Source organism: Spinacia oleracea, chromosome 5, assembly GCF_020520425.1.
Source record: "Spinacia oleracea cultivar Varoflay chromosome 5, BTI_SOV_V1, whole genome shotgun sequence".
NCBI classification, from domain to species: domain Eukaryota; kingdom Viridiplantae; phylum Streptophyta; class Magnoliopsida; order Caryophyllales; family Amaranthaceae; genus Spinacia; species Spinacia oleracea.
In genome coordinates this window covers 5,640,760-5,697,705 of record NC_079491.1, presented here as the reverse complement: position 1 = coordinate 5,697,705, position 56,946 = coordinate 5,640,760, and the positions used below count along the sequence as shown (strand labels likewise).

The following is a 56,946-nucleotide window of genomic DNA, read 5'->3' as shown; positions in this document are numbered from 1 at the left end:
TAGTAGGTTCCTCATGTTATAAAATCTCTATTTCAGAACTTTCAGTCAAAAGGAAATTAATATATCTCTTTGACGGAATGACGAACCTACTAAACCTACGTTGGGGAACAACAGAAGAAGTTTCTACCTCATTAGGTTGAGGGACTTCGCATGGATTATCTCCAAGTGGGACGGTAGAAGGCGCGTGAATGGAATGCACCGCCTCCTGAGCATATTCATGCTGGGTCGTCTCTAACGAGGTGTGAACCTCATCCATTTGTTGCTCATCTCGAATTTCTTCGAGATATACATTACTCCCACTTGTTTTTCTAGAAATGAAATCCTTTTCCAGAAAGACACTGATAGTTCAGTAGGAACACTGACAAGAGGGGGGGTGAATTGTTTTGAGGAACTTAGTACGTTTCTTGCGGAATTTAAATGTTAAAGGAACAACGATCAATAAACAAGAAGAATTTGAAAATGAGGAACCTTATTGACAATAATCAAGAAGGAAAACCTCAACCTCTTTATATATTTCAATGCCTCGAATACAATACACTCAACAACTCGAGTTCCACTTGAACACGAGTTCCTCACAACAATCCCCGTTGATTACCGTGCTTGCTCCTTTCACACTCTCTCACTGACTTGACTCTAAGTCACTTTAAGGATCACTCAACCCTTACACTCAAAACTCAAGGATTACTCAATCCTTGCACCCCACAACTCAAGGATCACTCGATCCTTAACCCCACAATTACAACTCGAATTATGAAAACTCTAGTATTTAATAAAGGTTATGTATAATAAAGGAACTTTAGGAACACGCTCTTTTGTAAACTGACTTTTGATAAAAAAAAAACCCTTAAGCTCTTTAGAAATATTACACGTTGTCAGTTGTGTTTTGAAATTCTTTTCCTTTTATAGAGGAACTTCCTAGGTCAGTTTCCCATGTTCCCCTCAACTGCCACTAACAGTTACTGGGATCAGTAACGTGCACGTTACTTGTGAGAAACAGGAAGAATTCTTTAAACCACTTTTAACACGTTCATTTCAGAGAAAATAGTGGGAGTAGTTTTAGGAACAAGTAAAAACCTTTTCTTGGAAAACAAGGAATTCTGAATCAAAATCCAATGTTGATTTTATTAAAATCGTTTTATTTATTTTCCAAAGAATTTTCCTTTATAAAAATTTATTTTATTTACAAAAACTATTTTCTCAAAACGTATTAAAACACACGTGTTCCTTTTGTTCCATATTATGCATAAACAATATTAAAATACTTACATAAAACCTAAACATAAACTCATATGTTGTAACTTTCATGTTGGCACCTTTTGAAGCTTTGCTTGAACGCTTCACGCATTGTTCCTTCTCCGGAACTTCGATGATCCTCATAATATATGAGGAGCACGCTTAATAACTTGTTTAGGATCAACCGTTGAGGATCAACCACTTTGAGGATCAACCACTTTGAGGATCAACCACATTGAGGATCAACCACTTTGAGGATCAACCACATTGAGGATCAACCATATTGAGGATCAACCTTCTAGAGGATCAATCTTCTTGAGGATCACTCGTTGATATTATTTGCAAACTGATCGATTCTTTAGGAGCTCCTTGTATTGCTTGTGTTTGGTCCACACGCTTAGTTTGTCCAACTCAGGCACTCCCTAACTTAGTATTACAATAACACACTTAAACAATAATTAGGAAGTTTGCGTTGTCATCATCAAAACTCAGAATCAACAGACACCATCACGAGCAACAAACACTTTGTTTTTGCTTTGGTTGTAGAAGTAGTATCCCTTAGTCTGTTTTGGGTAACCCACAAAAAGAAATTTATCGGACTTGGGTGAAAGCTTATTAGAAAGTAAAAGTTAAACTTCACAACCCCATGTCCTTAGAAAAGATAATTTTGGAACTTTTCCATGCCAAATCTCATATGGCGTCTTCTCTACTTCTTTGGACGCAGCTCTGTTGAGTGTGAATGCAGCTGTTTCAAGCGCAACTCCCCAGAATGAGACAGGAAGGTCCACAAGACTCATCATGGACCGAACCATATCTAATAGAGTTCGATTCCTTCTTTCGGAAACCCCATTCAACTGTGGTGTTCCTAGTGGAGTCAATTGCGAAAGTATACCACAATCTTTCAAATGATCACCAAACTCTTGAGATAAATATTCACCACCACGATCGGATGGCAACGCTTTTGGTTTTGTACTTCATTTTGGGATTCCTTAAACTTTTCAAAGGATTCCGACTTATGCAGCATGAGGTAAATATATCCAAATCTGCTCACATCATCGGTAAAAGTAATGAAATATCCGTACCCTCCCCTAGACAAAGTACTTATAGGTCCGCACACATCAGTATGTATGAGGGCTAAAAGATCATTGGCCCTTTCACTTGAGGCTGTGAAAGGAGACTTTGTCATTTTTCCCATTAATCAAAACTCATATACTTCAAATGATTCGAAATCAAATGATTTGAGAATTCCATCCTTATGAAGTTTATCTATGCGCTTTGAGCTTATGTGGCCTAATCGACAATGCCATAGGTAAGTAGGGTTCAAGTCATTTGGTTTGTGTTTCTTGTTTTCTATGTGATAGATATGGTTTTTCAAGTCTAGTACATATAAACGATTTTCTTATTTAGCAGAGACATAGAACATACCATTCAAATATGCTGAACAACAACAATCCTTCCGAATCCAAAATTGGAATCGAAATTATGTTCTTGGTAATAACTGGAACGTAATAACAATTATATAGTTCTAGTATTAAACCAGAAGGCAAGCGTAAACTATAATCTCCTACAGCTAAAGCAGCAACTCTTGCTCCATTGCCTACTCGAAGATCTACTTCTTTTTAGTCCTTGCACATTACCAATTATGTGAGACCCACAGGCGGTATCAAATACCCAAGAAGTAGTTGTAGCTAAATTAACTTCTATGACATTGATACTCCTGAACTGCTTACCTCTCTAACCATTAGAACATCCTTATGTTCAGGTTCACTAGGTAAGTTCCCCTCGCCCTGGACCATCATACAATGTTACCTCCCTAATCTAGCATTCTTCTGAAACAAAGTTTTCAGTTGCTGGATTATTGTGTAGGCATCTAGACCATCAAAACGTTTTTGATACTCTGGTTCCATGCAAGCAAGCATCAAGCATGTTACATGCAGGGAGTTATCCTGGAGAGTTTGTCTAACTCGACATTGAGCTTCAATAGCATTTTCTGGAAGGGGCTCAAGAGGGAGTGGATTGTCAATTCTCATAGCCATTTCGTATTGTAGTAAGTTGTGTGCATTCAGTTTGTTTTCAATTAGAGGGCACAAGTTAAAAATAGAGTTGTTGTTTGCACCAGACATGATAACTACAACAAAATGGTAAAGCAAGCTTCAATATAATGTTTATCAAAAGTAGCAATTAAACAAATTTAATTAACTACTACCCTTTATTCAAAATTAGAAGTCCCCATTGAATAAAGAAATAACCAAGATCCCCTCCCACTACAATCAAACGACTTTGGCCCTGCTACTTTTATAGTAGTTGAGGTTAGTAAACATTTTACTAATTATAACTAATTGTAACTCTTGGTAGACAGGTTAACAACTCTTTTTATTTTCCTATCTCTTAGCTTTAGAACCCAAAACTTTATCTTTTGATGGTTTTGTTGAGTTAAACCAAACATTAACATCTATCTATACTATTATTAAATCTCCAAGGCAAATCATGTTACGCCGCCATGTGTCACCTTTTCTAAACATGACAAGGTGCCACATCAACAATGACATGGAGGATGTGCTTTTGATATATTGATACACAAAATGTTTTGTTAGGGTTCGAACATGGAACCAACAAGAAAAATAATAGAAAGCTTACCATCTTAGCTATACTATAATTTATGCCTCTGAACTCTATTTAAATATACTTAAGTGGGATAGGATTAGTGTACATATATTTATACTATTTTTCACATGATAAATGTTATTAATGTTCACCACATAGTGATTGCAAGAAAATTTAATTTTGTTACCATTATTAAAAATAGGTTTGAATAATTGTTGCATTTTTAATTTGTCTATTTTTCACATATAATAGAACATGTTTTTTCATTAATTAGTCAACAATTGTGCTAGCATATATGTATCATAGCATATATACAAAATATTTTTTAGATATTAGACATGATTTACGAATACTAACAACCCAAAAAGGGAAGAACGCTATTACTAAAAAATGATACGTACTACATACATTACATTCGCATCTAAATAAAATAAACGATCTAACTAATTGTCTGTTGGTTCAGTGGTGATTGAGGTTATACGTGGTAGGGAGGACCCCGTGTTCGATCCCCCGCAACAACAATTAGGAGGGGAATGTAACCTATCCACTCAGAACTCGCCCCGAATCGGGATTGGCCCTAAGGATGAACCGTGGTACACCAAAAAAAAACGATTTCCAGATAGTTATTAAAAATGTCAAACTCGAATACACAACACATGTAAACAACGTAAATAAAACATTTCATGTATTATTCAACATTGTAAGTTTGTAAACGGGGCGTCGCCCGGGACACACACTAGTTAAGTTTCAAAAACCTATCCTACTATCCCCGGAATTACGAGCAACACCCTGCTTTGGCAGAACCTATTACTCATGATCTGAGGCTTTATAGGTGTTGTATGGAGAAGCTCTTAAACTCAATATTATTTGGGACCTAAGTTTACTATGTTGGTTAATTAAAAGTGAACACATAGCTTAAATAACCACATACATAAACTTAATAAGAATTTTAAGGTAATATAAAATGCATAAAATTAAATTTGATCCTAGTATGGCCCCTAAAAAATAAGCTCAAAATTTCTTGGGTTCCTGTTCATCTTTCTTGGTTCTCCATCCTTGAATTTCCGATTGGAAATTCTTACTCCATCGAGCTCATAATACGAACTTTATAATCTAATTTAAACTTTTAAAGTATATTACAACAACACAGAACGATGATCAGATCGTATTTCGAAATTTACAAGAAAACAAAACGATACGCAGATTGTATTTTCTATCCTATTTTGGGCCATACTAGTCACTTGCCTGTAACAAAATATCATATATATTCCATACACTCATATAATACAAAGTATATTAAACACAAAATATTTACTTATTAACTGTTAATAAGCAAATAACATTTCCAAAATAAATATAAAAACTTAAACAAATTAATTTTAACATTATTTAGGAAACTTTATTATTTTAATTCAATTACTATTTAAATATGGCTAGAATAATCTTATTAATCACAAATTTTCATTTAAAGGAAATTTATTGATTTATGCTCAACATAGAAAATATTATTTTCCCAAAAAAAATATTTACAAATTACTCAAAATTGATTTTGGAAATTATTCTAAATTTAGAAAAACTAAATTTATATAATCTCCAACATTTCCAAATTGATTTAGGAAGACTGATTTTTAATATTCCTTTTTTTAATTAAGTTAAACATTGCAGAAACAGCCAAGGAAAGAAAAAAACAACTTTTGACAGAAGCAAGATTGGCAGCTTCATAACGATTAGAAACTGCTCAAAACCTTCGAGGGACAACAATCTGACGCCGGCCAGCAGCCGCCAAGGCCGCCGATCAGCTTCCACGGAGGCCGACCCGACCACCAGAAAATGCCGGCAGCAAGACCGACAGCGTGGCCAACACAACAGCGTCGGAACAGTTGCGTCGCTGCTCTGCCGCCTGTCTCAGCCACCCGCACCGGTTTTCCACCACCCTAATTCATCCTCCACTGTGGCTCCACCGTCGCAGTTGGGGCCACCCAGCCATGGTGGATAATTCTTTGTAAATTTGTGTAACTATTATCCAAATTTAAACTAATCTTTATCCAACTTTTGTTTAAAAGATTAAAGAATTTAATTAGGTTTAATCATCCGAACATTATGCTTGAAAAAATTATGGTGGAAAAATTACAAAAAAGTTTCGGCTACTGTATAAAAATTAGGAGATTATCAATAGATTTATTTAACAAATTAAAAATCAAATCTTTAATTGTTAACAAATTATTATCATGATTAATCTTATTAACCAATAAATAATTTAAAATCTAACGTAATTAGTTTTAAAAAATCCAAAATTTTTTGTGTGAAATAAAATGTTAATTTCGGCCCTATGATAAAAATTTGAATTTTATAAATTTGTTTTGAGCAAAAATTAAATAAATCACGATTTGTTAATTCCAATCAATTAATATCATATATTAATTTTGCAAATTCAAGCCATAAATAAATCTTCCCTTAATTGAATCAAAATAATAATGTTTCCTACAATCATGATCATAAAAAATTATGCAAAAGACTCAAACTGATGTCACTGTAGGATAATATAGATGCATGAAGCAGAATTTCAGGAAAACAATTTCCTAACATCTATTACAGGATCACATGCATAACAATAATATGAATCAGATTAAGATGAAAGAATAATCACCTTTGTAGCGTGTTCTCTCGTTCGTATGCAAACTTCGAAGATCTGAGAGCCCCACTTGTTGCTCCTCTACTTAATCCACAAGCACCAATTGAATCCCACGTATGCTTGTTTGGGAAGAACGGCGTTTTAGAGAATGAGAGTTAGGGTTTTTGTGTCAGATATTTCGAATGAACGTCTATTCTAAATCCCTGACATTATAACTAATATAATGTGAGTTTTAGGTTAACACAAAAATAAAGCCCAACCTGCTTTCTCTTAATAGGCCGATTGCTATAGGGCCTTTTGGGCCCATTTCAATTAATGCTTATATGTGTAACCTCATAGGATTAATATTTTTTAGTTGTAGGACCAATCAATATTGTCCTACTAATTAATCACATTTATTCTCTAGCAAGCAAATAGGATTACTAAAATAATTAACTTATTATCTTCATAATTAATTCTTATTTATATTTAGTAATTGCCGGGAATGTCTAAGGACATAATTCCTTCAGGGAAAAGATGTCAGCCTTGTTAATTTTGTCATCCAGGAAATAGTTCAATGTGGTGCCTGCAGATATCGAAACTCGAACATAGAGAACATCTAGTAACAAAAATAGAGAAGGAAGAAGAAGGCAAACAAAATAGTAAGGGAAGAAGAAGCAGGCAAGAAAAATAGAAAAGGAAGAAGGAAGAGACAACTTCAATAAAGGAAGAATCCTTCTTTATAGTAACTAACAAAGAAGAAGAACAACAAAGGGGTGGGGCCCACAACTAATGAAGTTACTTGCTACAAGGGGTTTTAAATTTACTAAGATTGTTTAAAGAAGGGGGATTAGTATTATTCTGGAATAATCATTAATTGGGATTAGTATTAGAAGACCACCCATAGTTGGAATTAAGTATTGTTAATTTTTCCGAAAAATAATTGTACTACTAATTTTTTAACCATCTTTTTTATAACATTTTTGAACCATTTTTTTTTTATATACTTTCTTATTTTAACTACTCCAACTTGACTATAAAAAGCCCACCCCTTTCTAAAAAACTGAAGTACTTAAATATATCACCTATTTTATATGCACGGTATCATGTTGCTTAATTTTTTTTGACATAATATCATAAAATTAGCTACGCCGTATTTGAGGATGTCATAATACTAGATTAGATCTCGTGCACTAGTGCACACATAAATATATCTAAAATTATTATTTGATCTTTTTTTATAAAATGTTAGACATATATATTTTTTCTCATGAAGTAAATGCATAATTAATAAATTTGAAAACACTCATTTAACTATTTAATAAGCCATTTCGTCATAATATGTATTAAAAGAAATATATGTACTATGTAAGTTAGACCAAAATATTAAATAAATAAAATTTCTATTTGATATACCTATTTGACTAAAATATTACCAAACTCATTTTAAGCAAATAATAATTGTCATATTCTAATACTCCAATTTTTTTCCATACATAAACAGTTTATAAAAAATGATAGAAGATAAAAAGAAATAAAGTAGATATATTTTTAGTAAAACATTATTGGCGGAAGTTTTTTACAACAAGAAGTGACATGTGTCACTCTTAGTGCCTGTTTTAGTATAATGTAACATGTAAAAATTATCCTCATTATTTTTTTTACTCGGTTTAACTCCATACGTATGATAAAACTATTCAGCGTTGCATTTTAATTTATCATTTTCATTTTTTTGTTCTAATGGGTTCAACTACAGTACTATTCTTTCCAACAATCAAGTATTTATATGTATCACAAAATATTTTATCATTTTTTTATTCATTAATAAATATATTAACATTGTTTAAGATTAAATTTGTGATCGGTTGAAATTGAAATTTTTTACAAAGAAATTGAAAATATCAAAAGAATGTATCTTAATTTCTTATTTAGTTCACTTACTTTTAAAATTCGATCATGACTGTCAAATTCATTACTACGCTATATTTTAAATATCTTAAATCCTTTAATGATTATTATTTGATCATCTCCTAATGTGGAATCCCCGTAAAAAAAAAGAAAAAAAAAAGAAGAGATTCTCCTATTTTGAATAAACATGGAACATAAAATCGTAAACAATAATATTAATTTTGACATAAAAAAAGAAGTCATTTAAAAAGTGTATAAAACAACAATATCACATATCTAATTTTAAATTTATTCAATTTAGACGATTTTTTGCACAACTTTGGATTTTATATTTAACTCCATATATGTTATTAGTTTATATGATTTTCAGATTCCCCTATATTAAATTCCAAATTTATTTTTTTCCTTTACACATTTTGTTCGTAAATTATTGGTGTAGTAATAATAATAACAAATGAACTAAGTATCATCCGTACATTGTACAAATTCTAACCTAGTTACCTCAAATATATAAGCTACTTGGTTTCATCGCCCACTTCAATTTTCTCAACTAATCACATCTAATCAAGATTTGTTAATTTATTTAGGTTTTATTATTCAACCTCTCAAACAGTCAAAAAAAAAAAAAATTAGGATAAACTCATACCTTTACTTTTTAATAGAAGTAGTAGAAGGACAAGCATAGCTAACTGAAAGCATGTTTTGCATGGTACTACCAAGCGTTTACCTCGTTGTACTTTGAAGCCGGAGCTAGTTCTCCTTGTGCCGTGCTACCTTTTTTCCAAGAATGAGTTAGCTCTTATTTTTCTTAAACTTAACTAATTAAAAATAATGAGGATTATAGTTGTAGTTTCAGTACGTAGAATAATTCATGCTTAATTGATTACTTTGAACTAATTATGTTTTATACAAACAAAATTTTACTATGTGGACATTTTTAATTTGTACATTTTCAGAATCACACGTAATAAAATATTACTTCATTAAAAATGTTTCTCATTTATAATATTATTTACGAGTAAATAATAATATTCCGTAAACAAATTTAATTTCATCTATTTGTAGCACGAGTCTTAAGCTAGTCACATTATGGGGGTTTCTGAGACTATAATTGGTAGATCATTTAATATCTTATACTAAGGGCTAAATGATAATTTCAGGTAATAAATTGAGTCTGACTAAAAAAATATATTTACAAACAACTTGTGAGCACCAAATCATTTTGTTTTATAGCAAATAAAAATACAACCACGTTAACAAACTATGTTATTTGGTATCAAATGAGAAAATACAACTATCTTCTTCTATTAAACTATGTTGTTTAATTTGGTATTAAATAAAAATGCAACAATTACAGAAAACATAGTAAATTTTATTTTATTGTTTTTCTTTCTTTGGCGGTTGAGAAAGGTAAACCCCTTGAAAAAAAATAAAACATTAAAGTATAGCAAACCAACAGAAAAAACAACAAATACGAAAAGGAAAACAACAGAAAACAAACGAACCAATCTTCTATTACATAATACTACAACAGACACCAGGAATGACACGTGTCATTTCCTGATGCAAAATTTCCCCTCCAATTTGTTTTCCCTAAAATATATCTAGTTATATATTTTGCATTTGATTTTTATATATGGAAAAGTTATTTGTTTAAAGATTTAAAAAATAATATATGTCACACACTCCATAATAATTTGCTAAAAATAATTTTCGGTAATATTTTAGTCAAATCATTAATATTAATAAGAGAAAATATAATTACTAAATATTTTGGTCAAATCATCCTATTATTATATTGAATATTTTGGTCAATTAACAAGCATATAAAATAAGTAATGGTTAGTAGGATATATGTTGCATACTCTAATATTTGAGCCAAATATACTATAAAAAAATTTAGTCAAGTAATTTTAGAATGACCTGATCTAGTTATAGGCTATGACTTTCTCGTCACATTATACTAAAACGGGTACCATGATAACACATGTCACTTTCTGGTGAGAAATTTTCCCGCAAAAAATATTTTTTCTATGATATCTCTAGTTATTTATTTGTTTATTTTCTATCCTTTTTTGTTAACTGTTTATGTATGAAAAAAATATTTGTTTATAGATTATGGAAATACATATAATGATTGTTTGCAAAGTAATTTTTGGTAATATTTTAGTCAAATAGGTATGTTACTAATGAAAAATATATTTACTAAATATTTTGGTCAAATCGGCATAGTTGTATATTGAATTTTTTGGTCAAATCAACGTATAAAATATATAAAATATGTAATACGAGGTAGGACGGAAATTACATACTCTGTAAATCTGAATGATAATTAAATGAGTATGATCAAAATTTATTAAATATGCAATAACTTTGTGTAACAGCCCGCTCGTTCGAGCTACTAATAAAGAACACTTAACCCTTAATGATCACAATTACTCCCTCCGTCTCTTTTTGTTCTTTACGTTTCACTTCTTGGGTGTCCCAAAATGTTCTTTACTTTTTCGTTTATATTATCACATTAATGCTTTAATATTCTATCAAAATTTGTGTCCAATGATTATTTTAATCAATTAAATTCATTGAGTCATTTAATCTCTCACACTTTTCCACCGGGACATTAAATTTTTTCTTACTTTTCCAATATCAGGATTTTGATAAAAGTAAAAATATTGTAAATAAACGTAATTTGTCTTGTTAAAAAAAATAGAGGAATCTCAATGCATATTAATTAGCCGTTAAAACGAGTGCAAAACACCAAACGTAAAGAACAAAAATAGAAGGAGAAAGTAACACTTAACGCGCAACAAAAAAAAATTAGTCTTAAATTTAAGGACAAATTTTTTTTTACCACCTATAAAAATCGAAAAATTGTTTTTTACCACCTAAAAAACTAAAACTTGTATTTTACCACCTAAAAAAGAATAAAAACTTGTTTTTTACCACCTAAAACAAAAAAGTAGATGCAACCATTATGTGTGGCTACCTAATTCAATTTCTCTCAAATTTTTTACACTCCCTTTATGAATTTCTTTAACTCTTTCACCCTTCTCTCTTTATTTTCATTAAATTTTGTTAATTTTGTGAATTAATAATGGTGAAAAATTATGTGAATTCATGGAAAATAAGAAAGCGTGGGAAGAGAAGAGAGTTAATTACATGAAATAGTGGAAGAAAAGAACATATATGAAATATTACCGTTATTGTGCCCCCCACATAACATTTTCATCTATTGTCCCACTTTTCAGGTGGTAAAAAACAATTTAAAAAAAAATTATGTGGTAAAATACAAGTTTTAGTTTTTTAGGTGGTAAAAAACAATTTTTCGATTTTTTTAGGTGGTGAAAAACAATTTATCCTAAATTTAAACTTGGTCCTGAATCTGTAGGTTATGGGTCCACAACATACAACCTTAAATAACTTTGAAGGAATTATCCTTGCACAAATATGAACCTTTAATTCACATTCAAACTTATAATCAATCCACAAACTAATCTAACAAATGATTAGCTAACAAAATACAAATACCAAACCAATAAGCACAAACTTGACTTCCTTGAATCCAATTCGAGCCTCCACACAAACTTGCTTACTTAAATAAGATACAAAACAAACAAAATTACAAAATGATCAGTGAAAAACTCATAACCTTTACTTCAGCCCGTCAAAATCATTTTTATTTCAAAACCATTTGTTCAGATGAGTTTTCAAAACAACACATATCAATTGTTCGGAATAAATCACACTCGAGCAAAAGGGCAAATTTGGTATTAAAAAAAATACGCAAAAGTGGTGAACCTTTCGGCTTTTTAGAGTAGTTATGATTATTATTATATTTTCCCATTTTAAATGAAGATAAGCACATGAATATGGGCAATGCAAGTTGTATCAACATTTTCAATATGATAAATTACAATTCGCTAGCAATAGCTACAACCGGTTGTACAGTCAAAACATCAAAAACATACGAAAGTTGACGTGTCTGAAGGATGTAAAAGACGGCTTTATAGTGCATACGTACAATTAGGTAAAGGTTTGTAATAACCTTCTTAACAAGCAACCTGAATTGGAAGATTATTTTCATGTACTCCGCATTGTTATTGAGAAGCAAACCGTGTTGCAGATTGGCTGGCAAAATCATGGAGTGGAGCTAGCTAGTAGGATCACTTTTCTTCATGTTATTCCAACAGAGATAGAGATATAATTCCTTAAATTGCTTAACCTCAATTCACAGAAAAGAACATCAACTGAACAGCACAACAAATACAATTAACATAAATATAAATATCCCTGATCATTCATTATCAATGAATTTATTATAGAACACACAGTTCAAAATTACTCACTCCCACTGGAGGCAAAAATGAACAAAACTTTTGCTCAAAATCACTCACTCCCACTGGAGGAAAAAATGAACAAAACTTTTGCTCGAATTCGATGTTTCTAGCTTGATATACAGGACACCTGATTAAGACATAACCAACTTGCTCAACCTTCCGGAAAGTTGAAGAAATCACATCCAAAGCCTATGTACAAGCATCTAACATTCTAACATGATTTTGTGAAATATGTCAGTAACAAAGAGTAAATGGACGATTACTGACAGAGAGACTTGCATCTACGAACTATGGCAACAAATAAGATCACGGTTGCAGATTGCAGATTGCAGATTGCAGAAAGCCTTGCTTTACTTGACTGATATAGCTACAGGCCTACACTTCTGCTGAATCATGTTTCAAAATGACAGCAATTCCCATCTCCGACATGGATTCCTGCTTGAAATTGCTTGTTCTTGAGCTAGATATATCAAGAGTACTCAACGAACGTGTAAATATTCTCTTTGCTGATGCTTTTGAACTATCACCAACTGCATTGTACCCAACTACATTAGGCATATCATCAGATGCCATCTTCCTGCTACACATCTTAAGCACTTTCAGATGCATTTGAGGTGGAACATCCTTCAAAACATGAGAGATTTCCAACTTATGCTTCCATTTCAATTCCTCTAGTTGTTTTTGCTGTTGTGCAAACAACTGATCAAGTTTATCAGCAATGATCCTCAATTCAGATTCACTGTTGTCACCTTCTCCATTTTGGGTAACTGGAAAAGTAATAATACCATCTTTCTTGCTATAACAAACCTCTTCTCCACATTTTAGTTCCTCTGTTCTTGCTTGTTCATGACCAACTTCGATGTTTCTTTGGTTTTCAAGTGACTTTTTCTCCAGAAACACAAAGTCATTATCATTTCCTAAATGAAAAATTGATGGGATTTTTGGTGGGAGCCCACCGCAATCACGTTTATGTGACACCGGTCCGGCATATGTCTTATCAATACCCTCAGTCAAAATCTCTTTGTCAGTCTCTAGTTCAGGCAGATTGTTTTTCTGAGGAGAACTTTCATTGTCTTCAATAGTTTCAGAGGGGCATTTAGGGCTACTCTCAGCTGGTGATAACCCACCACCAGTTTTTGGAGAGTCGGACCAGAACACACGACCAGAAGGCAATTGATCTGGAAAAATACTGCTTGTAAAGAAGGATGATGCATTTGCTAAAGGAGACATATCATCCTTATTTTCAAGGGAATGATGTGGAGATGAATCCTCCTTAGAGTCAGTTGTGTGGGTATCAAACGCAGAATCGCCACCAGATGATTCCTTAGGTGACCAATCCGGAACCAAAGCCCGAACTTCAGAGTCAATCATGTCAGCAATGGTTGTAATATCTTGATCTGTTAGGTCAAGTTCATTAACCATTTCACTAGCAACTGCAATTGACGTGTCGTTTTCGATGTCAAATGGAAAATGAATATTGCGGCATTTATCTGTACCATTTTAAAGCAAACCTCACTTAATCATCTACAATATCACCGCATTGCAAATATCAACTAAAAAATCACATGAAGCAACAAAGATATACACGAGTTTTTGCACCCGAACACACATCAAAAAACTGTGGGGCAAGAAAAGAATACCTGTAGAATCAGCTATTCGCAATTTTATAAATACAGTGTTGACATCTTTCCGTTCTCCTTGTACAGTAAGGTCTATACTAGGCCCATGATTAGTATCGTGTAACAAACTACTTCTATCAATATCAGACCTGCTATGACTAGCCTCTGCAGATGTTTCAGCATGCAATTAGAAGAAAGGCAAGAAATATTTTTAAATGTTCTTGCTTATCCAAATACCATACCTGAACCTGAATCTAAATGCGGAATATTAACATGTGATGAATGTGCAGTGATCTCAGGACTCACTTCTGACAGAAAAGGGTCCATTAAAAGGTCTTTGGCGGACAGTCTTTCTCCAACATCAGCTATACATCTCTCTATAAAAGCTTTGACATCAGGATCTGTCACTTTTGCCAAAGATGCAGGCTTAATTCCCTACCAAAACAATACCACAAAGATATGTAAGTATATCCAATGAAGACACATGGTTCATGTTGATAAGTAAAAAGTTAGTTTGAAACTCTTCTATTTTGACTATATATACCAACTACAAGGTCCAATTTACTTAAAAATTCTGCATCAACTAAAGAATGCAGACACAGATTACGCAGTGTCACTGCTGGGTGACCATACATACAAAGTACAAGACGTTCTCATTAAAGTGCAAAACTTCTATTTCTATTTGTTATCTTTATCAGCAACTCAGTTTCCCAGATGCCAGATGAATCATAGATGGAAATTTCTAAGATAGAACTTTCTACAACGCATAAGCGTGAATTGCTTTTGTTTCTAATACAATCTACAATGCCCCTCCCTCTTCTTTCCCTTGATACAGAAGGAAAAAACTTACATGAAAGAAAGGGTCAGAAATAAATAATACAATAAAATAAAAACAGTACAAGACAGCTAACTTTCGGCCTATTCAGTAGGCACATAAGCAGGAATAACTAATAAAAGATGGTAATGAATATAGATATGCAACCTGTAATGGAAGTCTCATGTCAATCAAATAGTTCATGCTTATTCACCTACCCAATATAGCTCTAAGTGGCAACTCACGGAGTCATGGTAATGAAAATTTATGAAGAAAAACAAATGTTTGGGGATCAAGTTGCATTACCATACCTTGGGGCTGGAACGTACTTTACAAATTTGGATTCAAATTCTTTATCACCATCACTAATTGATACGAGGTATAAAGTACTTTTGAGTTTCTATCAAACACGCTATAACGCCTATAATTTATTTCACCTAATTGTTATTGAGAGTTATTTCCTTCACTTATAATGAGTAGATATATCCTGAAGGCCTGAACTGCTTCCAGTCAGTGGGTAGCAAATGCACCATCTTACAGCAGATGAAAGTAAAGGCATTTTTACCAGTTAAAGAAAGGTCCCCGCTCCATAAAAGGTCATCAATTCATCATAAGAAAACTAGAAACAGAACTCAACATTCTCCAATCATCAATGGCGAATTCTAAACCAGACAAGAATATAGATTCTGGAAAACATTGACATAAACAAGACATACTGTCAAAGGGAGTTTAAGGAAGATTTTCAAGGCCTTACCTTTGTCACTTTCTTATATATTTGAGCAGCATTGCTACATTCAATATAAGGGTACTCAAAAGTCACTAACTCCAGCAAACACATGCCAAAGGCATAGATATCAACAAGCTCATTGTACTCCTCCTCATAAAGCTCTGGAGCCATAAATTCCGGTGTACCTGATGAAAAAAGACAATTGTCACAATATATCCCCCAACTCTAATGATAATCAACAGAGGAACTTAACTTGTAAATTGATCTTTTTACAAAGTTACTCCTTACCAATGACACTATGTGCCGCGTTGGCATGGTGAAGAATAGCAGCCAATCCAAGATCACCAATTTTCAGTTCACCATGATTACCGTTCACAAATATGTTATCGCCCTTAAGATCCCTATGTATAATAGGAGGATCATGACTGTGAAGATACTGAAGCCCTTCTAAAATTTGTCTAGACCATTTCTTCAGTGCCCTCAAGTCAACACGCTTATGCTTCTGTCGGTATCTACAATGGAAGTAAATGTCTCAATACCGCGAACAATGAAGTTTATCCAAAAAAACAAGTAGATATATGATCAGAAACATACTGGCGCAAGGTGCCGGATGTGAAGATCTCAGTAATGAAGTTGATATGCTCATTCTTTGTGTCAACCCAAGAATTAAAGAACTTGATAATGTTCTTATGCTTCAAGGTCTTAAGAAGATGAACCTCAGAATAGAGTCGTTCCAAATCTTCTGAATTTCGCAGTAATTCTGAAACCTTAACTTGATTCCAAGCTACTTCTATTCCTTCTAACTCATCAAATGCTCTGTATCTAATAATTTCTTCAATTAAGGATTAGCTTAGATCATAAAATTCTAAATTTACTAACATAATTAATGTGTGGGACGTGATTTTGGCACACCCACGTGAAACTGCACTCTACTAACATAGAAGTGTGCCAAAATCAACAAAGTGGTGTGCCAAAATCGATTTTCATCATGTATATATCAAAAATCAATAACTAACAAAAGTTAGTAAGAAGTAGTAGAAGAGGATACACTTTCTTGAAAGCCCCTCTTCCTAGGATTTCCTTATACTGCAAAATAAATGGAACAAACAAAATTGGCAAATGCCCATTATTATCCAAATCATCCAAAACAAATATGATTCACTAAACATTAACGAAAAACATGATCATATATAAACTTAATTTGATTACATATAAACTTAATTTGAAATGTAGAACGAGCTAGCTGAGTTGGTAAAAGAGTCTATGAGCTCGGATCAAATCCCGTCTACTACAAACTTCGTATTACCCTTTCATGCTTTCCGATACATCAAACAAACAAATAATTATAAACCATTCCGTATGACCTAATTCCAAACTCATCGCCTAATTGCAATTACCCAAAATGCTGTAATTACAGAAATTAAACAAAATTATGAAATTCGATTAAGAAAAATACTTACCCTACCGTAGCGATTAGTTGGATCAACCTCAACAAACTCAGCGTCGGAATCGTCCAGTTCTTGCTCCGAGGATGCGTCGCCACGCATAATTCAACCTTAATTAATCCAGAAATGACAAATAAAATAATCCCAGTTTCTCAAAATTAATCAAATCTGATCGTCGCATCCAAAAATTATTTTGGAATATAAATCAAAACCAATTGAAAATCATATAAAAAAAATTTAAATAATAAATCGTAATTTAATGATTTGATGTTGGTGTAATTGCTATTTTCACGAAGAATCAGGAAAATGGAGAATGAAAAAATATGCAAAAAAAAATGTTTGAATTTGGGTTGCGAGTCAAATTGTAAGATGACATAAATGTGCATTCTTATATGGCGGTTTAAAATTTTGACATTTGGAGTTTGTCGTTTGGCACCAGGCGAGTGGTTATTGAAGATCCTCCTATTAAAAAAAGTCTTTCTTTAGGCTTACGTGGCACTAGTGAAATTAAAAAAAGTCAACTTATGTGTTTACTTTCATGAAAGAGATTTCTTTTAACAAAAGTTCTTAATTGGGAAGCTTGTAAAGTTTACAAAGGGGATGATGTAGATTAAAATGCGTCAAAGTCTTACCTTCATTGGAAAAGAAGTTTGTATTGTTGATATTTTTGTTGTAGAGAGATTGAATAATTAGGTTTTAGTTTTTTAGTATTATTGGTGATTATAATAATAAATGATTAGACCTGATCAAAAGGCGGGTCGGGCCGGGTTCGGGGGAATAAAAAGCTGCCCATTATGTCGGGCCAGACCGGCCATGGTCAAGGTTCGGGCCAATTTTGTGTGCCCAAAAAACGCTATTTAACGCCAAAGTTAGCGGGATTTTTGGGCCATTTTCGGACCGGGCCAAATTTATAACTAAAAATGTTATTTTGCGTTGCCCAAAGCCCGTAATTTTTTTAAAAAAGTTCGGGTCGAGCCGGCCCGAAAAATGGGCCAAAATAATTTGCCCAAACCCATGAATTTTCGGGTCGGGTCAGGTCAGGCCAGGCCAATGATGATCATCTCTATGAATGACATTGTGTATTGAGTTTATCAATGTTACACTTAAGTCACTTGAAATTTTGATTAGGTTCTAAATAATTAATTTAATTGTCGTGTCTTAGGTAGATTTGGTTGGTGATTCAACTTGCATTTGTCTTGTGTATATTTATTTGTTATGATTCTTAGGACAACTCCAATAGTCGTTTTTGGATAATTGTGGCTTGGCTTGCAACATTATTATTTTAATCTACATCGCTTGTAAACAATAATCTTTAAATAGTAAAATAAGATCCTATTTATATGTAGCTTGAATAGGTCTCACATGTCATTTAACATACCCATATATAACAACCTTACCAACATTTGATGGCGAATCCAAACCTATATCCATATCTCTTTAGTTTAACTTAAATGACTTTTGTGATTCTATGTTAGAATATAAGGGTAGTTAGAATATAAAAGGTGTACTTTGCCAATTGCCATGCTTCTTAGAAAAAGTGATTAAGGTTTCATTTTCTTTTGTTCTCATGTAGCATGCTTGTCATTTTTTCTTGAGAATCAATAAATTAGAACACACTCTCGTTTCTTTCTATTTGACCTATTTAGAATCTTTAAAAATTAAAATGAAAATAAAATTTAACACTTTGGATATATATATATATATGTACTTAAAACATATTAAAATCTTATTTTATTCGTGCCGATGTATAGTTTTACAATATAATTTTTTTTTTTATCATGTTTTATCACATGTGTTTGAATTTACGTTTAAACGCTACATAAAAAACTGTACAAAAAGTGAAATAAGACAACCATTTAGAACGAAATAGGGAGAAAAAAACGCTTTACTCAGTGGATAACAATTACAGAGTACTTTATTTTTGTTTTCGCTAATTCATACATTCTCAACCAAACCTTGAAAAAATGAATGTAAATGATTCAATGAAATATGGTTCATGTCTTTAACCCAAGAGAACAAAAGGCATGAATTTTGCCATAAAAAATGGCCTTTTATTTAAAGATAACAAGATTCAATCCTTTCTCCGTACGAGTTCGAGTATAAGGTTAACTTTCAACATTCATGACTATTGAGTATTGATAGTGCTGGTTGTTGTGAGACAAATCAAAATTTTCCACATTGCTTTATGTTGGAAATTTGAAGGTATTTATTGGCATGAAATTGAAAGATTAGACAATTCATCTGATGGATATAAGTATATAACTGTATAAGGGTAAGATTAATAGGTGTCAATTGTCTTAGCTGACTAAAATTTGGTGGTATGATATTCACGGCCTATGTCTACATTGTTTGTTCTTAATAGGTCTTTCTAATATCAAAGAAAATGTGTGACAACGGTCTGATTTTTATCGATAAGAGTATCATAGGGTCAAAAAATAGTTCAAGCATGTTTTTTTTTTTAAATTCCTATACTTCATACTCCGTATGATTTAGTGTTGACAATGTTTATTTTCTTTAAATAGCTATTCTCTTGGTCATAACGAACATAAAACAATTGCAATTTACAAATAGGGGACCGGAATTCAAACCTATAAAATATCATGCACATGCCTTTAATTTTTGGCATTACAAAAAATACTCCCTCTATCTCTAAAAGATTGCTCTAAATCACATTTTTTATTTTATTAAGAAATAAAGCAAAAGAAAGCTACGGAGTAGTTGATTGATAATTTATTAATTTTATTTTTCTTACTAATTTAAAAAATAGAGTGTGAGAGGAGACATACCACATAGTATAAATGATATCGGAAAAATTCAAAAAGACGGATTGAAAAAGAAATTAGGATAATCTTTTAAAGATGGAGGACGTGAGGAGTACATCATTAATTCTTTTTTAAGTACTACTCCCTCCGTTTCTTTTTGTTTTTTACGTTTTGTATTTTTCACGCGTTTTAACGAATAATTAATTTGCATCGAGATTCCTCACTTTTTTTTATTTAAACAAGATAAATTACGTTTATTTATAATGTTTTCACTTTTATCAAAATTCTGATATTGGGGAATGAGAAAAATCTATTGTCCCAATGGAAAAGTGTGAGAGATTAAATGACCCAATAAATTTAATTGGTTAAAATAATAATTGGACACAAATTTTGATAGAATATAAGTTATTTATGTGATAATATAAAAAGAATGTAAAAAACATTTTAAAACATCCAAAAAAGAAAACGTAAAAAACAAAAAGAGACGGAGGGAGTAGTGTTTAATTGTTTATGTCAATTATGTGGGTCTAGATCGCTTCTCTCATTCTGTGCTCCATACTTCCATCTTTTCTTTTCGGCCATAACATAACTACATAAGTCATTGCTCAACTATTGACCCGCAATTCATATGGCACAACTTTTTGGCCCGTTGAAAAGTTACCTGCTATTGGACCGAACCCAATCTTTCCAATAACGAAAGTCCTCTTTCACGGGCCAACCCACCACCAGAACTTTTTTTTTCTTCTAGTAATCTGCATCGACCACCAACTTTCAGTAACAAGTAAGCAAAAATTCGAAACAATTATATCTTTAATCCTCCCTGAACTACCATGTGGGTTATTGTTTCAGGTTCCTCTCCACACCTTGGGCACATCTTGTCCACATTGATACCACGGCGAGTTAAGACCTCCATGGTGGGAAGCGCATTCCTCGTGGCTCGCCAGACAAGGTTTTTGTTAAAATCAACCTCACAGTTGATATTTAACCTTGATTGTCTATTGACAATCTGCACAATGACAGAAAGAAAAAGAGAGAAAGAGAAAAGTGTTTGATGAAATCATAAACTGATCTTCTTGATTGAATGATAATTACAGAGTGATGAGTTTATATACACTGAATGCTACGTGGTCTAACCAATGAGATGCCAGCAATCCTACACATCAGCATTAATACAACTCTAACTGATTATTACAGTGCTAACAATAAGCTAACAGAATTCCTAGAATTTAGGGGAGTTTGTTGAGCTGATTCTTTCTAGAAGCTTCGTGCAGTAGGGGTGGTTGCTTGCTGGCTTGTATGCTGTTGCTTGCTGGCTTGTATGCTGCATGATGCAGTTGTAGTAGAGGCTGCAGTAGGAGTATATACACCAACACCCCCCTCAAACTTGGGATGGGAGAAACATTTGTCATTCCAAGTTTGGAGGAGAGAAGTCTGTGTTGAGGACTAGGAAGTATCTTAGTAAAGATGTCAGCCAATTGATGTTGAGTTGGAAGATAACTCAGTTGCAGTAAACCTTCAAGAACTTTATCCCTTGTAAAGTGACAATCCACCTCTATGTGTTTAGTTCTTTCATGGAAAATGGGGTTCTTTGCAATGTGAAGGGCTGATTGATTGTCACAATTGAGTTGAACAGGTTGTAGGTTAGAAACACCAAGCTCCTCCAATAACCTAACAATCCAAGAAACTTCACTAGCAGCTTGAGACATGGCTCTATATTCAGCTTCAGAAAAACTTTTAGAGATGGTGGACTGTTTCTTGGACTTCCAGCTAATAGGAGAATTGCCCAAGAGTAAGATGTAACCAGTGACTGACTTCCTTGTTGTAGGACAAGCAGCCCAATCAGAGTCAGAAAAAGCTTGTAATGTAAGCTTGTCAGTGGCTTTAAGAAGAATACCTTGACCAGCAGTGTGATTGACAAATCTCAGTGTATGAATAAGGGCATCAACATGAGGAATTCTGGGGGAGTGCATGAACTGACTGAGGGATTGAACAGCAAAAGCTAGATCAGGTCTAGTATGTGTTAAGAAATTAAGCTTGCCCACATAGCATCTATACAGTTCAGGATTGGGATAAATGTCACCATCAGGAGTGAGTTTCAGATTCAAAGGGAAAGGTGTAACAGCTGGTTTTGAAATGTTTAAAACACAATCCTGTAACATCTCCTTGGTATATTTCCTCTGAGTAAGAACATATCCCTCTGATGTGTGACAAACTTCAATACCAAGGAAGAAATTTAAGAGACCTAAATCTTTGATGCTGAAAGTGTGATGAAGATGACTTTTGAGAGCACAAATGGTAGCTGGATTGGACCCTGTGATGATAATATCATCCACATATACTGCCACTATAGTGATGTCACCAGTGTCATGTTTAATGAAGAGAGAATAATCATTCTTGGATTGTTTAAAACCTTGAGAGGTGAGTTCATGAAGCAATCTAGCAAACCATTGTCTAGAAGCTTGTTTTAAACCATAAAGTGATTTGGTCAGTTTGCAAACATGACCATGAGGGGCAGTAACACCTTCTGGGACCTTCATGTACACCTCCTCATCAAGATTTCCATGTAAAAAAGCATTATTGATGTCTAGTTGGAACAATTTCCAACCCTTACTGGCAGCCAATGAGATTAAACACCTGACTGTGGACATTTTGACTACAGGAGAGAATGTCTCATGATAATCTATACCAAACTTCTGGGTGAAGCCCTTGGCAACCAACCTAGCCTTATATCTTTCAATTGTTCCATCAGCATTCTTTTTAATTCTGAAAACCCACTTACATCCAATTGCCTTTTTACCCTTGGGAAGAACAACAAAATCCCAAGTATGATTTTTATCCAAAGCTGTGATTTCCTTTTCCATAGCTGCTATCCAGTTGCTGTCTGTTGCTGCTTCTGAATAAGAAGTAGGCTCAATTAATTCCAACTGTGCAGCAATGAGTGCCTTTTGTTTGTCAGGTAGACAATCATAGGCCACAAGATTACACCAATGTCTTTTTGGTGGAGGACAGACAAAATCTTTGAGATGAGAAGGTGGTTGAGTTTTTCTAGTAGACCTTCTGGAAGGTAGAATAGGGAATTCAAGAGAATTAAAATGTGGAATTGTAGCTGTAGGAGGTGAGTTTGGAAGGTTAGAAGAAGGAGTGGTAGAGATAGGAATTGAAGAATGAGAAGAATGTGAAGTAGGAGAATTTGTGTTGTTGGTGTCAGAAGTTAAATTAGAAGGTTGATCAGATGAGTTTTGATCAAAGATGGGATAATGTGAGGAATCTGTAAAATCTGTATGGATGGGAAGAAAGAATTTATTTTTGTAGGTTTGTGTTGGTGCAGAAGAGAAGTGAAAAGGAAAATGTTTCTCATGAAAAACAACATCTCTTGAAGTTGTAATTTTGTGTGTAGCTAGATTAAGGACTTTGTAAGCCTTTTGACCTGATGGATATCCTAGAAAAACACAAGGGTCTGCTCTAGGTTTAAACTTGGACCTGTTAAGTTTTGGAGTTGTGATGTAGCACAGACAACCAAACACTTTCAAATGAGAAAGATCAGGTTTCTTATGAAAGAGTTTTTCATATGGTGTACAAAATTGTATGCTCTTTAAAGGCATCCTGTTAATAAGATATGTAGCTGTAAGTATGCACTCACTCCAGTACTTATCAGGTAAGTGAGATTGAAAGAACAAAGCCCTAGCTGTCTCAAGTAAGTGTTTATGCTTTCTTTCTACAACACCATTTTGCTGTGGTGTGTAACTACAACTCTTCTGTTGTAAAATACCTTTGGATAGAAATAGTTCTTTCATTCCTCCTTCAATCAAATCAGGAGCATTGTCTGATCTAATATACTGAACTTTAAAACCAAACTGTGTTTCAACATAAGAGAGGAATTGAGTCATAATCTGCAATGAATCAGTTTTATTTCTCATAAGGTGAGTCCAAGTCATTCTTGTATGATCATCTACAATGGTGAGAAATTGATTGCACCTAGCTGTATCAACGATAGAGTATGGTCCCCATACATCAATATGTAACAACTCAAATGGTCTAGTAGTTTTGATACAACTGGTTGGAAAGGGAGACCTAGACTGTTTAGCTAATGGACATATTTGACAAAATGACTCTGCTAAACATCCTGGTACATCAACTCCATCTAGATTCTTTATTTTTCCAAATGACATATGTCCCAACCTAAGATGCCAAAGTTTGGCTTCCTGTACAGCTGCTGATCCAGTGGTTGAGAGTCCATAGTTATTGTGAGAGAAGTGAGTGTCTGAAATCATCAAATCTTCATTGAATCTGTACAATCCCTTATGTAACCTACCAAGCAGAATATGCTTGCTCTTGGAAAGGTCCTGAAGAACACAGTCATTATTTGTAAAAGAAACAGAACAACCAGCATCACAACACAATTTAGATACTGAGATCAGGTTGAATTGAAACTCTGGAACATGCAGCACATCCTTGAGAATGATATTTGGACCTAAGTGAACAACTCCTTTATGTTTGACTTGTAATTCAGTGCCATCAGGAATAGTGATTGTGTGCTGATCTTTACTCACAGTTTCAAAAGAATCAAATAAAGATAGGTTTGAACACATATGATCACTTGCACCACTATCTAAAATCCAATTTCTCTTAAAATTAGCAGATAGACAGAAAATACCTTTGTGTTGTGAGGTAGCAGCTAAACCAAGTGAGTGAGATCCAGAATTCTCAGGTTGATTAGCAACTTGATTGTTGTTCAGATACTGCATTAACTGGCTGTATTGTTCTTCAGTGAAGGTAGCATGAACTGCTCCTGGTTCTCTTTCAGTTTGTGTTTCCTTGAGAGAGTAATCATCTAGTGAAGCTGCAGCTGCAACTCTCTTTCCTTTGTTCTTGAAGTCTTTAGGATAACCATGTAGTTTCCAGCATCTATCAATAGTATGATTCTTCATTTTGCAATGATCACAAAACAGGTTGTTTCTAGTTGTATTCCTGAATTGATTTGCACTACCTCCATTCTGAAATCCAGCACCAGAATTTGAAACATACTGAGGTTTGTAAGGTTTGTCAAACCTTCTAGCATTGAAAGCTGTAGATTCTTGATTAGGCTGATGTTTGACATCATGCATCTCTTTCTGTTGCTCTTCTTGAAGCAAAAGGCCATATGCTTTAGAAATTGTAGGCAGAGGATTCATCATTAATATTGTGCTCTTTGGATGCTCATACTTCTGATTCAGTTTCATTAAAAAATGAATTAGTCTTTGATTTTGTTGAGTCTTGAGAAGCTGCTGTGTCAATGTGCAGCTACAACCAGTACACACACATGTAGGCAAAGGTTCCAAACCGTCTAACTGATCCCAAAACAGCTTGATCTTGGTAAAAAAACTAGCAATTCCTTCATCCTCTCCTTGAACCAACTCACTTAACTGTTGTTGTACTGCATACAACTGAGGACCAGACTCTCTGCAATATCTGTCAGCCAATTCCAGCCATATCTCTCTTGCAGTTTTGAGGTATAAGACACTTCTTGCTATCTTAGGCTCTAGAGATGCTAACATCCAAGATATCACCAAGTCATTACATCTGCACCACAACCTGTAATTGGTGGAGTTTGCTGCTGGTTGATTCAAGGATCCATCAATGAAGCACAATTTGTTTCTTGCTGACAACGCAATCATCATAGACCTTTTCCAATCATTAAAGTATTGTCCCTCAAATTCAATGCTCACCAGCTTTGTGGCATTCAGATCACTATTGCTTAGATAATAAGCAGAGTTAGGATTTAGTGATTGATCTGTTTGCTGATCTGCAGGCATCTTGCAATTGAATTTTCTAGAAGAAAACTAAGAAAAGAATGATTGAAAAGCTTCAATTGATTCAACCAATTGAACGAAAAACAGCAGGATCAGTTGATCAACTGCTCTGATACCATGTTAAAATCAACCTCACAGTTGATATTTAACCTTGATTGTCTATTGACAATCTGCACAATGACAGAAAGAAAAAGAGAGAAAGAGAAAAGTGTTTGATGAAATCATAAACTGATCTTCTTGATTGAATGATAATTACAGAGTGATGAGTTTATATACACTGAATGCTACGTGGTCTAACCAATGAGATGCCAGCAATCCTACACATCAGCATTAATACAACTCTAACTGATTATTACAGTGCTAACAATAAGCTAACAGAATTCCTAGAATTTAGGGGAGTTTGTTGAGCTGATTCCTTCTAGAAGCTTCGTGCAGTAGGGGTGGTTGCTTGCTGGCTTGTATGCTGTTGCTTGCTGGCTTGTATGCTGCATGATGCAGTTGTAGTAGAGGCTGCAGTAGGAGTATATACACCAACAGTTTTTTACTTTCTCAGGGACTTTAGCCTTCTATATTCGTTTGCACAGGCCATGGCTTGTAGAGAACTCGAGTGGGCTAAGATGAGCCATAACTTTAGCCTCTCTAAAAATATGACCAAATGAAATTATATCAAAAGAACTACTCCTTCCGTCTCTTTTTGTTTTACTTTTGGTATTTTGCACGCTTTTTAACGATTAATTAATGTGCATTGAAATTCTTTTAAGTTTTTATGTAAATGAGGAAAATTACGTTTATTTATAATGTTTTCACTCTTATCAAAATTCTGATATTGGGAAAATGAGAAAAAGTTAATGTTCTAATGAAAAGGTGTGAGAGATTAAATGACCAAATGGATTTAATTGGTTAAAATAATAATTGGACACAAATTTTGATAGAATATTAAATAATTTATGTGATAATATAAAAGGAAATGTAAAAACATTTTGGGACACCCAAAAAAAACGTAAAAAACAAAAAGAGACGGAGGGAGTAGCCATTTATTAAAACTACTCCATACAAAATTTGAAATTTAACCAAAGTTAAAAATTGTTAACCCTAAGGGGCTACTATTTTTAGGGTTTGAGAAGAAGTATCATTAATAATAAGTGCATCCACAAATTACAACGATGATCACAATTTGTAAATATATTTAGAGATTTAACATTGTTATCATAATCACAACAATTACTCCGTAATTTTAAGCATATTTTACAACTCCAAGTCTACTGTTTCAAGCTTGACACGAGCAATTGTTTTAATATTTTCACATTTTTTCAAGTGGAGATATTCACAATCTAATTCCTAGCTATAAATTCCATACAACTAAACTAACCAAGACTATTTCTTAACTTACGTGTTTAAATTTAAGATCACACACGCATAAAAATAGCAGTAGTTGTACATTACTCCCGTTGTCCCTTATTGTTTGTCCATTAGGTTTTACACGGTCTTCAAGACGTGACTTAAAAAGCAAATATCTCCAACTCTACTCGCGTAAAAATACTTAGAAATAGATGTTCTAAAAATTAACATTAACCGAAATTAAAAAAAACCCACACATAACATAACTATATAATTTCTTGCAGGTTAATAAGAATTCATGATCAAACTTTCTAAAATTTGACCCAAAAATACAATAGGACAAATAAAGTACAACCAGTTGTGTGGTAATGTTCTTGTAATACTACTAATAGTAAGAGATCATACACCATGATAGTGTGTATGACCAATAAATAATAATTTCAAGTGATAATAATCCCAAATGGGCAAGCCAAGTGAGAAAAAAAACAGACAAATGATACAACTATACAAGTGATTAGAAGAATAATTGACCCATGTTTTAACAAATCCAAATCCAATATGTCCGGTCTCATATTGCCCACTTGAGGAATAAGGACTTCCCCCCAGCTGTTATATCCCATTTTCCAGCTCCTTCTTTCCTGTCTTGGAGCTCCCCTCTATCTTTTCCCATGTGCTCCCCATTCAAACTTATTCCTCATTTTACAAGAATACTCATGTCCTTTAGTAACATTGAGATTTACAAGTGTCCGTTGCACCCGGGAGCATGTGTTACGATGTTTTACCTGTACCGATTTGAGAGTTAGAGGGGCATATATGTACTTTCAGGCACATAAGATAATTACGTCGTGTTTTCTCGATCTGATTTATTGGTTTATCTTTGTCTTGGAAATAAGCCCTAACTTAGGGCTAAATGACCAATCATTCAACCTTCCAAGCATAAAGGAATAAACAAAACTCGGATGACCAATTTCCGTTTAATCCGTCCCCCAACGACCCTGAGCTCCCCGTCTGGGACGACAATGGGGTGGACGAGAGAGACAACGACGAGGACAACGACAACGACAACGACGAGGACAACGACATTGGTGAAGCCGAAGAAACACTTTTTAGCGACGGCGATGGAGGAATAATAGGCTTAAAGATGAACAAAGCGTGTCTCAACCCGGGACTAAATAACCAATCATGTACATCCCAATACACCTCAACCCTTAACCTATTCAAATGTATGCTCTCATTCCCTCTAAACTTCCATTGCAAATGCTTCACTTGAATCACCCTCTTCCCATCTACCTTCACCTCCATTTCCAAATCAGAATCGACTTTATTACTCTTACACTCGATCACTATATCGTGAAATCTACCTTTTTCGTGAAATTTTACCTTGGTAAAAAACTTCTTTTTACCAAAAATATGCTCCTTTTTCGAGATCAAGTTAGGCTCCACAAGATTTGGCCTAGAGCCGGTTTTCTTATACGCCTCGTTTTTCAAATCACCAACTAACAAAACGACCTCGTTTTCATAAACAAGAGCAACATAGAAATCAGAACTTGGTTCTGTTTCACCGTTATTAAACTTGGCAGATTTCAAGTCCCAAAAAATATCCACTTTTTTACCATCCTCTATTAGGAAATGTTTTGACCCTTGTTTCCTCCAAAAATACCACGGCTTCAACTCCACCTTACAAGAGTAGTACTGCCCGTCTCCGTTTTCCGACGACGATAACGACGACGACGATGATCGGCCTTCGTCGTAAGGGCTCGATATCGAGATCGATAACCCGTGGAGGAGGAGGAGGTTCCTACACCATGTGATGGTGATCACACGGGTTTGACTACCCACTTTGACTTTATACATTGATATGATCACGCTTTGACCCGCTCGGGTCACGGCCGTGTTCTCTAAGTCATCCGTGGGCCGGGGGCCCGATGAGAAACACGCCGGCATCCCGATCGGATCCGCTAACATATTTTTAAAAGATTCAAATGTACGCAACCTTATCCCTGAAACACGAGTATGTTATACTCGAGACGTACACGTACTCTTGTTTGGGTGTTTAAGAGTTGATGTGTTGAATTTGAAAGAAAAATTCTTGAGAGTGTTTAAAAGAGAAAGGTATTTTGAAGATGGATAAAATGAAGGGATGTTGAGAGAGATGGAGAGTCACAGCTAATGAGATAATAGATGGATAGATGCTGCCAGCATTGGTAGGAATAAAAATGTATAAAAACTGGCAAATAGATGGCAAATTAGGAAAAGCCAAATGCTGAGTTGTGTATGAGTGAGGACTTATCAATTTATAATTTAATTACTTTATTTTATTATGGTATAATGTGAGTACTTATCAATTTATGATTGGATTAGACTGTTTGCTTAATTGTTTTAACTTATTTCAAGAAATATAAGTTTATACAAGAAAAATAAGTTTTGTTAAGTTTAATTTATGAAATATCAATGTTGTCTTTGATTTAGTGGTCAAGATCGTTTAGGGTATATATGTTAGATTACATTTTGAAATCCTCCCCTCGTTACAATTTGTATTTTCCATCTGACCAAAAAGTAAAAAGCAAAATCCAATTGATAAAGTAAACTATACTCGGAAAAAAATAGTTGAAAATTAGGTGATTGAGACACGCCTTAATATTTTTCAATGCTGACATTTCGTTAGAGGTAAAGATAATAATGTTAATAAAAAATTTGTAAGGAAAGTGTAATGACAAATATAATGACAATATCCATCAATCTATTGTAAGCATATTATTTTCCTTTCGTATTTTCCATTTTCATAAACAAATTCGATATAATAATTATTACATTCTCATTTGAGCACTATTTTATTCACCTTCTTCATTTACGGAGTAGTACATTTCTTAAATTAGAACTAGTTTTTGGGTCAGGTTGATGCCCCGAATTAGTACATTAATACCATTCGCATTTAGTTAGATTTCTTTTGCAATGATAACCTGAAATATGTCATATCCTAGTGATAAAAGTTTTTATTATTTAAACTCAAGGTCGAAGTTTCAAACCACCAATCACGTGTAACAATTTTTTTTTTTTTTTTTTTTTAATGTATATGAAGATTACATGGAGTAGAAGACTCGTAAACAAAGCGCCATTTACCATACAAAATTTATTAGAAACACTTATGAACAATATGGTATATATTAATCTAAGAAATCGTGATAAAATTATGCATAAATCGTAATAATTGATGTTTTATTTAACTTAATATTAGTATATACTTCGTACATTCATTTTTAGCTCCTTAAACGCTAATCCATTTTTCATTTGGCAATTCCACTCAAACAAAAACACAAATTAAGTGATCTCATTTATAAGCAGGGAATGCAACTTGCCTACATTGGATAATAAAAGATTTGGTAGCATGGTTCTTTGGGCATGATAGGATTCGATTTGGCAATTTGGAATTGATAAATCATAAATGTCAAGTTAAAAATCAATATTAGAAACACTTGACAAACTCGACTACTTACAGAGTTACAGCTCACAAGAATGGGTCAAAGTTTTTTTTTTAAGTGCATACATTTTGGGAAAGCTTGCCTTTTTAAACCTCAATTGGAAAAAAAATTGGATTTTAAGTAGACTTTTAAAAACTGATCCGAATTGACGGACAAAATTCAAATTGATACAGAAAATATAAATTACGTAATACGTATGATCGTACGCACACAATGACACTGCGTAAAATATTATTCAATTATACCCGATCCATATTCAATCGTATGCCTGATTTGACAACCATGGTGCTTTTAACTTATATATGAGCCCAACTGGTTAGTTATGATAGGGGCCCATGCTTACTTTGGTCATAAGAGTCCAAAAGAAAAAAGGTTCAATGGACTGCCAATTACAATAATGGGCTTTACAGCTAGATTGATTATATAATTTGGCCCATGAAAGTCATCCAAGAAGTCCATAAAATTGTTTCTCAATGGCGAATATTTTATTTAATTATAGTGATTGATACAAGCATTAAACATATGACATTTTTTAAAAAAATTGATTTTGTCTTTTTATGTTTGTCTTTAGTCTATTTTAACGTTTTATTAGCTGATATGTTCTTGTAAAAATATATCTGACATGGGAATATACTTCCTCGTTTGGAGGATACGGAGTATATTTGGTTACTAAAACATTATGGGCACCATGCCATAATGTAAAGGAATTGAGTTGGAAGTGACCATAAATAATTTCTTACCTTTTTTATGCTAATAATCTCAACTTTCCTAATTAATAATATTTCCTTGTCATCCACATCAATATAGACAACTTTTTACTGTCATCATTAACATTTTCGCAACCATAGTACGATGTAGTAGACATAGACATAAGGCAATACTAGAATAATAATATCAAATATTTGGCCCCATGATCATATTAGTCATATGACTCATATGAGTTGTAGCCTTGTTGGTGGAATTTGTCAAGTCATAGGATAGAGTATATTATCATATAATCATATCACATTATCAAATCAAAGTATATTAAGAAATAATTAACAATAATAATTTAATAAACAAAAGATACTATAGCCTATAAGGAAGATTATGTTACCAATAAAAACAGGGCACGATCACTAAATTAAAGCAAATCTCTAAATTAGGAAGAAAAGCATAGAGATTAGAGAAAGAGAGGAAGCAAATAGGCAAATCTACTTTTTTAATTATAGAAAATTTCAAAACTTTCCTTCTTTTGAGATTTCCTTCCCTCTTATTTTATTTAATTAAGAGTCATAATAACATTAATAAGAGTATAAAAATAAGGTTTTTATGTTGAGTTAATTGGGTTGTTCATATCTTCTTTGTTTTACTCCTTAGAAAAAGAAGAAGAAGATGGCAGGAATTTCAGGGGAAGCAGAAAGCGTAAGTCTAGAACTTCTCAGGCAAAAAATGAGAGATTTTGCTAAGGAAAGAGGATGGGAACCTCATCATACTCCTAGGAACCTTCTTTTGGCTCTGGTATTTACTTCTTTTCTTTTCTTTTTACAAATGTTGTTGCGTTAACAATTCTTTTACCAATTAATCTATGTAATTGTGTGGTTGATAAATTGTGGAGTTAAATTGTATTAATAGAGGAAATGATCACGTATAGTATTGTGGCTATGTTTTTTTTTTGTTGCGAATAATCTATAAAGGCATTACGTTGTAAATTTTAAATAGGGATGTGAGATTCGAACCCGTAATCCATACATCAGTCTTTACCATTAGGTCAAGATTTCATTGGTATAATAATTTTTTTTTTTTTTTAAGGAACGGTATAGTAGGTGAACTATGTGAATACGATAACTTTTGTGAAAGATCGTTCTTACCGAAAAGACCACTTTGATTGCTTAACTAATTGGTTCCATTGTTTAACTAATTAGTTTCACTGCCTAACTAAATTAGTTTCATTGCTTAACTTATATGACACCAATGTACTCTTCTGTGTCAGACCGACTTATATAAAAGTTTGTAATGTGAATATTCTAATTTTTGCTAATAAAAATATAGAGTTAATGATCAAAACCATGTTTATATACTTTTATTAGATGAAAGGAAGCTTAGGCTTGATTAGTGGATGCATTTATTTTAATCAATGTTTAGAAAGCAATTAGCATGGGTTAATGTCTAGTTTGCCTATTGCGTGGTTGCATTGTCTAGTGTTTTTTCAAATGTATAATGTGGCCCATGGGCCGTGGGTGTCCATCTAATTACAAATTCTTAGACGCACCCAGCAACACCTAGAATTAGGATTAAACTTCATTGGCTTTCAATTAAAAATAACATTTTTTAATTTTTCCTAAGTGCACTCCCTAAGTATAAACTTATGTTTGTTAAGTTTGTTTACGTATGACCTGTTCGGTAAAACCAGCGCTAGCAGGTAGCGTTTAGCGGTTGAGTAGATGGTAGCGATCAATAATAGCGGGTAACAGTTAGCTGTTAAATTAGCAGATAACTAGTATGAATGAATATTTTGTAAAAGTAGTCGTTGAGATTGTAAAATACAATAAAACCTATATATATTGTTAAAAACTTTATTATAATTTTATCTAACGCTACTTGTTACCTTCAAACGCTACTACTTTTAGCGTTTGACAAAAACTACCTAACCACTATCTCTGTTGCTAACCGCTACCTCACTAAACAATTTATAATTTTACAAGTAGCGTTTTGAATATGTCAAAAACACTATCCGCTATCTCAAACGCTACCACCGAACGTAAAACTATTATAAAGTTAAACTAGTACTCTGGTCTAGCGACGCCTTAGGTTATTGTATGAACCTTTTATAGGAACACTTTTTAATATCGCACCATAGATAAATATAGATTGTGGTACATAAATAATTAATGAATGTTAAAAAATGCAGGTAGGAGAAATGGGAGAACTATCAGAAATATTCCAATGGAAAGGAGAAGTGGAAAGAGGTTTACCAAACTGGAAAGAAGAAGAGAAAGTTCATCTTGGAGAAGAACTTTCAGATGTTCTTCTTTATTTGATTCAACTCTCTGATAGTTGTGGTGTTGATCTTGGTCAAGTTGCTCTTCGCAAGATTCAACTTAATGCTCTTAAGTACCCTTCTAACAAATAAATTACTATATCTTCTACTTAATCTACATTGTCATTAGTCTCATTACTCTTAATCATTGTTTGATTTTCAATTGATGTATGGTCGTATGGAGTAACGGAACATGGTCCTTTCGAGCAATTCAAATAACAAAATGGGGTGCCAGGGTAGGGATTTTGAACATGAAATTTACCGTACACAAATTCTCAGTCTAAATTACTAGGAAAATATCATACTGGTAAATTTGACGTTTGGTTATGAGTTTAGAACACGCAAAAATTAAAACTTATTTTCATTTGTTTTATCTTATATTTAAGTCGTTGTGACGTCCAAATAAAAAGTTTGCCTTTAGTAGCATTTTGTTTTTCTATCGTGCTTATTAGACCTGTTAAAAATCGACCAGACTCAGAAAATGACCCGAACTCAACCCGAAAATATGAGGTCTTGAACAAGATTTTGTGACCTGTAACCCGATTTTATCCGGATCCGAGCAACCCGAAAAGTAATGGGTCGAAACCCAACCCAACCTATTTTGGACCCGACCGATTGAAAATCATTGTATTTATAGTAATAAATGAGATTATGAGAAAATTTAAGCATAATAAATACGTTGTTTTACTATTGATGTGTGTAATATGATTTTAATTTTAATTATACGCCATCTTGTGGTTGAATTTGACTAAACATAAACTTGTGTAGCAAAATTTGTTAATTTGTGACCATATTTTGTATATTTATCACATAAATTAATGAAAATATAATGCGTGTTTTAAAATCTCTCAACCTGTTGGGTCGATCCGAATCCGAAATTTTGGGATCTTGAACAAACATTTGTATACCCGAATCCGAAAATGACCGATCCGAATCAACCTGAACCCAAAAATAATTTTTTTACAATCCAACCCGACCGACCCGTTTACAACGATCTCACATAAAAGAGAAAGTAAGCATGATTGATAGACATATTAATACGGTGTATATAAAGTATAAAGTATTCTCTCCTATTGTACAGCTTAATGAGGAATAAGGATTTTTTTGAGGAGTTAAGGGGGAAATTTGGAGGGAATTCTAAATAAAATAAAATAAAAATCATATTTTATTAGGTACTGTAGGCATTAAAAATGTGATAAATGCCATGTCATTAATTTTGGTCCCGAAAAAGTCAAATATTGACTTCTGTTATTTAAATGTCAGATATATTGTTTAATTTGGGTCATAAATCAAATAAGCCCATTTTGAGTCAAACGACGTTCATTTAATAGAAATGAGTTATTTAAATGGGTTAGAAGAAAAGAGGCCCATTTATCAAAAGGAAAACCCTAGACCTAAGAGGAGGATATAAAAAGTTCTCTCTAAGTCTTTTGGCAAGACAGACTGAACGTAATATTCAGAAAACATACTACTCTCCAGAAAACCCTAAGACTGCTTCCAAGCATACAAGTCGAAATCTCGGTGGAAGAAGAACAACAAGCACAAACGCCATTCTACCTCCATACTGCGTCATCGAAAGAGATCAAGCCCGGTGGCCCTCGTTCAAGACGTCCGACAAAACAATTCTTACGGTTGTAAAGACCGAATCAGTGGATAAATACATTAGAGATTGTACCCAAATACAAAAATCAATACAAAATATTTTGTTCACATTATTTTGATTCTGTTATTTTTGCAGACTCTTAAAATTGTGTTTACAAATTGGCACGCTCGGTGGGACGATTTTCGCTCTTCATCTCCTCTCTTCAAGGTTAAAAGTTCTTAGAATCAATGGAGGCAAGTCAAATTTGTTTTCAAATTCTACATCAAAGTTTCGAGACCAAGTTGCATCCGACATCAAGTCTCCACAACAGATCTCGAGGGGGCATCTGTAGACACCGAAATTTTGTAAATTTGTGGTGTCAATTATATCTCAATAAAAAATAATATTTCAAAGATTTAGGGAATTTTAACCTAGTAGGACTCTCAACTTTCCTATATAATGAAGTTCTAATATTAGGGTTTCGTCACGCTCAGATGGAATAAGTCACAAAGACCCCATCACCTCCCTACCATCAAATTGTAGGTATGCAGTACTGGAATAAGTCGACCAGAGCCCAGTATTACAATTCCTAGAAGAGAAGAATCAAGAGAGTTACGAGAATTGTAATCTCAAAAACATCAATAAAATTATGTATCCCATATTCTTTTGCCTCTTTAAATTTATTTTGCAGATTTGAAATTTATGGTTTACAGGCACGTGACCCGCATACGTGGGTCAATGCCCAAAAAATTGAGTCAATTACCGGAAAATAAGTGTAGGTCTCAATCCACACAAAAAAAGATCGATTTTAAATCCCTTTTCACAACTTTATCACAATTTTTGAATTTTAAAAAAGGTCATTTCTAACAAAAACTCCTAAAAAGAAAATCCTTATTCATCCATGTAAGAAAAGTTTCGGAAATAAAATCTAGAGTAATCAGCAACTCTTTGAGACAGGGGAAAATGGAGGATAGCCGGAGAGCCGATTGGTCGGAGCTTTACCCAGAAATCCTCTCATTGATTGCCGGTCACCTACAAACTCAACTCGACGCCCATAATTTCCGATCAGTTTGCAAGAATTGGAGTTATTCACTCTCTTCCCAAATCCCTAAAACCCTACCTATTGTATCTTCTGGCCATCCCCAAACCCTAAATCCCGTCGTCCCAAATTCAAGTTTCCAGATAACAGCGAATGCAGTCTATCTTCTCCGATCACGTAAGTTCCCGGAATCCGAACCCTTCCTCATCACTGTCGAAGAATTCGAAAAAGGTAAGCTCAAACTTTTCTACCCATTATCCCGAACTCAAATCTTTAAAAAACACCGTTGGATTATAAATTTATCCGATTGTCACATCTCCTTACTTTCAATCGGATTCATGTTGAAATCAGCGGTTTACCATAAAAAAGAGTCCAAAATTGTTTGGCTATCAAACCCTGCAATTTCTTCGCACCCTTCATCAATTGAAAATATTGATCATCCCTGCTTCAAATTCATCCGGTTTAAATCTGGTGTTGTTCACATAGGTGGACCTAGGCGTCATCAGATTTTATCCTTGAACGACAATCAAGAATTTGATGACATTGTTGAATTTCAGAAAAGGGTTTTCATCCTCGATAGTTATTGGAGACTTTATGCTTTCTCATATGAGTTAGATTCAAATAACTTGAAGTATGATTGTGTTGTTTCTAATACTCATGACTATGAATCTATGATCAATCAAATCGAAAGCGTCTGGTTGTTGATCATTCCTCCAATATCTTGTATTTAGTTGTTAAGGGTAATGACATTTACAATAGTGGAAGGATATATTTAGAGGTGTGTAAACTAAATGAGAGCTGAGGGTAGTATCTGGGTTAAAGTTCATAGCATTGGTAAAGATAAAGTACTGTTTGTGGGTTCTGATTGGTGCTTCTTTGCATCTGCTGCGGATTTTCCTGGTTGCAGAGGGAATTGTGTAGTCTTTCATGAAAATTCTTTCTCGCCATATGAAATCAGGGTGTTTCATTTAGAGGATGGAGATGGTGGACTCATATCTGATTATCCTGAATATACTCAAGTATTGTGGCCACCTCCTTCATGGATTCTCCTGAATATACTGAATTGCGTAGACCGTCAAAAGGTGATTCGGTAATGGTTTTCGCAAACCTCATATCAATATCGGACATAAGACATAAGGTGTTTGAGGTTCTGTTTAGCTTTTCTTTTGGTGTGTATTATGGATGGTAATGCTGAATTAGCATTTTTTTTTTGTTAAATACTTTTTCATTTCTTAAAATGTGACCACATTGGCACTAACCAAATAGTCTGGTATTTTTGACACGGATCATTCCCCGCTTTTCTTATGAAGTTGTCCCAGAATATAAATGACATATTTTTTGTTCTAATTTTATATTGTTTCTCTCACTTAGCTAAGATCACTCTTATATTCCTAATATCTTAAAAATTTTAGAAAAAAAACACTCCACTCCTCTACCACCCTCAAAAAATTGACACATTTCCCACTAACTATATTAAAAAAAAAACTCAATATCAACTACTCTCTCTGTTTCTTTTTTTTCGTTACGTTTAGACTTTTGCACGTTTATTAACGTATACTAAAGATTTTTTTTATTAAAAAAATAAATCCCAAGAAAAACCTCAAACCACTAATCATTGCAACAACCAATAAGATTATTTTATTTATCAAAATGAACCAATAATGGAAAAGCACACAATTTGCTAATTTAACATACTTAGGAAATTTGTAAAGAATTTAATGACTTGAAAAAATTAGACCAATTAAAATTAAAAGCTGGCACAAAAATAACATTATAATAAATTTATAAAAGGAAAGATTCTCCCATGTAACAAACATTGTGAAACACCTTAAAAGGAATACGTAACAAACAAAAAGAATCAGAGAGAGTACCACCATATTAAATAAGAAGCCAACTAAGTTGCCTTAAATTATATGTCGATCAAACCCGGTGTGAGTATTCAGGGACGGATATAGTATTATCTAGAAGTTGAGGTTTGAAAAAGAAAAAAAATGTATGAACAAAGCCACAAATTCTTATTTACAAGGGGGTGTACAATATTTATTGTACACCCAAGTAAAAGTTAATTCAAAATGTTTAAAAGTTAAGCTTATATATATAAACGTTATCTATTTTTTAGTGATAATTTTTTTTATTTTAGTAAAATTTATTTCTTCAAAATCACTAATAATGTATAAAACTAATCATTTAACCCTTTAAAATGTTTATCTATCCAACTTTTTTACTAATATAAAAGTTAATCAAAACTAGGTTAAAGTTACAAATAAATGGATAAAAGTTATCTTGGTGTACGATAAATTTATTGTACACCTTGTGCGCGCAAAACCTTTTGTGAACAAGCTGCTACTCATCTATTTCGGGCAGTTCATTGTCTTCTCTTTCATATCTTGATCTTGGTTTTTCCTCTTCTTAAATTCCTTCAAGAATCAATTGAACACTACACGAAAGAGTGAGCGCAAAAATGGGTCTTTTCACAAACTGATGAACTAGCATAAGTATAGAAGAGTAGCGTATTATTAAAGCAAATTGAGAGAAAAATCAGTTTTGTATTAACTGAATCTCATGATCTGAAATGAGAGAGGAGAAGCATTTAAATACTACAAGCAAGCCTAACAACTTGCTGACTAGGACTAACTAACTTGTAACAACTTGACAAAATAATAAATAAATGCTATATCTTCTATACTCCCCCTTCAAGCTGGACTCGAGAGATAAGTCCAAGCTTGGCAGATAAAGCATGATGTTGAGAGGAAGCCAAAGGCTTTGTAAGCAAATCTGCAAGTTGCTGTGAGCTTGAAACATGAGCAGTTTGGATGAAGCCAGCTTCCACTTGCTCACGAACATAATGCATATCCCTCTTGAGGTGTTTAGTCTTGTCATGAAACATTGGATTTTGAGCCAAATGTTCAGCTGAAGTGTTATCACAGTATAGAGTGACAGGAAGAGAAATATTCACTTGAAGATCTTCAAGCAGACCTTGTATCCAAACCAACTCACTAGCTGTAGCTGACATGCTTCTGTATTCAGCTTCAGCAGAGGATTTGCTGACAGTTCTTTGCTTTTTAGTCTTCCAGGAGATTAAATTAGGACCAAGAAACACTGCATAGGCACTAAGGGATCTGCTGCTGAATTGGCAAGAGCTCCAATCAGCATCACTGTATGCTGACAATTGCATATCAGAACTTGATGAGTACCATATGCCATCATCTAAAGTGCCTTTTAGATATTTGAGAACATGTAGAGCAGCACGCAAATGAGGAGTTCTTGGTGAGTGAACAAACTGACTTAGATGTTGAACACAGTAAGACAGATCAGGTCTAGTAATACTGAGGTATAATAGCCTTCCTATTAATCTTCTGTACACCTCAGGTTCATCAATTAGTTCACCAACATCAGTAGAAAGTTTTAAGCCACATGATAAAGGAGTAGGAACAGGATCACACTCCTCCATTCCAGCATCAACAAGAATATCTTTGATGTACTTTCTCTGTGAGAGAAATATGCCTTTATCATTTCTGTGAACCTCAATACCAAGAAAGTATGCCAACTGACCTAGATCTTTGATGGTAAAGGCATTATCCAAAGCAACTTTAACTTTGTCAATTTGAGAAATTGAAGTACCAGTGAGGAGTATATCATCCACATAAACCAGCAATACCAAAAATTCCCCATCAAGGTGTCTTGTAAATAAAGAATAGTCTTGAGTAGATTGCTGAAACTTCAGAGTTTTGAGAAATTTACTCAGCTCTTTGTTCCATTGCCTTGATGCTTGTTTTAACCCATAAAGAGATCTTTTGAGTCTACAAACTTCTCCTGGTTTTGCCTTAGTGTAACCAGCAGGAGGAATCATGTAGACTTCCTCATCAAGAAATCCATGCAAAAATGCATTATTGACATCAAGTTGATATAATGTCCAGCCTCTCATGGCTGCAAGTGCAATTACAATTCGTACAGTTGCAAGTTTAGCAACAGGAGAAAATGTTTGAGTAAAATCTTTCCCTTCTATCTGCTGATAACCAATAGCTACCAGCCTAGCCTTGTGTTTATCTATGGTGTAATCAGGGTTTAGTTTAGTTCTGTAAATCCATTTAGAACCAATAGCCTTTTTGTCCTTTGGCAAGACAGTAAGCTCCCAAGTATTATTGCTCTCAAGTGCTTGTATCTCCTTATCCATGGCAAGTATCCAATTTTCATCATTCTTTGCTTGATTGTAGTGTTTGGGATCAGAAGAAGAAGCACAGACAGAAAAGGCAAGTGATTCCCAAGTATCATAATCAGAAAGAGCTAAAGCAAGTAACCAATGATCATCATGTTCAACAGAACCAGGGTTCAAGACAGAATTATGAACATTGAAGGATAGAGATTGACTATCAATGTCATTTCCAGATGGAGGGATTTTTTCTCTGTGAGGAATGTAACTCCCCACAAAATCTTTTAAAGTGGAAGGAGGTTTAAGTGGTCTAGAAGATTGTCTTAAAACAGGGATAGAGTTAGGAATAGAGTTTGTGATTGGAACAACAACTTGGTCCAAAACAGGTGAAAGAGTGGATTCAGAAATAGAATGAGAAGATTCAGAAGTAGAAGAGTGATTAGGGGTGTTTTGAGATATCAGAGGAGACAAGAAATCAGTATTAGTGTGTGGAGAAGAAAGAGGAGTAGAATTGGTGTCAAACTCTGGTAAGTTGTTTTCTGGAGATGTATCAGAACTAAACTGAACAAGTGTAGGTGGGTGTGAAACATCAGACAGAGAAGTCACTTTGTATGGGAAGACTGTCTCAAAGAAAATCACATTTCTGGAGACAAATGTAGAGTGAGATTCCAGATCATAGAGTTTGAATGCCTTGTAACCACTGGGATATCCAATGAACAAGCACTTTCTTGTTCTAGAGTCAAACTTATCCCTGTGTATGCTATTTGTATGAGCAAAACACAGAGATCCAAACACTCTCAGCTTATCATAATCTGGAGGAGTTTTAAACATGACCTCAAATGGAGATTTCCAATCCAATACCTTACAGGGAATTTTATTTATTAAGAAAGTTGCTGTCAAAATGCATTCTCCCCAGAATTTCTTGGGAAGATTTGCATGAAATCTCAAAGCCCTAGCAATTTCCAGTAGACTTCTATGTTTTCTCTCAACCCTTCCATTCTGCTGAGGTGTATATGGTACACTTTTCTCATGCAATATACCCTTAGCAGCAAACAAAGATATACAAGATTCTTTCACTATTTCAGTCCCATTGTCTGATCTAACCTTCTTAACTCTTGTATTAAACTGAGTTTCTACCATAGAAAGAAACTCAGTTATAACTTTCGGAACCTGCATTTTATTATGCAGTAAGTATGTCCAGGTAGTTCTGCTGTGATCATCCACAATAGTAAGAAAATATGATGCCCCATCCAGACTTTTGACCCTATAAGGTCCCCAAAGATCTAGGTGTATCAAATCAAAGCATGCAACAGATCTACTTTCACTTATACCAAAAGGAAATTTATGCTGCTTGGAACTATAGCAAATACCACAATTGTATTCAGTGATTCCCTTGCAAAAATCAGCATTGATACATTTCATTTTGGACAGAGAAGTATGTCCTAACCTAGCATGCAATAGATCTAGGTTCATTCTATGATCTTTCACATTTACAGCAATGCTAGTACTAGTCTTATTTGGCAGTTGTATCTGACTTACATCAGCTAAATTTCCCACATTATGACAACTTGTATGCTGAGAAGCTTCATCTTGCTGTTTCACAACATTGCATTGCTTATTTCTTGAACTGGCAACAAAGTAATAGAGTCCATTTGTTCTTTTCCCAGTGCCAATCAACATAGACTTAGATGGGTCCTGGAAAGTGTATCCAGCAGTGGTGAATTCAACTTGAAAACCATTATGTTCTATCAGTCTTCCAACAGATAACAAGTTGTGTTTAAAACCTTTAACCAGCAACACATTATGCAGAATCAGATCATCACTTAACACAACATCACCCATGATTTCTACAGTTAATTGAGATCCATCTGGTAGTCCTACCTTCATAGGATTATTTAGAGTTTTTATGTTTGTCAACATGTTTTCATTGTAAGTCATATGATCACAAGCACCAGAATCCACAATCCACAGGCATTCATCAAGTAGCTTATTCACAGAACAATTAAGGGAATGGGAAATTGTACCTGCATAATTTACATAGGAACAGCTGTTTCCAGTACCAGTATTGTTCTGTAGCTGCTTGCCTTTCATAGCTTTCATCACTTCTTGACAGATTGCATTTAGCATCTCATTGCTTACAGTTCCAGTGTCATTATCAGCATCATCCAGAGGACTATCAAATTCAGCATTAGTGTGAGCATTAGCAGCAATTCTGCTTCCCTGTGGATTACTTCCTTTTGAAGCTTTGATTGTGTTATACCAATCAGGATAACCAATGATCTTGAAACATTGGTCAACTATATGACCCTTCCCTTTGCAATGAGTGCATTGTTTGTGGAGCTTTTCCTTTTTCAGATCTCTCCAATCTTTCTTTCCTTGAGTAAATCCAACACCTCTGTAAGCCTGTGCAGCCATAGCACTGCTATTCATGGCATTGCATTCTGTTGCAGCATTACTTACTTCCTTCTGTTTCTCAATCTGCTGAGTGATGGAGAATACTCGATTTATATTTGGTAAAGGATCCATAGCTAAAACATTAGTCACAGTGTTTCCAAAACCACCATTCAAACCAAGCAAAAATTTCATCATCTTGTCTTCTTCTTCAAATTCTGCAACCTTCTTCATGAAGTTACAGCTGCACTGCAACATAGCACCACAAGAACAGGTAGGAAATGCTCTTAAATTCTGCATTTCATCCCAAAGTTTCTTCAGCTTTCCATAGTAATTGACAATAGTCATGTTCTGCTGATTCAGGTTCTCAATTTCCTTTTTCAACTGATAGATTAGAGGTCCATTGGATTGACCAAATCTTTCAGTTAATTCCTTCCACAATTCCTCAGCAGTTTCAATGTAACCAAAATCATCAACTAGATCATGATTCATTGAACTCAAAATCCAGCTAATTACCATAAAATCAGCACGCTTCCATTTCAAGTAATCCTTATGATTTGTTGCAGGTTTAGTTATGTCACCATTGATAAATCCTTCTTTATTTTTAGCAATTAAAGCTCGCTTGATATTTCTACTCCAGCGCATGAAATTAGTACCAGAAAATACTACAGCCACCAATGCAGAAGTAGGATTGTCTGAGTTTGCAATGAAATAAGGATCAAGATTGTTATTGTTACCTCCTTGATTCATGTTGTTCTGTGTATGCGACTGATCTTCGTTTGAATCCTCAAACGCCATCACAATTTCACTCAATTTAACAATGTGATTTCACGAATTCACAAGATGAATTTTCGTGCAAGAAAATTCGCAAGAAAATCCTCAAATTCACGCAAGAAAATCCACAATCAAATGAATTTTCGCAGCAAATCTCAGGATGAAATGATCACAAACAGAAATGAAATCTGTCAAGCAATCAAGATCGAGTAACCTCAATCTCTTATCAGAGATTCTGCTCTGATACCATATAGAAGAGTAGCGTATTATTAAAGCAAATTGAGAGAAAAATCAGTTTTGTATTAACTGAATCTCATGATCTGAAATGAGAGAGGAGAAGCATTTAAATACTACAAGCAAGCCTAACAACCTGCTGACTAGGACTAACTAACTTGTAACAACTTGACAAAATAATAAATAAATGCTATATCTTCTATAATAAGTACATAATCAAACTTTGGAACTTGTATGGAAATTTCAAGTGGTTCTTCAGTTTTGGCTGACACGAAATTGGTTACTCGTTGTGATGAACAGGTCAGCTTTTGAGCTCGGGCGATACCTAAGTCATTACTTGGAAAACTTTAACTATATTTTTTGCAAAAATAAATAAATCATAATTAACTCCTAGTGTTATGAAAGGATTTTATCATCACGACATCACTTATTCTATTTCATTTGCATGTCAAGTCATTTTCCTTTCTTGTTCCCCTTAATTCCTTCTATCAAACCAAATAATGGAAAATAAATTATTTATTTCTCCTTCTTTTCCTTTACTTTACTAATGTTGTACCTAATAAACAACCTAATATTTCATTTCCTTAGTTCTTGTTCGATCAGCTGCTATTCATCCTCTCTGGCCGGTTTATTGTCTTCTCTTTCATTTAATTTCCATCAAGAATCAATGATACGTAGCAATCAAGTTAAATTGACTCAAATAGAGTTAAGAGTACACGTTATGAATCCTTGACAATTACATTTTGCATAAAGCTTGGAGCCCTAGGAAATTCCAACTGTTAAATGATATCAACATCTTCTCGTCAACTTTGACAGTTTTGACTCGCACCGCATTTATTTAAACCCAATAGAGTAGCAGATTATGTTATTTAAATCAAAAAAATAGCGGCGGCGAGTCGGCGACTATGTTATATTTAGCTGCTTAGGTCGGAAATAGTCTAATTTTTTCAAAAATTAGATTATTTTCTACCCTTCTGCTTTTATTTTCATTGTTTTCTATTCATGTTTTTTCTTTTTGTTGTTTCTTCCGTTGGTTTTGTTTCCAATTTATTCTTGAGTTGTTCCCAATTTACTTGGGTTTTTCCTAGATTTTTTTTAGTTCTTGAGTATCATCCGTGAGTTATGTATTTTCTTTGAATCTGTGGTATACAAATCTATTTTATCATTGTAGATGTTGTATGACTGATTATTAATGATATTGTTATTCCCATAAAAAAATAAAAAAAATAAAAACTATGTTATCTCTAAGTGGCTTTGTATTATGTTAAGAACTATAGACCCATCAGAATATTGACCTGTTCACAAAATCACATATACTACTAGATTTTAGCTCGTGCGATGCATGGAATTTTTTAAATGGTTAAGTTAAAATAAAACTCATATAGCAACTGCTATAGTTTATGATTTTGGATTGAATTTCATTTTATATTTATTTTTTTAATTATTAGCGAAGTGTTTGTTTTTTTGGATGAAATCTAATATATATATATATATATATATATATATATATATATATATATATATATATATATATATATATATATATATATATATATAAAGGAGGCATATTTGCTGAAATATTAGAGCGCCACCTAGGATTACTAATGTTTTCGGCCAATAAAAAATAAGATTTCTAATTTATTTTTGAATTAAAAAAATCGAGTGCCACGTAGATAATTAATTAGGTGCCACGTAGATATTTAAATTAATTAATTAATTAATAATATATACAATTCCATCCAAAATCAAACTCTCTAATAATTAAAAAATAAATCTAAAATAAAATTCATCCAAAATCGTTTCGGCCAATGAAAAAATAAGACTTCAAAATTATTTTTGAATTAAAAAGTCGAATGACACGTAGATAAATAATTAGGTGCCACGTAGATATTTTTATTAATTATTTTCTTATAAACAATTTCGTCCAAAATCAAACACTATTATAATTAAAAAAAATCTAAAATAAAATTCAATCCAAAATAAAAAAAAACCCAATCTAATCTAATATATAAAATATAGCAGTTGATATATATAGGAGTTTTATTTTAACGTAACAATTTAATAGAAACATTGCATCACATGGGCTAAAATCTAGTTCTATATATTAGTAACTAATTAATAAAAATATCTACATGAAACCTAATTATTTATGTACGTGACATTCGACTTTTTTAATTCAAAAATAATTTAGATTTTTTTTCATTGGTCGAAACCATTGGATTAATGTTTGGTTTTTGGATTTAATTTTATTTTCGATTCGTGTTTGATTTTGATTGAATTTTATTTTAGATTCGTGTTTGATTTTGGATTGAATTTTATTTTAGATTAGTCTTTAATTAGGATATAATTTTTTTAAATATATAGTGTTTGATATGGGATGGAGTTGTATATAGTAGTAACCAATAGATTAATTAAAATATCCACTTGACATTTAATTATTTAATATAAAATAAATTTGAATTTTATTTTTCATTGGCCGGAACCATTAGATGTCCTAGGTGCGCTCTAATAGCTAAGCAAGTATATATATTAGATCAGATGAATTCTTTATTAAACTTTTATGTACTCCCTCCGTCCCGGAATACTTGACCTGTTTTCCTTATCGGACCGTCCCTTAATACTTGACCTGTTTCTAAAAATGGAAATATTCTAACAATATTATATTATTTCTCACTTCACCCTTATTAACCTACCTACTCCATACAAAAAATAATTAAAAATTCAACCCCTATTCTCCCTCAACCCCACCCCTTTACACATTTCCTACTAACTACATTAAAATAATACCCCACTATCAACTACTACCTATTAAATTAAATAAGTCTATTCAAGTCCCTTAAACCCTGTGCCGGTCAAACCGGGTCGAGGTTTCCGGGGACGGAGGGAGTAGTACTCCGTATATTATTATTTTCCAACTAAATAAAATTCTTATTCCTCCCTACCAAATAAAACAATTAGGGTAATCGCCAATTGTTGGAGACTGGATAAAATGGAGGCTTGCCGGAGAGCCGATTGGTCGGGGCTTTGCACAGAAATCCTCTCATTGATCGCCGGTAACCTTGAAACTCAACTCGACGCCCACAATTTCCGATCAGTTTTCAAGAATTGGAGTTATTCTATCTCTTCTCAAATCCCTAAAACCCTACCTATTATATCTTCTGGCTATCCAAGTTTCCAGATAACAGCGAATGCAGTCTGTCTTCTCCGATCACGTAAATTCCCGGAATCCAAACCCTTCCTCATCACTGTCGAAGAATTCGAAAAAGGTAAGCTCAAACTTTACTACCCACTTTCTCACAATAAAATCATTACGGAACACCCTTGGATTTTGAATTTATCCGATTGTCACATCTCTTTACTTTGCATCGGATTCATGTGGAAACCAGGATTTAAACTTGTTTGTCTGTCAAACCCTTCATCAATTGATAATTCCTTCAAATTCTTCCGGCGTAAATCTGGTATTGTTTACATAACTGAACTCACGCGTCATCAGATGTTATCCCTCGATTCCAATCGGGAATTTGACGACATTGTTGAATTCCAGAACAGGGTTTTCATCCTCCATGGTAAAGGGATACTTTATGCTTTCTCATATGACTCAAAATTAAAATACGAGTGTGTTGTTTCAAACCCTCATGTCTATCATCGATCGAGTCAAAAGCGTCTTGTTGTTGATGATCGCTCCAATGTCTTGTATTTAATTGTTAAAGGTAATGACATTTACAATTGTGGAAGGATACATTTAGAGGTGTGCAAGCTAAACGAAGAGGGTGGTAACTGGGTTAAAGTTCGTACCATTGGTAAAGATAGAGTACTGTTTGTGGGGGCTGATTGGTGTTTCTTTGCATCTACTGCTGATTTTCCGGGTTGTAGAGGGAATTGTGTAGTCTTTCATGAAAGTTCTTTCTCGCCGTACAAGGAAAAGGAGTATGAAATACGGGTGTTTCATTTAGAGGATGGAGATGGTGGACTCATATCTGGTTATCCTGAATATACTGGTGTATTGTGGTCACCTCCTCCTTCATGGATTCTCCAACGAGACCTTCAAAAGGAAATTCGGTAATGGTTTTGACCTGCCGTTGTAGCGATTCTACATGGTAAGAGGTGAAGGCCTTGTTTAGTTTTTCTTTTGGTGTGTACTGCACGGTTCTATTAAATTGTTATGAAAACTCCTATGTATATACCAATTTTGTATATTAGATTAGATTAGATTAGTTTTTTATTTTGTATTGAATTTCATTTTAGATTTTTTTTAATTATGAGAGTGTTTTTTTGGATGAAATTATATATGCTTAATATTAATAATTAATTAATAAAAATATCTACGTGGCACTTGACTATTTATCTACGTGGCATTTGAATTTTTTAATTCAAAATTTATTTTAAAATGTTATTTTTCATTGGCCGATACCATTAGAATTCCTACGTGGCGCTCTAATATTGGATTAATGTTTGATTTTAAATTGAATTTTATTTATTTGATTTTAAATGAATTTTATTTTAACTTTATTTTTTAATTATTAGAGTTTGATTTTAGATGGAGTTGTATATATTAGTAATTAATTAATTAAAATATCTACGTGGCACCTAATTAATTATCTACATGGCAATCGACTTTTTTAATTCAAAAATAAATTAGAAATCTTATTTTTTATTGGCCGAAACCATTAGTAATCTTAGGTGGCGCTCTAATATTTCAGCAAATATACCTTCTTTATATATATATATATATATATATATTAGATTAGATTATGAATAGTAATGCTGAATTAGCATAATTTTTTGTGAAATATTTTCATTGTTAAAAACGTGACCTTATTTGCACTAACAATCTTAGTAAAAAGTGAAGTAGTTTTGTGGTACTTAGACATCTATAACTTTTCATATACAAGTATATAACATCAGCATATTGAAAGCCGCCGTGTTAACAGATACTCTCTCCGTTTAGAGCAGTGCGACTATTTCTAAACGGAGGAATCACGAGTCATACAACATGAAGTCAAGGTGTGAAAAAAACTACATGTAACAACCAAAATCAAACAAAATAAAACATCACGTGTGCATGAATCTTAAAGGGGAGGTAATTAGATTGCAACAGTCGGGGCATAGATCAAGGGTCCTTAGTCCTTACACATAATCTTAGCAGATAATTCATGATTAGTGTGTAAGAACAAATGACGGAACATTGCACACATAGTGCAAAGTTTTGATCTGTTTTTACAGCAGTTTAGATTTTCAAACGAGCAATTGGATAAGAAGCGTATGAACTTCGTAATCCATACTTCAATATCTCAAATTACTATCATTAAAAATATTTAACATCTTCTACGGTGTATAAAGGGCCGGGTTTGAGACATGAAAATTGATTCATTAGGTTAATCGTAATTCGGATTCGGGGCGAGTTCTGGGTGGATAGGTTCCAGTCCCCTCCCTATATATTCTGTTCAGGGCACTCTCGATTATGGATTGCATCTTTATCCCTCGTCCGTCACTGATTTGTTGTCCTATACCGATGCGGATTGGGGTGGTTGCCCTGATACACGTCGTTCGACGTTCGGTTATTGTGTTTTTCTTGGGGATAACTTGCTTTCTTGGTCATCCAAAACGACAACCAACCCTGTCTCGTTTGAGGCGGAATATAGGGGGGTTGCTAACGTTGTGGCCACACTGGTTCATTGCGACAATCTGAGTGCTATATATCTTTCGGGCAATCCGGTGCAACATCAGCCACCAAACATATTGAAATGGATATCCACTTTGTTCGTGAAAAAGTGGCACGAGGAGAGGTTCGTGTTCTACACGTTCCGTCCCGTTATCAGATTGCTGACATTTTTACTAAGGGGCTCCCTCAAGTATTATTTGAAGATTTTCGGGACATTCTCAGCGTTCGGAAACCTCCCGTTTCGATTGCGGGGGAGTGTTAGAATATATGGCACATATATTCTGTTAAATGTAAATTATGGTAAATAATAGAAATAGTCAACCTACTAGAATTAGTTAGCTAGAATAGCGAGATTGCTTTGCATATTTCACGCAAGATATTTCAATGTAATTTACCTATATAATGTACTAAGAATGATAGAATGAATTACGGAAAATATTCTCTTCATCTTTCACAAGGGATCGAAAATGAGTTCTTCCTACCAAGTTCAGCCCCAATCACCACTAAATCAACAGGCAATTGACATTCATTAGGCTAATCGTGATAGTACGTATTGCTGGCTTTCTATAGTAACTTAATTTCAAGCATTAATCATGATTAATTAATTGCTGGCTTTGTAAAGTATTTTCCAACATGAATGACCAGTTAAGTCTTACCTGCATGCATGTTGACACTCATGGCTCGATACACGGAACAAGTGTCCTTAGTTCCTTACGGCTTGGCTTTTGCTTGTCAATTTACATAGACCAGCTCATTAGCTAGACTCCACCACTTTTAAGGATTTGTTTATGATGAACATTGTATCTTTAATTAGGTAGATATAGTTTATGATTAAATCTCGTTTATATCATTTTTCTCAGTGACTGATCTCTAAATAAAAAAGTGATTGAAAGAATAAGATGCATCATTTTTGTCAGTGACTGATTGAATCTCGTTTATATCTCTCTCCTATTTTAACAATGTGAGACTATCACACGTAATGTTTCATGGGTCAGATCTTAACAAAAATCCATTGTATTTTGTCTGTATACTTCTATAATTTAATTTCATATGATTGCTTCTAATTAAATTTAAAAAGTTATCTATGAAATGATGGTATTTTTTTTAAGTAGTTGGTGCAATAGATAGACATACGTTTTCTTTTTAAAATATATATATACTTCACAAACAACATAATAACGATGACAACTAGTTTTATACAATGTAGAAGTAATTAGTCACTAATTAAACCCTCAAAATATGTAAACGTACAAATAAAATAAATCAAGGGAATGTTGTTAATTGTTATGTTGAAACTATAGTAAATACCAATTAGTTTTGTTGATTAAAATTTTTGAAGGTACGTAGTATTCAAAATATGAGATTGAATACTGTGTACATGCATCATTGTCCCCGTAACTCTCTCTACACACACATAAAAAAAATAAAAAAATAAAAATAAAATTATGCACTTGTGATTTTGCTCTCTTATAAAATTAAGATGCTAGCAATCTAAAATGCGGCGGTGGGACGTCGGACGAGTAAACAGATAACTTGAAGGCTTGATGTTGATTTACATGCATCGTCATTGCACAAGTCATTTATTTCTTAAAATATACGTTTTGTATTAGAACTGCTAATCTTTTACTAAATTCGTAGTAATAACTCAAAAACAAACAAGTGATGCAACAACTTGAACTTTAGCGTAATCAAAGAAAACATGCTCCTACTAAATTTCGACTTAGAAGCAACCTCACCTTAATAGAGAATGTTCAATTCTATCTCCTTAGCTGAGTTGAACAAATGTGTTGGCTTAATAAAATTGCTAGATTATCTAAGCTAGTAGGAGTTTAAAATGATCGAGCCGAATTCTTCTTTTGATCATTCCCTCTCCCTTATCCTCCGTTAGGATACTTTAGATCGGCCTCCCAAATTAAAGGGTCTAAACCTGATTCTTCTTTCTTTATACGGAGTATAAACAAAAGGATTGAGCCAGCCAACATATATACTCCTACTAAAATGGTGGTTACAGTTAGACCTGGAAAAACTGACCCGGACTCGAAAAATCGACACGATTGATCCTATCTGTAACCCGAAATTGATCCAAAATAATAACCCGAAAACCAAATAGAACCGACCCGAAATTGAAACCGACCCGGAAGTGATTTGACCTGAAATGAACCTATACCCGAACGATTCGAACTGAAGTACCCGACAAAAACAAACTAACCCGAACCGAAAATAACTGTAAAATTTAAATCAAATTGAACCGATTCGAACCGAAAAGCACCTTGAATTTACCAATTAGTTTTAAGTACAAGTTTTTTTTTAAAAAACATTTCATACTATTACTCTTATTTTATTTAATATTATTATTATTGTTATTATTTTCTTTTTATTAATTTATACTCTTTTGTGTTATAAGAAAAAGCTTTGATAATTTTACGATAGTGACCACCAAATCTAAAGAGAAACATCTTAATCAAAACTCGAAATCCGTAAAACTCGATCTAACCCAAACAACCCGATATAAGCCCAAAAACCCGATCCGATATTGACCCGAACCAGACCCGACCCAATTATAAAAAACCGTAGTTACCCGAATAGATCCGACAGTCCGACACATACCCGAAACCGGACCCGAAAGAAAATAAACCGAAATGACCCGACCCGAATAGATTCGGTCCAAATCCAACCCAAACGACCCGTTTGCCAGGTCTAGTTACATTTCATGTACGTAGTATCACTATATGGTGGTACCACTTGTATGAAAGGAAGGAACATGAAGGGTAGAATTGTCTGTTTACATTTTCTGAAATGATGCAACTATTTAGTAACAGAGTAAGTACAAAAACCAAGTTAAGCTTAATTAAAGGATAATTAGTTATACAACTTTCTTCTCTTTAATCGAAGAATATTGACACCAATTGAGAGGGACCTTCCATTCCGCAGAAAGAACATATTAGCTATGCATCATCATGATCCAAATAATGCTAACTACTTCTTGACCTTAGCCTTTCATTTCAATAGTAATTACCAATTATTATTTAATTAACTTATAAATTTTTCGCGGCTCGTACGATTTCCTAAGGGACCTTTACTGCTCATTTGCTACACAAATGGTACTTTCATCTAGCTTTATAGTTAATTACCTTAATTAAAGCATTATATTCAAATGATCTCCAATTTTTATTAAGAAGAATAATCTATACGTGAGTCGAGACTAATTACGTGGAGAAAGAAGAAAGAAGGAGTACATAACAAGTTTTTTGATGCAGGCAAGGACTAACGTATGAGATTGATGAGTCACTTTACTTATCAACAATTAATTTTAGGATGAATCCTTATCAGACTTATATAATCATATGCGGTTGGACTGTCCTCTACCGTGGTCCAATGGAGTTTATCAATTTTCATTACAAAAGTTGAAAAGAGTATGTTGTAGTAGCTAGTTGTCATCATCATACCCATCTATGCTAATTAAAAAAAAAATATAACTCAAGATCATTAAAGCAAATTATATTCCCTCTTTACTTAGCTTATGTAATTAATTTAATACTTGTCATAAGATGACTACTTAAGCAAACATAATTGGCATAATGACCATAATCATTGCACATCACTCATCCCTCTTTTAACTCCACTATATATATTTATATGATCTAGCTCTACTAGGTTAATTAACACATAATCACTCCACCTTAATTATCATACAAAAACTAATTATTACACCATAATGTTGAAGTCTAGAGGGTCAATCACCGTCTCCTTCCTCCCGAACTCGGCCGTTCTAACGGGGTGGTGCCGCCCACGGAGGAGGTTGAGAAGGCGGCGACTGAGCTCGGTAAGGCTAGGGAATCGGCGTCGTGGGGTTAATCTGGGCCCACGGACGGTGGTGCATTGGAGCTACATGGCGGGCCCATTCCGGGTGTTGAAGAGGTTTATGGCTGATTTAGGGGCTAATGGGAAGTGGATTGAGGCTTATTTGAGGTCCTTGACCATTTTAAGGCCACAAGCATTTCCCTTGATTTGATTTTTATTTTTATCTTTATTTTGGGGGTAAAGGGTGGTTTTTCTTGTGTTGAACTTATTTTCATTGTTTCTTTTTTTACCATATCATTTTGTTGAATGTGATGGTAAGTTGTAAGTATAATTTTCATGGAAGTGGGATTATATCAAGGAAGTAAAAGTGGGCAATTTTTTTTCTTTTTTGGAATCTAATAAATGTGTAAGGTTCTTATGAAGTGTTGTAATTTTGATGAAGTATATATATGAACTGAAGTAATATGATATGGAATTTTTTCTTACCGAGTATGAAAATTCGATGCAAACAATACCATTAAAAGATTTTAAAGATTGAAAATATTCTATCATGTTATGATGAATGACTAGGTTTATGGATACGTTTAGAAGTGTACATGATTCTCAAATATCGATCAACGATCGTTGTAGGTCTTGTAGCTCTCCATTGGAGATTGATGTAGAATTAAAGTTGTTTTTGCTTGATCAATTAGCTTGCATGTTTCCTAAGGCTTTTTAGGAGGGTGTGACCGTTCATTTTAGGTAAATTATTATAATTACTCCGTATTACTAGTTGTATCATTTAAAACTATAAAATTAATATGTTGATGTACATTTCTTTTTTACTTCATACATTAAGGCTCCGTTTGGTAAGGCGTAAAACGTTTTCATTGTAAAACAATTTTTCATGGAAAACAGTTTTCAAGGGAAAATACAATTTCAAATTAGTTTTCCTTTGTTTGGTAACTTAAAGGAAAATGGGAGAAGATGGTGAAGATTGAGTGGAAGAAAGGATAGGGAGGTAAGGAGGAAAGAAGGAAAAGTGGTTTCCCTCCCTTTCAAATGGAAAAGGGTTTTCCATCATTGAGAGAGTAATGGAAAATTGTTTTCCATCCCTTACCCAACCAAACAACGTAAAATGATTAAAAAGGAGAAAATCATTTTCCATGAAAACGTTTTACGCCCTACCAAACGGAGCCTAAAGCTTTACTTAAACAAAACCTTTAAACGAAGTACTAGGTATGTTAATTTAGCCCTCCTATTAATTAGAACTTTCATGGGTCGTCCACGTTACCAAACCACCAGCCCGAACAAACCGACGTTCCGACCACCGTGTAGCTAGATGCCTAGATCGACTTACACATACGCATTATACGTAGTATCAATTACTTGCACAAATTATTCCAATTACTTGTTCAACTTTTTTTTAACACACATACGATGGTTATATTAATACCCAAATTCTTATATGAGACTGTCCTCACCATCAACTGATAGTGAGACCAGTTCACACTTGCGAATTTATGTATGTTACTTCTATAGTTTAGATATGTTACTTTTTTTTATAATTTTAGAGGAGGTACTTTTTTTAGTTTAGGTATGTTATTTCTATAGTTTATACATGTTACTTTTTTTATACGGAGTAGTTTTAGGGGAGATACCTTCTTAGTTTAGGTATGTTATTTCTATAGTTTAGACATGTTACTTTTTTTTTATAATTTTAGAGGAAGTATTTTTTTTAGTTTAGGTATGTTACTTTTATAGTTTATACATGTTACTTTTTTTATACGGAGTAGTTTTAGGGGAGATACCTTCTTAGTTTAGGTATGTTACTTTTATAGTTTAGACATGTTACTTTTTTTTTGAATAATTTTAGAGGAGGTGTTTTTTTTAGTTTAGGTATGTTACTTCTATAGTTTAGACATGTTACTTTTTTTTTATAATTTTAGAAGAGGTACTTTTTTAGTTTAGGTATGTTACTTCTATAGTTTAGACATGTTACTTTTTTTATAAGGAATAGTTTTAGGGGAGGTACATTTTTCGTTTAGGTATGTTACTTCTATAGTTTAGACATGTTACTTTTATATATATATATATATATATATATATATAGTTTAAAACATATATATACATGTTACTTTTTTATATATACATATATATATATATATATATATATATAATTTTAGAGGAGGTACTTTTTTAGTTTAGGTATGTTACTTCTATAGTTTAGATCTGTTAGTTTTTTTTTATAATTTTAGATGAGGTACTTTTTTAGTTTAGGTATGTTATTTCTATAGTTTAGACGTGTTACTTTTTCTTTATACGGAATAGTTTTCGGAGAGGTACATTTTTAATTTAGATATGTTACTTCTATAGTTTAGATCTGTTACTTTTTTTTTATATAGTTTTAAGGGAGGTACGCTATTGGTTTTGCGCTCGTCACACCATCAAGTTGATGGTGTGACTGGTCTCACAGGAGACGTGAAGCGTTAGCCTAAGGTTCGGTACATAAGTCTCCCTTACAATATATATTAAGATTTGCTTCAGCTTGCATCAACACTTGTTCAAATAAGCTCTGAAGTCTGAACCCTTGACTCAATTACTTTGAATAAAAAAATGATTTGAAGCAATCTACTAATATTAAATGGATAGCTTAGTTGGTTAAAGCTTTTTTCCCGGTTCCAGATGATCCTGAGATCGATTCTCATCCCCGCCATTTATGGCTCATTTGCACCCAAAAAATAAACTAATATTAAATGGATTGTTTTCTAAGGTTTTGCTAATTATATATAGGAAGTAGATATATAGATTATGTGACCCCGAATCAAATCTAGTCAATTCGTGCCCGACCTAAATGGATCCAAATGACTCGTTTACCCGCTTCACTTTATTAACGTTGTAAATATCAACATACTACTCTCTCCGTCCCAAAAATATCTTCCTGCTTTCATAAACGAGCGTCCTAAAATTATCTTCCTGTTTCTAATTTTGGCTACTAAGGTCCCCACTTTTTCATGTACTCCCTCCGTCTCTTTTTGTTTTTTACGTTTGGTATTTTTCACGCGTTTTAACGATTAATTAAATTGCATCGAGATTCCCTCAATTTTTTTATTTAAACAAGATAAATTACGTTTATTTATAATGTTTTATTTTTATCAAAATTCTGATATTGGGAAATGAGAAAATTTTAATGTTCCAATGAAAAAGTGTGAAATATTAAATGACATAATGAATTTAATTGGTTAAAATAATAATTGGACACAAATTTTGATAGAATCCTAAGTCATTTGTGTGATAATATAAAAGAAAATGTAAAGAACATTTTGAAATACCCAAAAAAGAAAACGTAAAGAACAAAAAGAGACGGATGGAGTACTATATTAATTAAAATTGAATTGAAAACTCCACCCATGTACTATATTTCACTTTTCCCATGTACTATATATTCTCTTTCACATGTACTTTATTGCACTTTTCCATACAACTCAATCATCATTTGTACTTTATTTCACTTTTTCATGTACTATATTCCACTTTTCTTAAAATCCGTGTTTTTGGTCAAACAGGAAGATAATTATGGGACGGAGGGAGTACATACTTAATATATGTGCGCGCAAAGTTTTGGTAAATTTTTCAAACGCGTCCAACT

General features: G+C 33.5%; 5 protein-coding genes across 5 annotated transcripts; 3 read left to right on the top strand and 2 right to left on the bottom strand.

Annotated features, from left to right (window-relative positions):
* Window positions 1-12,625: 12,625 nt before the first annotated feature.
* On the bottom strand, window positions 12,626-17,701 carry LOC110775087 (probable serine/threonine-protein kinase WNK3). The gene is made up of 8 exons (XM_021979690.2): window positions 17,314-17,701; window positions 16,902-16,939; window positions 16,448-16,675; window positions 16,142-16,365; window positions 15,881-16,038; window positions 14,555-14,747; window positions 14,334-14,477; window positions 12,626-14,183 (listed from the first exon to the last, which is right to left on the bottom strand). Exons 1-8 carry the CDS (start codon window positions 17,398-17,400, stop codon window positions 13,069-13,071), a joined length of 2,187 nt encoding a protein of 728 aa, XP_021835382.1. The 5' UTR covers window positions 17,401-17,701; the 3' UTR covers window positions 12,626-13,068.
* A 9,722-nt stretch (window positions 17,702-27,423) lies between these two features.
* LOC110775075 (uncharacterized) lies at window positions 27,424-29,415 on the bottom strand. Its single transcript, XM_021979675.2, has one exon. It carries the CDS (start codon window positions 29,150-29,152, stop codon window positions 28,106-28,108), a length of 1,047 nt encoding a protein of 348 aa, XP_021835367.2. The 5' UTR covers window positions 29,153-29,415; the 3' UTR covers window positions 27,424-28,105.
* A 2,383-nt stretch (window positions 29,416-31,798) lies between these two features.
* On the top strand, window positions 31,799-33,852 carry LOC110775089 (uncharacterized). Its single transcript, XM_021979692.2, has 2 exons — window positions 31,799-32,166; window positions 33,557-33,852. The coding sequence occupies exons 1-2, from the start codon at window positions 32,041-32,043 to the stop codon at window positions 33,776-33,778; spliced, it is 348 nt and encodes a 115-aa protein (XP_021835384.1). The 5' UTR covers window positions 31,799-32,040; the 3' UTR covers window positions 33,779-33,852.
* Window positions 33,853-36,112: 2,260 nt separating this feature from the next.
* On the top strand, window positions 36,113-37,653 carry LOC130460819 (putative F-box/kelch-repeat protein At5g24040). The gene is made up of 2 exons (XM_056828417.1): window positions 36,113-36,537; window positions 37,214-37,653. Exons 1-2 carry the CDS (start codon window positions 36,231-36,233, stop codon window positions 37,225-37,227), a joined length of 321 nt encoding a protein of 106 aa, XP_056684395.1. The 5' UTR covers window positions 36,113-36,230; the 3' UTR covers window positions 37,228-37,653.
* Window positions 37,654-46,844: 9,191 nt separating this feature from the next.
* On the top strand, window positions 46,845-47,918 carry LOC130460818 (uncharacterized). Its single transcript, XM_056828413.1, has 2 exons — window positions 46,845-47,121; window positions 47,242-47,918. The coding sequence occupies exons 1-2, from the start codon at window positions 46,845-46,847 to the stop codon at window positions 47,916-47,918; spliced, it is 954 nt and encodes a 317-aa protein (XP_056684391.1).
* Window positions 47,919-56,946: the final 9,028 nt, after the last annotated feature.

Coding starts and splice junctions, on each gene's coding strand:
- LOC110775089 (XM_021979692.2), top strand. CDS start 32,041: ATGGCAGGAATTTCAGGGGAAGCAGAAAGCGTAAGTCTAGAACTTCTC. Junction 32,167..33,556: donor GGAACCTTCTTTTGGCTCTG/GTATTTACTTCT, acceptor TAAAAAATGCAG/GTAGGAGAAATGGGAGAACT.
- LOC110775075 (XM_021979675.2), bottom strand. CDS start 29,152: ATGTTAGCGGATCCGATCGGGATGCCGGCGTGTTTCTCATCGGGCCCC.
- LOC130460818 (XM_056828413.1), top strand. CDS start 46,845: ATGGAGGCTTGCCGGAGAGCCGATTGGTCGGGGCTTTGCACAGAAATC. Junction 47,122..47,241: donor TGTCGAAGAATTCGAAAAAG/GTAAGCTCAAAC, acceptor TGTGGAAACCAG/GATTTAAACTTGTTTGTCTG.
- LOC130460819 (XM_056828417.1), top strand. CDS start 36,231: ATGGAGGATAGCCGGAGAGCCGATTGGTCGGAGCTTTACCCAGAAATC.
- LOC110775087 (XM_021979690.2), bottom strand. CDS start 17,400: ATGCGTGGCGACGCATCCTCGGAGCAAGAACTGGACGATTCCGACGCT. Junction 16,940..17,313: donor CAACTAATCGCTACGGTAGG/GTAAGTATTTTT, acceptor TTTATTTTGCAG/TATAAGGAAATCCTAGGAAG. Junction 16,676..16,901: donor AGAGGGGCTTTCAAGAAAGT/GTATCCTCTTCT, acceptor AGAAATTATTAG/ATACAGAGCATTTGATGAGT.